The following is a 71,904-nucleotide window of genomic DNA, read 5'->3' on the forward strand; positions in this document are numbered from 1 at the left end:
AGCAAAGGTGAAAGAGAAGGATCTAGAAGCTTGACCACCACGTATGTGAAGGAAAAGTACAATGATATACCCTTACGAAACTTTTAATTTATGTGTATAAAAAATAAGGATACGATTGTAGTTTTATATTAAGTCGTATACCCTTTTGTCACTATTAATAGAGAAACAGTGATATGCTCGAGCGTAGGGATGGATCCGGATATTTATTCGAATATCATTTTTTTAGTTCTTTGATTGTGAACAAATAACATATAGAATTTGCTATGTAAATTTATATTCTTGTTTTTAGTATTAAGGCTACTAATCTTCACAAAAAATAAACATTAAATTAGTTTTATATCTTTTTAAATAATTAATATAAAATTCCGATGTCTTTCCGAATACGGATTCGGATGCATCTTTTTTGTTGTACGGAGAAAATAGTGTACATAACAAATTATACAAAAAAATATTTAAATACTTCATAATATTCTTACTAACATTGTCAAAAATTAGCTTTAAATTTATATATATCTATATTAAATATTAGATTTGTCATATAAATTTTAGGAACATCGAGACTCGAGGGGGCGATTCTAAAATCAAGAACCCTCAGCCTTAAAAGCTCTATCTTTGGGCTATTTCGCTTGTAGACGAAGGTATTGACAATAAGAAAGGGACCTGAACAGTATTTAACTATGCATTTACATTCGCTTCCATCATTTTCCTTTCAAACATTACTTTTAAAATTTAAAATTTAAAATCGTTGTCCCTTCGATTTAGCTTTCAAAAAAGATAAATAGAGGGACAAATGTCCTAAACCATTAACTGTATTACCCTGTTTTGGTTTTTTCTAGGAATCAAAATAGGTGACCAACACATATACTACCAACCCATTAAATTTAAACTTAATCTGAACTTGCACAAGAATAAACAGAAACTAGGAAATACTACATTAGATGAGCTAACCAGGTTTAAACTGTCCATGGGTTAAATTTTCTATGATCTCAGCTGTAGATAATACAATATTGTATATACCATTATAGTAGTCACATAAACATGAGCATGAATCGGAATATAGAAAGAGTCTACTAACCACTACCCCACCTTCAAACCACCAAAAAGGCCCACAAAGGGTAAACGAAAAAAAATACAGAGGGTAAAATCCTTTGAATCAGCAACAACGCAATACAGGAAGGCAAGATTACTGAGTCTCGTCCTCTAAGAAGGTTTCAGAAAGACCTCGCTGTGACAACCGGTAATAGAGTATTCCCATAGTTGCTATACATGCCCTGCAACAACATTTTTTTGATATGTTAATCAAATTCTCCTGAAAACCAGATAAATATTAAAGAAACATGAGGTATAAACAAATATCGATCATTAATTTGTACAATAACGGTGCTCCTATTATATAGGGGTGTCCATTTGTCCAATCAATGACCCTTTCAATTGTTTGGCAAAAACCCCCAGAGTACTTTACTATGCAAGAATTGCCTTCGTCCACAGATCACATTATCCATTGCTTAGAATTTAAGATTGAAGGGTTTGGAACAAATTGTGTATTCAGCCTTATAGTGGTATCAAACTTTTAGGTTTTGGTTTATATAGCATACTAACTAGAACAAACTAACAAGTTGGATCTACAGCCTCCGCAAACAGGCCATAAGGCATAAGCCCAGAAAGGACTCTTTCTGAACTATACACAACGAGAAAATATCAGCAGGGTAACAAATTGGCATGGCTGCTAACAAATTAGCTAGTTTGCATGTTGGTGCAAGAGAAAAGATACTCTTTGTTCGAGAAAATAGAAAAGGTAGTTTTATCCAGTAGCAGAGCATAATAAATTCATAAAGTTAACAAGTAACCACATATTAATAGCAGAATTAGGGGTTGTTTGGTTCCACCCAACTAAAAATTTAGTCCTGTCACATCAAATATTTGAATGATAATTACGGATATTAAATATAGTCTAATTATAAAACTAAAGACAAAGATGAAGATTAAGGGCATGTTTGGTTTACGGCTAATTGTGTCACACTTTGCCTAAAGTTAGTCGTCGAATTGAAGAACTAACCTTAGGCAGAAAAAGTTAGGCAAAGTGTGACAAGTCAGCAAACCAAACAGACCCTAAAAGACGAGACGAATTTATTAAACCTAATCAAGCTTATATTTAATACTCATAATTGATATTCAAATATTTGATGTGATACGAACTAAACTTTAGTCAGGGGAACCAAACACCCCATAACAAACAAGCTAAATTTCTAGGTTTTTTACTGGAAATGTCAAGTTTTGTAAAAGAAATCATATACCCATGTTATATTAAAAAGTGCAAACAATTGAAGATAATGAAAACATTGGTATGTTAGATGGCTTTGACCATAATTTATCACCAAGTGATGCCAATACCACCACTGTCACAAGTCTACTGACAAGATGTCAGATCAAATTTGAATGCCCTTCTGAATTATTATATGGTTTAGTAAGATCAGAACCAATAGGCTATAATCGACATAATCAAAAGTTTTCAATTTTGCTTTTTTTATAGCTTAGGGCCGGTTTGGCAACAATGTTTCTCAAAACCATGGTTTTACAATTCTATACTTCGCAATTGTTATGACAATACTATAGTTTTGGCCAACCCCAAAAATACCATGGTTTTGAGGAACATTGTTTGGATATAACATTGTAAACCATAGTATTTATCCAAAGCTAGTCATGCTCTGAAAACTATGAGCCGGAGACTTGGAGTGGAGTTTCCAATACTCCAAGAATACTATTGTAAACATCTTATGGCATAAATACTCTAGTATTCCTACAAACTATGGTATTGCCTAGAAGCTACAAAAATACTTTACATCAAAACAGGCCTTAAAGTCCTTGTGGAATGCAGCTTTTACAATACATGCTATTGGTTCAGAGTACAAGATACATACTTCTATAATGCCTGCTCCAATTACATCATCATTTCAGATCAGTAACCGTTATCCATATGTTGGAACTTGCTCTCCGATGCAAATTGATCCAACGGGGGGTGTAGCAATGCAAACAAGGTTTTTGCACGAGATGGCAATAGCTCTCTTAATCTAGCCTCTCAAGGGCACTGTGCGGGGGTATTTATAGGTGTCTGTGTGCCCAGCGTCCTGTGTTAAGGACGCATGTGCCCTCAGACACCTAGGTTATCCCCGAAATATTCCCATAAAGCGGGGTTACAGACCGTAATTACAGGGATGCCTTTACAAATTAAGCCCGTAATGCGCAGCGGCCACACAGGGCCTGTTACAATGGGCCGGATCACACGTGGGCCTCCGTGCTGGACGAGGTCGCAAGATGAGACGACCTCGTCACAGGTCTTCGTCCGGTGACGTACGGGACGAAGGGTGAGTCTGCCCGTTGTCTTGTCTCCGTTGATGCAGCGAGGACGGCGAAGGCATCGAGCGAAGGGTGGCGTCGGCGAAGGCATGAGCGAAGGGTGGCGTCTTCGCCTTCGCCCCAACACCATATCTTATGATTATACTAGTGAACTGTGTAATGGGACACTTTTTCATTTACTCAATACAACAACATAGTTCTTATGCATGTTCATGAGAAAATAAGAATGTATTATTTTAAGGGCCTGTATTGGATTGGAGGAGATTGAGGGGGCTAAAACCCCCTTTCTATTCAAAATTAAATAAACAGGGGATTTTAGCCCCCTCAATCCCCTCCAGTCCCTTTGCTCCCAAACAAGCTCTACAGGTAAACTAAAAATTCTTATCCTACTTCCCTACTAACCAGGAACAGGGCACGTTCTTTATAACATATATAGCATACTCTCAGGGGGGCGGGGGGACTACATAAGTTTGTCCTACTTTTTACTGCTAATTGTTAAGGCCCATAATGGCCCATATTAGCTGTGACTATAAATATTCTACCAAGTCCTAAGGACTAATTGCTCTCTTTAATCCAAGGTTAGTGACATGGTACCAAAAGCAGTTTAGGGTTAGGGCCTAATCTCCACATTTTTTACCACCTGCCGTCGTCGCGGCCAACTTTCTCAAGTCGTGGTCACGACCTTCTCTCCGGCCTCGTCAACCCCCCCCCCCCATCACCCGTCGTCGCGACCGGCACTACAAGTCGCGCCGCCGCCGCCTTCCGCGCCAGATCCGCGCTTTCGTGCGCCTTTCCGCGCCGGATCCGCCTGGACCGTGCGCCACCGTGTATATAGCATACTCTCAGGGGGGCGGGGGGGACTACATAAGTTTGTCCTACTTTTTACTGCTAATTGTTAAGGCCCATAATGGCCCATATTAGCTGTGACTATAAATATTCTACCAAGTCCTAAGGACTAATTGCTCTCTTTAATCCAAGGTTAGTGACATGGTACCAAAAGCAGTTTAGGGTTAGGGCCTAATCTCCACATTTTTTACCACCTGCCGTCGTCGCGGCCAACTTTCTCAAGCCGTGGTCACGACCTTCTCTCCGGCCTCGTCAACCCCCCCCCCATCACCCGTCGTCGCGACCGGCACTACAAGTCGCGCCACCGCCGCCTTCCGCGCCACATCCGCGCTTTCGTGCGCCTTTCCGCGCCGGATCCGCCTGGACCGTACGCCATCGTGGTCTTCTGCGCCGGATCCGCGCCGTCGTCTACTATCTGCGCTGGGTCCCTCCGCGTGGATCCTGTCGCGCCAGATACGCCTGGACGCCTGTGTTCCGCGTCGTCCGACCTCTGTTGTCCGCGCAGCATCACTGCCATCCGCGCAGGACCTACCCTCCTGGGATTCGACCGTCTCCATCAGCGTCGTCTCTGGTTGGGACCTGTCCCATGCAAACTGTTGGCCAGATCCACTCCAGGCTGACCAGATTCGGGTCCCTCCACAGTGGTGCTCTTCTAGTTGCTCCTAGCACTTGTTCCCGCTGGAGGATCAGGTTTTAGATAGAGAAGGTTATCTCTTCACTGGTTTCCATTATTCATTGGTCTACATCATTTGTACGTCACATCAACTGATCATCATGTCAGTCAATGCTATTGTGGTTAATATCATCCTTGATGGTCAGAATTATCCAGAGTGAGCTTTCTGTGTTCAGACTGCTCTACGTGGTCATGGTCTGCTTTTTCACTTAACTAAAGATCCTCCTACTTTATGTGAGGATCGTAGCAATGTTGCAGACGTTAAAACTTGGCAGATCAGTGATGGCAAGGTGATGGCTGCCATGGTTAATAGCACTAAACCATCCATGATATGATCTTGACCAAGTTCACCGCTGCTAAAGCTATTTGGTCTCATCTGAAGGGCCGGTTTGTTCAAGACAGTGGTGCCCTCTTACACACTATTATGCAGCAAACACATGTTATTGAGCAGAATGAAATGACTATTGATGAGTACTATTCTACTTTTGATCGTTTGATGAGTTCTTTGCTATCTATGGTGCCAGCCTATGCAACTAATCCATGTCCGGCTCATCGGTTTATTGAAAAGTTCTTTACATACAGATTTGTTATGGGGGTTCAGGTTGAATATGACTCTCTTTATGCACAATTGCTTCACAGTTCTGATATTCTCACAATGGCAAAGGCATTGTCCGATCTACTTGCTGAAGAGACTCACCTCAAAGCCTTGTCTTCTGCTACTAGTTCTAGCACTCACAGTGTGTTGTCTACTGCTCAGAAGTCCTATGTAGCAAGAAGTTCTCCCTCAGTACTTGTGAGCATTGCAAGAAGAATACTCATCGGTCTAAAAATTATTTTGTTAAATTTTCAGAGAAGTTGGCTGATTTCCGTGCATGACGGGCAACTCGTGGTCATGGCACAGGTTCTGCACCTAGAGGTTCAATTGCTATTGCTTCTACTTCACCAGCTACATCGTCCTCATCGTCATGGGCTCTTGACTTAGGGGCCTCCTTTCATGTGACATCTGATCAGTCACAGTTAGTCTCTTCTACACCCATCACAGAAGATGCCTCTGTTCAGACCGCAGATGGTACTTTATGCCATATAACCCACAAGGGTTCTCTTTGCACTCCTCAGTTTACTATTCCTAATATATTTTTTGTTCATGGGTTGTCTATGAATCTTCTCTCAGCTGGACAAATTACAGACCAAAATTGTTTTGTTGGATTTGATGACTCTTGTTTTGTACAGGATCGTCGCATAGGGGCTGTGATTGGGACCTCTGTTTACAAATCGTCCGACTAATCGCGATTAATCGCGATTAGTCGGGCTGGTCACCTGTAAGCGGCCGACCAGAGGGACGACGCGATCAGATTTCCTGGTCGTCCTAATCGTCGCTTAATCGTCCAAAGCGACCGATTAGTCATCCGATTAGCTAGGTTCTGGTCGACCAGTGCTGGCGGGCTAAATGTGGCTGTGCTATTGGGCTTCACCGTTTTTTTGGCCCAGTAGCCGCATACATCTGTTGGCGCCCCTAAACCCTAAATCCTCCCTGTGCATGTGCCTGCGCCCCTCTCAAGTTTCTGTCTGGCGGCTGCTGCTCTAGCCTCCAGTCTCCACCGTCCACCATCGCCGGCGGCTGCCCCTCTCAAGGTCGTCCCTGCCCCCTGCTCATCTACAAGGAGCAAGATGAGCTCGTCATCCGAAGGTCATCCCTGCTCCCCTCCTTCCCCCTTGTCTGCACTCTGCACTCTGCAGTTTTACATTCTGCGCAGCACGGCAGTTTTGCCAAGAATTTGCATTCTGCGCAGTCTGCCCTGGCCCTGCTCATCTAGTGTTCTATACCTCTATGTTCTACTGCCTTACTTCAATAGTACTTAGCTTCATCTCTGCCAACCAGTTTCCATCAGCCCAGCAGTAGCATATCTAGTGCCTAGTATTGACTTGACCTCTATCTGTTGACATGTTCAGAGTTTCATGCTGCCGGTGGACGAAGAGGTGCTAATGTTGAGGTCTTATTCCCCGGGTCCAATGTGGTTGGCAGTGGCAGTGCAACTGCAAGTGATTCTGTTCCTCCTGTGACCTCAAATGTTGATAGCACAGGCCCTGCTTCGGCATTATCAGCTGCTGCAGACTCAAAAATCCTTGCTGAAAAGGCTATTGCAGCACTCCCTCCCGAGCTTAGTGCACAAGCAACTGACCCAAAAAGAAAGGCAAGGTCACAGGACCCAGGATGGAAGTTTGGGTGGTGGCCAGACACAACAAAGAAGGATTTTGTTCAGTGTATTTTCTGTTCGAAGATTGTTCCTTCCGGAATCAAAAGGTTCAAGCAACATCTTGCCGGTGGGTTTGGTGACACCATGAAGTGTGCTAGAGTACCAGAACTGGTTTCAAAGGAAATGCACATGTATCTAAAAAGGAACATGAGACTTGTGATTACTGCTAATACTGAAGAAGGTGAAGAGGGAGAAGAGCGGAATGATGAAGGTCCTGAACCAAGTTCTGGGACAAAAAACAAGCAAACAAAAAAGAAAATTGCCCAAGCTGCCATGTCCTCATTTCTTGTATTTGCTCCTCCAAAACCAAGTACCCAGAAGGCAAGCAAATCAGTGAGTGCCATGCTCTGCAAGACTCCAGAAGAAGTAGTTGCAGAGAGGCATAAAAACAAAACTTCTCAGTCCACCCTTGAGCACTGCACAAAGAAAGGGACACAAGCACAGCAAATTGTTGACGACCATGTAGCTGATTTTCTGTATGAGAACAAGATTCCATTGAATGTCGTAAACTCAAGAAGTTGGAAGATTATGTTGGAGTCTATTGGTCAGTACGGTCCTGGATATCATGGCCCATCGTATCATGAGGCTAGAGTACCTTGGCTTGAAAGGGCAGTGAAGAGAACATCGACATTGAGAGATAAGCACGAAGAGGCTTGGAAGGAATATGGTTGCTCAATTATGTCAGATGGGTGGACCGACACAAGACAACGTCATTTGATCAACTTCCTTGCCAACAGTCCAGCAGGGACATACTTCCTAGGTTCTGTTGATGCATCAAGTGAGGTAGCAAATGCCAATATGTTGGCAGATCTGTTGGAGAAGCAAATAATGAAGGTGGGCAAAGAACATGTTGTCCAGGTGGTAACTGACAATGGAGCCAATTTCAAAGCAGCAGGGCGGATCCTAATGGACAGAATTCCGCATTTGTTTTGGACTCCTTGTGCAGCACATTGTTTGGATCTATTGTTGGAGGATATTGGCAAGATCAAGGAGTTCAACACTTGCATCAATATGGCAAAGAAGGTTTCAAGGTTCCTATACAAGCATGGGCGACTTCACAGCCTAATGAGAGAAAAGCTAGGCGGGGACCTTGTTAGGCCGGGTGTCACTAGATTTGCAACATCATTCTTGACTTTGGCAAGCATGTACAAGCATAAGAATAGATTACAGGGCTTGTTTGTTAGTGATGAATGGAATGGCTCTAAGTTTTCCCTACTTCAAGAAGGTGTACAAGCTGAAAATATTGTCCTTTCTGTATCATTTTGGCAAACTCTTGAAAATTGTCTACGGGCTTCACAACCTCTTCTCATTGCTTTAAGGATTGCTGACGGTGATGAGACGCCAGCAGCTCCAGAGATAATGGCAGCTATGGACAAAGCAAAAGCCACCATACAAGAGTCACTAAAAGAGAAGCCAAGATTACTTGTTGAAGTCATCTCATGCTTTGAGAAGAGGTGGGAAACTCAGATGGAGCAGAAACTATATGGGGCAGCCCTTTATTTGAATCCAGGTAAATTCTTTACCTTGAGGGAGAAAGACAGAAGGCAAGCTGCAAGACTTAGAGCTATGTTCAATGATGTTTTGTGGAAGATGGTCAGTGATGAGGATGAGCAAACAAAGATTAGTAAACAGGCAGATGACTACGAAAGATCCGAAGGGGAATGCTTTTCAAAGGCAGGAGCAATAAGAGAAAGAGAGAAAAAAAGTCCTAGTAAGTAACTGATTTTTGCAGTTATAAGCTTATAGCAGTTTTTAATTTGTTTGCCTGTTTGGAAGTCTAAAACTGACCTAAAAATTGTTGTGTAACAGTCCTATGGTGGGGTGCATATGGAGGACTGGCATATGAACTACAAAGCCTAGCAAAAAGGGTTATAAGCCTCTGTTGTGCGGCTTCTGGTTGTGAGAGAAATTGGTCAGACTTTGCAGCAGTAAGTAACTAAGTACTGTATTACAAAGCCTAGCAAAAAGGGTTTGCTTGTTGATTGATCATTATGTGGCTATGTGCAATTGTGCATTTTCAGGTCCATACAAAAAAGAGGAACCGACTAGAACACCAGAGGCTTAATAAATTGGTCTATGTCAGTTACAACAGAAAGATGGAAAATAGGTTTCGAACAATAAGAGAGCTGGGATCCAAGGGAAAAAGAAGCAACCCACTGGTGCTTGAAGAGTTTATGTGGGAAAATGAATGGGTTGAAGAAAATAATGAAGCTGATGGTGATAGCAGCATATGGCATGCTGTGGATGAGGCATTAGGGGCAACTCATGCTCTCCAAGGCAGAAATTTGCCAAGATTAGCTGCTGCAGGTGCTGCTTCAAGTTCTCGGCCTCAACGAACCTATGTTAGGACAAGGAAGCGTTCAAGAAATGCAGCAGCACAAGATATTGGAGAAGATGATAGTGATGCTCAAGAAGATGGTAATGCTACAGCAGATGCAGAAGAACAACAAGAACAACCACTAGAAGCAACTAGAGATATGGACCAAGATGAATCTGAATCTGGAGGAGGGAAAGCTGTTGCTAATGCTTTTTGCTTGGATGCTGATCTGCTCTAGGTAGCAGACTAGCAGGTACTCTATATTGTTTCACACTTTCACTTATGTTATGTCTTATGTTACATTCACTTCCAATTGAAAGCTGCTATTGTTATATTTCAGTAATTCAGTTCCGAACTTCCAATTTAATTTCAGTTCTATATGGCTTATATGCCTAGAAATACATATATACATATATATATGGCTTATATGCCTAGGAATATACATAGGACGACTAGGGACGACCAGAGGCCGACCAGAACCGATTAGTCGGCCGATTAGTCGCCCTAATCGCGATTAGGCGCCTGGTCGGTCCTGTCGGTCGACTAGCTGGTCGCCCGACTTGAAATCAGTGATTGGGACTGATCGTCGTTGTAGCACTGCTCCTCGCCTCTACATCCTCGACAGCTTGCGCCTTCCTTCGTCCACTTCATCATCTTCGGCTCGTGTGCTTTCTACAGTTTGTCTGTGTTGCCTCTTTTGCCCAATGGCATCACCGTCTAGGTCAATTGTGTGGCTCGCGTCTGTCCACCTTAATAAAATCAGGTTGTTTAGGTCATACGTCATCTGAGTCTAGCTTCAATTGTAAGGGTTGTCATCTTGGAAAACAAATACAACTTCCTTATTTTACCAGTGATTCTCTTCTGCTAGACCATTTAATCTTGTTCACTCTAGTGTTTGGGGCCCAGCTCCTTTGGTTTCAAAAGGTGGAAAATATGTTTTTTATGAACATTCTCGTTACACTTGGATTTATTTCATGAAAGGACGTCCTGGGTTGGTTTCTATCTATAGGTCTTTTGCTCGCATGTTTCACACCCAATTTTCTGATCCTATTAGAATTGTTCGCTCTGATTCTGGTGGTGAATATTTATCTGATTCTTGTCGACAATTTCTAACTTCAGAGGGTACTATTGCACAACTTTCGTGCCAACCAGCACATGCTCAAAATGGTGTTGTTGAACGCAAGCATCGTCATGTCATAAAAACTGCTCGCACCCTTTTGATATCTTCTTTTGTCCCCTCGCATTTTTGGTGAGAAGCAGTGTATACCGCTATCTACCTCATCAATAGACAGCCATCATCAAAACTCTCAGGGGAAAACTCATGTTGAAGTTCTTTTTGGAACTCCACTCTATGACCATCTTATAGTTTTGGATGTACATGCTACGTATTGTTAGCCTCTCGTGACAGGACTAAATTAACTGCTCAACCAATTGAGTATGTTTTTCTTGGACATAGTCCGGAGCACAAAGGCTAGATGTTATGATCCTTCAGCACGTTGCATTCGTATTTCATGTGATGTGAGTTTTAATGAAAACCGACCTTTCTTTTATAACTCACACATTCATATTCTTTTTCTACAGAGTCCACCTCTTTCATGTGCCTTCCTCCCATCCATGCTCATTCATCTGGGTCTTCATCTTCCACTACACCATCGTCTACCACATCCTCACCGGATGTTCTCATTCCCGTTACAAATCCTTCTACCTCAACAACCACCAATTACCAAAACCTACATTTGTCGTCCTCGCACTTGTCCCATGGCTGGTCATGATGGTGAACCTGTTGTTGATGCTTGTACTAACAATGATGACTCTCCGGTTGTTTCTGATGATCTATAGATTGTTGATGGGTCACAATTTGCTGATGTGTTACCAAATCACTAGGGATATCATCTTTGTGATCGTATTACAATTGAACCTTCAGGTCGCTATGGATTTCCTAGTGTTGTTGTAATTGTTGAACCATCTAATTATCATGAAACTTCTGGTATTCATGAATGGCGGCTTGCTATGCAAGAAGAGTTGGACGCTCTTGATCGAACGGGTACTTGTGACCTTGTTCCTTTACCATCACATGCAGCCCCTATAACATGTAAATGGGTCTTTAAGATTATGACCAAATCAGATGGTTCAGTTGAGCGATATAAAGCTCGTCTTGCGGCTAGAGGTTTTCAACAGACTAAGGGTCTAGATTATGATGAAACCTTTGCACCGGTCACCATATGACGATTGTTCGTACTTTGACTGTTGTTGCAGCATCTTCATGGACTCTCTCTCAGATGGATGTCAAAAATGTTTTTCTTCATGGTGATTTACATGAAGTTTATATGCACCCACCACCAGAGGTTGATATTCCTTCCGGCCATGTCTGTTGTCTGCGTAAAGCTTTATATGGATTGAAACAGGCCCCTCATGCTTGGTTTCAAAGATTCGTCACTGTCATAAGGGTCGTTGGTTTTACCTCTAGTGATCATGATCATGCATTATTTCTTTATTACTCTTCATGAGGGTGCACCTTGCTCCTATTATATGTTGATGACATGTTGATTACGGGTGATGATCCAGAACATATCTATCAAGTAAAACATCTTAGTTAGCAGTTTAAGGGTGTGTTTGGTTTGACTTTTGGCTTTTGCCCCCTAAAAGCCAAAAGCCAACCAAAGGGTTAGATTCAGGAAGCAGCTTTTTCTAAAAGCTGGCTTTCTCACAGTGCAAATCTGAAAGCACCCCTGAACCTGCTTTTAGTGGCTTTTCGAATGGAACTGTGAAAACATATATCGAAGAACTTTTAACGACTTTTAGTGGTTTCCACCAAACAATTTTTAGCTTTTTAACGGCTTACAGCCTACAGCAGCTTTTTCCACAGCTCACAGCCCACAGCAACTTTTTTCACAGCCACAGCCCAACCAAACAGACCCTAAGATGTCTGATTTAGGCCCTCTTGTATATTTCCTGGGGATTGAGGTATTACAATCTACAAAGGGCTATTATCTCTCGTAGTCTAAATACATCCAAGAGATTATTGCTCGCTCTGGTCTGACTGATAATCGTACAACTGCAACACCCATGGATATTCACTTACAATTTTGTCTGAATGATGGTTCACCACTACAGGATCCATACAGATCTTACCAACACTCGACTGGATATTGCACATGTTGTTCATATTCTGAGTCAGTTTGTCTCTGCGCCTACTTCAGTTCATTATAGTCACTTGCTTCGTGTATTGAGATACTTACGGGGAACCACATCTTGAGGCTTATTCTATGATTGTAATAGTCCTCTTCGGCTTCATGCTTACTCTGATGCCACTTGGGCGAGCGATCGCACTGATCGATGCTCTATTACAGGTTATTGTATTTTTCTTGGTTCCTCTCCTATTGCATGGAAATCAAAGAAGCAAGTTGTTGTATCAAGAACCAATGCAGAAGCAGAACTTCGAGCTCTTGCTACCACTATTGTCGAGATTATATGGCTACAATGGTTAATGGCTGATCTTGGTGTCTCTTGTGATACTCCTACGCCTCTTCTGTGCGACAGCACTGGAGCCATTCAAATTGCAAATGATCTTGTGAAGCATGAACTTACAAAACATATTGGTGTTGATGTTTTCTTCACACGGTCTCATTGTCAACAGAAAACTATTGCTCTTCAACATGTGCCCTCAGAAATGCAAGTTGCAGACTTCTTCACAAAAGCACAAACAAGAGAACAACATCGTCTCAACTTGTTCAAACTCAATGCTTCAGATCCTTCGCTTCCACCTTGAGTTTGAAGGGGGTGTTAAGGCCCATAATGGCCCATATTAGCTGTGACACTAATTGCTCTCTCTAATCCAAGGTTAGTGACACTAATGAGAAAAGGAGGCATTAAGGGTGGGAGGGATATAACCAGGATAATAAAATGTTGGAAGGCTTACAAGATAGCCATAACAAGATCTTAGTGGGAGATATTAATAGCAGAATAAACAAACAAGCTAAATTTCTAGGTTTTTTATATTTGAAATGTCAAGTATTTGTAAAATAAATTATATGTCCATGTTATATTAAGAAGTGCAAACAATTGGAGATAGTGAAAACATTTGTAATGTTAGATGGCTTTGACAATAATTCATCACCTAGTGATGCCAATATCACTACTGTCAGAAGCCTACTGACTACATGTCAAGTCAAAATTGAATGCCCTTCTGAATTATTATATGGTTTAGTAAGGCCAGAACCAATAGGCTATAATAGACATAATCAAAAGTTGTCATTTTTGCTTTTTTTATATAGCTTGAAGTCCTTGTGGAATGCGGCTTTTACAATACATGCTATTGGTTCAGAGTACAAGATACATATACTTTTAATCTTTTATAATGCCTGCCCAAATACATCATTTCAGATCAGTACCCGTTATCCATCTCTTATGCAAGGTTATTAAAATGATAAAACGTTGGAACGCTCATGGGTGAAATTTTAGTTTTAAAAAACATAGGAAAAATACCAATATATCATAATTTCAGACAGTAATATGAAGTTAAATACCAAAACAGAGAGGTTAGTGGCTTACTAAAACTTCACCCATGAGCTGGATTGAACCCCAAAAGTAACTAATAGACTGGGCCCAAAAATAGCTAATGGTCTAAAATGCATAAAACACTATGTTTTACAGTTTAGAACGCCAAAACGCTAAAACATGATTTCAACCTCTAATTAGAGTTTTGTCGTTTAAATGTAGTTTAAACATCGTTTAAACGTAGTTTTAATAACACTGCTCTTATGATTATACAAGTGAACTGTGTAATGGAACACTTTTTCATCTACTTAATACAACAACATAGTTCTTATGCATGTTCATGAGAAAATAAGAATGTATTATTTTAAAGGTAAACTAAAAATTCTTAAGCTAATGAGGAAAAGCATCATAAAGGGTGGGAGGGATATAACCAGAAATCCAGAATAATAAAATAATGTTGGAAGGCTTACATGATAGCCATTGCAAGTAAGATCTTAGTGGGATCCATTCTTGATGATCTCTGATGGCGTGATCGACTCCCCTCTAGAGCATCACTCTCTTTTTTTGATGGTGCTGTGACTGGTAGCGTTGGCAGTGCACTGGACCAGAACGGCAGCAGCATCCTTAGAAATTTGTGACGAAATGTACCTATTAAGGAAATGTAACCATCAAGTAGCACCAAAATGAGCGTGAGCTAAATTCAAGCTTAAGCTGGCTAGGTAAGAAAACAATGTTATTTGACTATCGCATTATTGATGTCGTCATATATCCAGCTTTAACATATATCTGTGAGATGCATAGTTTCAAGCAAGTTCAGATTTTTTTTAATATTTGTTTATTGCAGGAACAAGAACAAAGAAATGCTCAAGTGTCGGCTGAACCAAAGTTCCAAATTCAGTAGATTTCAACCATAGAAACATGTTTTAATCAATCATAAATATCCTCCAGACAAGTTTATACAAATAGACTCAATCATTAGAGGTATTTTTGGCAATGCTACTCAAGTCACAGCTATGGTGCTGCAAATGTCAGTGGTTATGTCTATGCAAGTTTTAAATTGGCTGTGGGACAACTTGGTTGACCCATCAATAACCCTGAGATTAACTCAAGAATTTCAAACAGAAGCGAAGAGTTCTCTGAAGCTAATTATTATTGCATATTTTGGGACCAGCACCAGTAGGCAAACAAAAAATGTGCTGGTCAATAAACCACATTTCATTAGGAGATATCTAATTCAGTAATCACATGTCAAAACCTGCAGCGAACATAACCAGTCAAAAAATTAAAAATAAAATCATCTGCAACAAAAGTTCACGGGAAACAGTTGGGTTCCAGCACAATTCGTGAAACAAGACATCCCTATTGGGGCCAATAAATGTAAGTTCCAGTCAATTGAGGCCACACACGCTTACAATAGAAAGATGACATGTTAAAGTGTACATAACAAGTAAAAAATAAAGCCATTTTTGGAACTCAGAAATTTGACAAGAAAATTTTTAATTCCACCAGAATCTGGGTAAACACTATATACCAAACAGGGTCTGAAAGTATCACCAAACTTAAGAACTTGGTGATAGCTAATATGATAGTGCATGGTAGCCAACTTGTGGAACAGTAGTATTGGAAGTAATAGTTTAGTTCAGGGCGTTGGCGTCCATGTCCTCATTTTGAAGGGAAATGATGTTGCCCTCGTTTTTTAAACTGTGATTTTACCCCTACGATTTCAAACTGAAGTATAAGCTTGCCCTTATTCCGTGAATTCAGGCATCTTAACGGTGTTAACTTATGGGAAAAAATACAAGTTCACCAAATGCAATTGAGCCGTAATTTTATTAGTCTTTGTGATGTTACATCTAATTATCAAAGTCTGATAATCGTTTGTTAACAGGATATTCCCCTGCTAGCAAAATATTCAATAACTGCCAATAGTCGTGCCAGTTTTCCACAAGTTACATAAATTCAATCTTTTATGCATCAAACTATCAAATCATAACAAAGATGCACCAGGACTAGGCAGGCTACTTCGCCTTGAGAGTCCACATGCTGTGTTCGACCTTCAATCTTGAGCTCGACTGCTACCAGGCTACCAGCTAGCAGTCCGCATCCTCCTCTTTGCAATTGTTACAGTCACAGGCAATATGGGCATAGCGGGAGGATGGCAGATTGCAGGAGTCGTCACGGCCTCCCAGGCCACTTGTCTTGGCAGCGAGTGATGGCCAGCTAGGTTGGGAAGGCAACACTAGCTCATCCGCGTGTAGCCCACAAACCACCACCAAACCCCACACCTTGGCCAGAGCAATGATGAAGCTGGACTGGTAGAAGATGGCATCGTGAGCGGCGGCCACTGGACTCCACGCCACCTCCACCGCACCAAGCCTCGCAACCCGTGACCACAGCAAAGCACCCCACGACGACCAGACTTCGTGGTCACAAGCCACTGCCATGCCACCCTCCAACAAGTCGTCCGCAAGGCTGCCAAGGAACACGCGGCCCTGTGTCCTCCTGGCCTCCCACGCGAGCTCAGTGGCCACCCACCCACTCGAGCATGGTGGTCACCCGGCGGCATGGTCCACCCAAAAGCCACCTGCTGCACGGCCCAAAGCTGTCTTCAGCATGCGTCATAAGCTCCCAACCTTAAGGGTGTGGGGGCTCCCTGCGTGCGCCGACCACCGGCAGGAGGTTTCCCAACTGGCCACACCGCAAGCTTGCTGACCTGCAGGCCCCACTGGCCACGCTCCACCACCATTGCCCCATAATTAGAGTAGAGGATTAATTTGGATTGGAGACCATCAAAGGCGAACAGCCGGATGGGTGATGCTAGCGAGAAAAACTGATAAATTGTGGGTTATGTTTGTCCTTGTGTGGACATGTTTTCTTTTTCCTATTTTATTACCATTTAATCCCCCCCAAATGGACAATTCAATTCAAAATCACACAAAGTTTAAAAGTAAGTTAAAATCAACATTGCATCGTATAGTAGGGCAGAAACACCATATTCCTTTTAGTTCAAATCATGTGACCAAATTGTAGTACAAAAAGAATTTTAACACAATAAAGAACTGAGAAAATAGGAAAAAATCCTGCCAATTGCATGCTTACCCCTTTTAGTATACTTTTTCCTATTTCCATCTTCATCATCAGCATAATAAGAAATCTCAGAATTTTGTCTATCAACAGTATTAGCGCCTTTTCTTGTCATAGCACCAGGCTACACGAAGAAGAAATAGGATCGCTGTGCTCTGAATAAGCAAATCTCAAAAGAAGAAAACATATAGTAACAAAGAACAGAACAATACAGGGATTTTTCAGGACTTACCCCATGTGGGCTTGGACTCCTGATGAAGTTGGAGTCCTGCACTGAAAATTGGGTCGATACAGGACTAGAACCCTCTATTTCAACAATTTCTGGATCAACATGAATAGTTGTCTCAGATCCTACAGCAGAAGAGTACATCCCAGAATGTAATGTTGATGGCAAAGCAGCATCTTTAGCTGCATTTGCACTATTAAATTCTCTATCATCACGATTGGATAAAGTTTTGAGAGGATCTGATGCAAAAGCAGGAGGTGTCTGAGTATCAGCTTTAGCTATTGTCACATAATGATTTCCAAATACATTTTTCTCCATTCCAGTCTGCAACATGCCAGAGAAATGCAAGCCTTATCAGTCTAAGTGCCAGAACAGAAAAAAAAACTTGCAACAAAGATACATTAAAGTCTTGCAGTAAACAAATGGAAATTGAGCAGCACCAGAACTTGGAATGAAACAAGAAATGTATGAAATGTATCCCTAATAGCAGAGAAGAGATTAATTACATTGCAGTACTTAAATAATGTACACAATTGACCAAGTTAGTCCTCCCTCTGTTCTATATTGCAAGTTGTTCTAGCTTTTCTATCTAGATACATAGTTTTTTACTATGTTACCCAAAAATACATATATCTGGGTGCTACAAATGTCAAAATGACTTACAATTTCGAATGGAGGGACTATTAACTTGCAGATATTATCACTTGGACATGAAGTGACGTAAATATTGTGACAAATAACATATACATGGACAAAATCAATGGTTTACTGAGAAATAATAAACAGATTTTAAGGATCTAACCTGGACTATCGCTTCTTTCAGTTCAGTGTGAAGGCGCGAACCTGTATCTTTAATGCTAGAAGGTGGCCATATCTGTTAGAAAAATTAATATAGTTAAAAAATCAAAGAATTGTGAGATCCATGAAGCCAATACTTGCATGTAGACGGAGACTGGGTTCAACTTACGGGTGCAGAACAGGAGGGGCAGACGTATCCATCTGGTGCTGTTTGGGTAGGAAAACTTTGGATATGTGATATCAAGCATTTGGTGTGTACCACATCTATAGGATGCCGAAAAAATAATTACCAGTTATGCTAAATAAAGATGGGATTATAAAATTAGTGACTTCAAGCATTCTATTGACATCACATACGCAAGCAACCCAATCGTGTTGTTTCTTCAGTTCCACCTTCGAGAACAGAATTGCAAGACGAACAGTGTTGTGGCCAGTCATACTCAGAATTAACAACCCATTCAGCATAGTTCTTCACCTACAGAATATGAATTGACAGATGTTAATTTCTAGGAAAAAGTACCTTTCCTAACAGATTTGCAAATACACTAATATGCAGATAGATGTTACTAGTTCCATTACATTAAATTCTGAAATTTCTGGTGGCACAAAACAAATAGGAGCGCATAGTGTGATGCACCCATCAAAGTTGAAATGTAATACAATCAGAACCCAAGGTAAAATGCAAGCACATGCCGATCTTCTTACCTGATGGACACAGAAACTACCGAATGAATAGAATCAGGCAACATAATAGGTCAAGCTAAATACAAAAGATAATGCAAGGATTTAGGGAGCAGATCCTCAAAACCAAGGCCTGTTCGCTTGGCTTTAATCTGTATCGGCTTCTACTGCTTATACAGTGTTTTGTCTTTATGGATCAGCTGGCTTTAATTCAAAGCTAGCAGACGGAACAGCAGAATAGTTCTTGAAAGGACTTTTGGCATAATACAATATGCATCCAAAGGAGAAGCTGATATTCCAGCATAGGCACCAGCAAAACAAAAACCTTTCGCGACTAGCTTCTTGCCATGGAACCCAGATTATTCTGTTCTCCTCAGACTGTAAAGAAGTAACAGCTAGACTGTGTTCCTTTTAAGTTTCATAACATAAGTAAAGCATGTTCATTCCTATGGACAATAGACCAACAAGCTCATTGTCACTTGTGGACAAAACCAATGTAAAGTAAGGTGGATGAGATGGACAAAGTTGCAGAGGACTAGATCCAGATAACAGCATATTAAGAAGTGCCAATTCTAGACACCATAGCAGTAGTTCAATTGCTTTTCTGAGTGAACCGGTTTCCACTCTAGATGCCCTTTGTTTGCAGCACAGGCAATGATTGAAAAGTTGGGAAGTCCACTCACCACACATAGCTGATGTTCCGGGAAGCATATGCACACGCCACAGACGGGGACCTGATGGACGAAGCAGTAAACCCTCGTCGCCTGAAACAAGCACGCAAACCCATCAGCTCAAAATTGCAGCAGAAGCCACTAAAGGCGTCAACCAACGCACTCCAAATCGTAGAACACAACCAACAGTTCGACTACAATAACACGGTGGCGGGGGGTCGACGAAATGCCTCGAGCCAGCAAACCTCGACGCCCGCGGTGAACACATACAGGCCCCAAACTGGAGCTTTTCGTGCCGCCGCCGACCCACTCACCTTGCACCCCCAGATCCCGAATCAGCCCGTGTCCTGCCGGCTGACCAATACAAACACAACGAGAGAAACCGTGGGGTACGGGGCTGGGATCGGCAGATCGGCGGAGAGCGAATGTGTTACCTTTCGGCATTTGCACACGACCATCGCCGGGGGATTGGAGCAGGGTGGATCGGGCCGCAAGGAGATGGGGATTGGAGCAGGGCGAGGGCGAGGGGGCAGATCTCGTAGGGGATGGAACGGAGACAGCAGTGTGAGCAATGAAAACGGTCGGGCCACTCCCGTTTTTCACAATTTAGAGCTAGTTTGGTAATCTTATTTTTTAAGTGATTTTCATTTTTCTGAAATTAATTTATTTTCTCTTTAGAAAATTAGAATCCCTTAGTAAAATGGTGTTTCCGAAATAGCTTTTAGAGGATGTTTGGGTCGAGCGATTAAAGTTTAGTACTATATTGAATATTTGAATGGTTATCACGAGTATTAAATATAATTTAATTATAAAATTAATTATGAGATAAATTTAATTAAACCTAATTACTGCATTATTAGCAAATGTGTATTGTAACATCACATTATTGAATAAATTTAATTAAACCTAATTACTGCATTATTAGCAAATGTGTATTGTAACATCACATTATTGAATCATGAATTAATTAGGTATGGTAGATTCGTCTTATTGTTTAGTTCACATCTGTGTGATTAATCTTATAATTAGATTATATTTAATACATCTAACTAGCGTCTAAATATCTTTGTGATAGGGACTAAAGTTTAGGAAGATAAATAAATTGGGCCTTATTTCGAAAACAGCGCCTTAGAGAGTTTATACACGTGATTAGGATACCCACTATCTTCAAAGCCGAGAGGTTGCTCAACATAGACCTCTTCTTTGATTGGTCCATTGAGGAAGGCACTTTTCACGTCCATTTGGTAAAGCTTAAAGCCATGGTAAGTAGCATAGGCAAGTAATATGCGAATTGATTCAAGCCTAGCTACGGGTGCATAGATTTCACCGAAATCCAAACCTTCGACTTGTGATTATCCCTTGGCCACAAGTCGGGCTTTGTTTCTTGTCACCACACCATGCTCATCTTGCTTGTTGCGGAAGACCCACTTGGTTCCTACAACATTTTGGTTAGGACATGGAACTAAATGTCATACCCCATTCCTAGTGAAGTTGTTGAGCTCCTCTTGCATCGCCACCACCCAATCCGAATCTTGTAGTGCTTCCTCTACCATGTGTGGCTCAATAGAGGAAACAAAAGAGTAATGTTCACAAAAATGAGCAACACATGATCGAGTAGTTACCCCCTTTTGAATATCGCCGGGGATGGAGTTCACGGGGTGATCTCGTTGAATTGCTTGGTGGACTCTTGGGTGTGGCGGCCTTGGAACTTGTTCATCTTCCTCATCTTGATTATGGGCATCTCCCCCTTGATCATTGCTCTCCTCTTGATGTGGCTCAACATCTTGATTTTCTCCTTCATCATTTTGAGCTCCATCCTCATCTTGGGTTGGTGGAGATGCTTGTGTGGAGGAAGACGGTTGATCTTGTGCATGTGGTGGCTCTTCGGATTCCTTAGGACACACATCACCAATGGACATGTTCCTTAGCGCGACGCACGGAGCCTCTTAATCACCTATCTCATCAAGATCAACTTGCTCTATTTGAGAGACGTTAGTCTCATCAAACACAATGTCACAAGAAACTTCAACTAGTCCGGAGGACTTGTTAAAGACTCTATATGCCCTTGTGTTTGAATCATATCCTAGTAAAAAGCCTTCTACAGCCTTAGGAGCAAATTTAGATTTTCTACCTCTTTTAACAAGAATAAAGCATTTGCTACCAAAGACTCTAAAATATGAAACAGTGGGCTTTTTACCGGTTAGGAGTTCATATGATGTCTTCTTGAGGATTCGGTATAGATACAACCGGTTGATGGCGTAGCAGGCCGTGTTGACCGCCTCGGCCCAGAACCGATCCGAAGTCTTGTATTCATCAAGCATGGTCCTTGCCATGTCCAATAGAGTTCTATTCTTCCTCTCCACTACACCATTTTGTTGTGGTGTGTAGGGAGAAGAGAACTCATGCTTGATGCCCTCCTCCTCAAGGAAGCCTTCAATTTGAGAGTTCTTGAACTCTGTCCCGTTGTCGCTTCTAATTTTCTTGATCCTTATTCCGAACTCATTTTGAGCCCGTCTCAAGAATCCCTTTAAGGTCTCTTGGGTATGAGATTTTCCTGCAAAAAGAATATCCAAGTGAAGCGAGAATAGTCATCCACAATAACTAGACAGTACTTACTCCCACCGATGCTTATGTAAGCAATCGGGTCGAATAGGTCCATGTGTAGGAGCTCAAGTGGCCTGTCAGTCGTCATAATGTTCTTGTGTGGATAATGAACACCAACTTGCTTCCCTGCCTAACATGCGCTACAAATCCTGTCTTTCTCAAAATGAATATTTGTTAGTCCCAAAATGTGTTCTCCCTTTAGAAGCTTGTGAAGATTCTTCATTCCAACATGTACTAGTCGGCGATGCCAGAGCCAGCCCATGTTAGTCTTAGCAATTAAGCAAGTGTCGAGTTCAGCTCTATCAAAATCTACCACTACAAAATAAACCCCCCTATAGCAACGTATACCTAGCAACGTACAATTATATGCGTTGGAAGTGATTATGTTCCAACGCTTGTTATGTGTTGCAACTTATATCTGTTGAATTACAATGGTACTGGCAACATTTAACATGCGTTGCAAATTGTATGCGTAGAGTAAATACGATCATAGCAACGATTACCATGTGTTGCAGCCGTATGCGTAGAGTAACTAGAATGCTTGTAACGTTTATATGCGTTGCAAACCGTATCTGTAGATTAATTTTGGTACTTTAGCAATTTTGCAATTGTGCCTTTTATTTTTAACTAAAGCATTGTAGTTGGGGATGCTAAATTGCGCAAAAAATGTGTAAAGTGGGGGGAATTGATAACAATACAAAGTCTTTTAGTCCACGTTGTATCGTTTTATTTATTAAAATATTTATTTTATCTTATTGTCATTGTGTTTCACTTATTAAAACATTTGTCATATCTCTAATTATTTGCAAAAAACATGCAAAAAACATGTCTTTAAGAGAAATCGAACTCACAACCTTCACCTTCCACCAAAGTAATACTCACTAACCAAATGGACCTTATTGATGTGTACGTTTAGTTGTGACACTCAATTTTTGTTATAGAATTCTGCGAAACGCTAAATCTCTCTAAATCTCTACAAGCAAGCCGATCTCCTGATTGATGTACGTGTGCCCACCGCCGCCCGAGGTCCGCCCTCAGTCTGCGCGCCAAACGGCCATGCCCGAGCACCTGCCTACCTCCACGACTCCACCCACGCCAACGTCCTCGCTGGCCGCAGCCCCTAGGTCTTCCCACGGCCGCCGCCGAAGCACCTGCACGCCCTCGCGGGCCGCCGTCCCCAGGTAGGTCGACGCCCAAGCAGCTGCCGCCACCACCCACGCCGACGCCCCCGCTGGCCGCTGTCCACGCGCACGCCCCCACCTTTAGAAGGATACAGTGGACAGCGAGAGGAGAGGAGGAATAGGATCGCGACCTCGATGGTGCGCGCAACGAAGACGTGATCCCCTACGACTTCATTAAGGCCTACTCTGTCCATGTGAAGCGTTCTGGCAAGGTACCCGCTTGTTCCTCCCTCTCACTTCCCACCTTGTTCCGTCATATGTAATAGCTACTACGACAACATTGAGGATTTCATTGTCATCGTGATTAACATTTTTTACCCAGTGTTGGAATGGATATTGGATTGGTCAAGCGTCTTTTACGTTATCCTAAAGGTTCTGATCCATACATAGCTGGTGTAGAGAAGTTCCTTGAATTTGCATTTAAAGATAAAGCTGAAGGCATCAAGATTTATTGCCCATGTCAGACATGTGTGCACACTACTATTCAGACAAGAGATGAGATGTATGGGCATTTGGTGTGCAATGGGATACTTGAGAATTATGATGAATGGAATTTTCATGGTGATAATTCAGTGCAACACACAAGTAGTTCGGAACCAAATTCACATATTGATGAAAGGCATGTTGATGTCGACCAACTGATTCAAGATGCCCTTGGACATCTGTATGATGGCACACCTATGACTGAAGGTCAAGAATCGGCCCAGGGACCCAATATTGAAGCACAACAGTTTTATACACAACTTGAAGATTCGAAAAGGCCTTTATGGATAGGCTGTGAGCTCACTCAACTAACTTTATTTGTGCTTCTGTTTAATATCAAATCCATCAACAAATGGTCTGATAAATCTTTTGGTGATCTACTTGAGGTTCTGCATATGGCAATCCCTAATGGAAATGAGCTACCAAAGAACTTTTATGCAACTAAGAAAATAATCTCTAAATTTGGACTTGGATACGAAAATATTGATGCCTGCCCAAACAACTGCCAGTTGTATTGGAAGGAAAAGAAGAATGATGATTTTTGTGCAATCTGTAAGGTTTCGAGGTGGAAGGATAAGGATCCCACGTCTGTACTAACAAAGAAGGAAAGAAAGAAAGCAACACCCTGCAAAGTTTTACGATACTTTCCAATTAAAGAGAGGCTGAAAAGAATGTTTATGTGTAGAGAAACAGCTTCTCTTCTAAGATGGCATGACGAGGAGCGCATTAAGGATGGTGCATTAAGACATCCTGCTGATGCACCGGTGTGGAAGAGGTTTGATGAAAAGTTCCTAGGATTTGCATCAGAATCACGTAATATTCGTTTTGGTTTGGCTACTGATGGATTTAATCCATTTGGGATGATGAGCTCTACACATAGTTGTTGGCCTGTTATATTGGTGGTATATAACCTTCCTCCATGGCTTTGCATGAAAGATCACAACCTTATGCTCTCTTTATTGATTCCTGGTCCTAAAAGTCCTGGAGATAGAATTCATGTGTTCCTTGAGCCACTCTTGGATGACCTAAAGGAATTATTTCTAACCGGCTTGTACACATATGATGCATCAAGAGATGAGAGTTTTACTATGCGAGGGGCCGTGCTTATGACCATAAGTGATCTTCCTGGTTTAGGAATGCTTGCTTCTCATATGGTTCATGGGAAATTCGCATGCCCTCCTTGTGGTGAAAATGTATGGACAAAACAGCTGAAGAATGGTCGTAAATCTTGTTTTATGGGGAATCACCAATATATTGATCTTGATCATTCTTATCGCTTGGATGCAGACTCATTTGATGGAACGATAGAGCTTCGAACAAAACCTAAAACCTATTATGATCGTCCAATTTTGGATGAAATCATCACACTTGGTGATTTCAAGAACTCAAAAACTTACAAGTCAGTTAGTAGTCTATTCAAATTGCCATATTGGGATGATAATATTCTTCGATACAATCTTGATGTGATGCATATAGAGAAGAATGTATTTGACAATTGTTATGGTACAATATCCAATTTGGATGGAAGGACAAAAGATAACCTACAAGCTCGTCTAGATCTTGTCGAGATGAACATTAGACCGGACCTCCATCCACAAGAAAAACCTTCAGGAAAGTTTTACTTGCCACCAGCTTTATTTGCTATGTCTAAAAGTGAGAGACGAGCATTTTGTGATTTTCTTAGAAAGGTTAAAGTTCCTGATGGTTATTGTAGAAACATATCAAAATGTGTTAATGTTACTGAAGGAAAGATTGTTGGCCTTAAAACACATGACTGTCATGTCCTGATGCAGCAGCTCATGCCTATTGGTTTGAGGGGTCTTCTTCCAGATGATATCACAGCTGTAATATTTGAGTTGTCTGCTTATTTTCGAGGGATATGTTCTAAAGTGCTTCATGTTAACGAGTTGGACCATATGGAAAAATCAATTGGCATTACTCTATGCAAAATGGAGATGATCTTTCCACCAGGGTTTTTCACGGTTATGGTTCATTTAGTAGTCCATCTAGCAACTGAATGTAAGCTTGGTGGACCAGTTAACTATAGATGGATGTATTTTATTGAGAGGTACATCTTCTAACTATTACATGAATCATGTTATAAGAATTTATTGTGGGGTTGAATAATTCACTTGTCTTGCATTGGTTGTAGGTACCTAGGAAAATTGAAATCATATGTTCGGAACAAAGCATATCCAGAAGCTTCAATAGCAAATTCATTCTTGGCAGATGAGTGTATGGTGTTTTGTTCTAGGTACATAGAAGGTTTCGCTACCAAGCATAATAAACCATCACGGAACGATGATAGTTTGGACCATACCCAATCGAAGATGGTTGGACAAGATTCATCTTTATTCCCTTCAGTAGGGAAATCATTGGGAAAACCAGCCAATTTTGAATTAAGTCATCTAGAGAAATTGCAAGCGCATAGATATGTGTTGTACAATTGTGATGTTGTTAATCCATATCTAAAGTAAGTGTTTTGGTTAACTAATGAACTATGCATATAGATTATGAATTATATAATTATATGGTAATCATGGTATAGGGAACATGCTTCTAATCTGAAACGAAAGAGACGCGACCGTCGCCTAACGCCTAAAGATATTGAGCAGATACAGAATAAAGAATTTCCAGAATGGTTTAGACAACATGTAAGTAGCCTAATCTGATATTTATATTGCATGGAATTTGGGTTTTCTTACATGTATAAATATACACTCTTTTTGTGTGTCTACAGATCTTGCATTTAGAAGAAACAAATGGACCCGACAGCATTAACGAAGACATTAGATGGTTGGCACGAGGTCCATTGGAGTTTGCAAGAAGACATAGAGCATATAACATACGTGGGTTCAGATTTAGGGCCAAAAGGTATGATAAGGCGACACAAAATAGTGGAGTTGTTGTCACTGCAAAGACCTCTAGCTATTCTTCAGCTGGTGATAATAAGCCTATACTTGGAGATATTTTGTATTATGGCAGGATTCTTGATATCATAGAGATTGATTATTATGGAAGATTTTCAGTGGTACTGTTTAAATGTGAATGGGTTGATGTCACTCGAGGAAAGGGAGTTAAAAAGGATAAGTTTGGCTTATCCCTTGTGAATTTCTCACATCAAATTCACAGAGGTGATAGAATTGAGCATGAACCATTTGTGTTTGCCAATCAAGTTGACCAAGTGTTCTACTTGGAAGATCGGACGAACCCTGGGTGGTCAGTTGTCTTGAAGATGAAGCCCAGAGATGTATATGACATGGGAGAAGATTGGAATGATGTACAATCTGAACCTTTTCATGTCAGCAAGCTTGGGGACCTGTTTAAGAATGCACACGACAACCATTCATGGACTAGAAGTGATATGGAAGGCTATACGGTAGATGGAACTGTTAAAGACCATGACATTGGTAGTGATATAGAAAATGAGTGCTAAATAAGAATACTCCATCAGGTACACAAAGTTTCTCTTTCTTATAATCTGAACCATTTGGGTGGTCTGCAAATACACATCTATTAGTGTTTGTCTTCCTTGCTTATTTTAAATTCAGGTAATTATGCAGTGCAGAAATTTAGGTTTCTTGATCTACATATTAATTGACCAATGCTGAATAAACCAATGCTGAATACACATCTAATAGAAGCATTTAAGTATCAAAATTTTGTCTGTAGTGAATGCAAATTGTTGGAAGCAATTGCAGTAGAGTTATGTTTTAGTTTTTTCGATGGAAATCAACATGGACACCAGGGATCATGTGCCTGTCAAGGTCCTCGACAAGGCAAAGGTTCACAAGAACAAACTAGCTGAACAGGTAGACTGTCATCAAGACTTTAACTATTTGTACTAGTACTTCCTTAGATTTCACTATTTTCCATATATCTGAACTGCATAGCAAATCAGAATTTTGTTTTTGTCAAGCTAAAAGAAGTTGTCTTCTGTTCTGGATTCAGTTTATGTCTGAAATCAATATGAAAGAACAACTGAATTTTTTTTCATTCGTGAGAGGCCTGCATGCTTATATGTGCTGTTTTTCTCTTTTTGTAGCTCAAGGAATGTAGCTCAAAGAACCTGTTGTTGTGCAGATCTCCCTAGCAAATACAAGCCTAGAAAGAAGCATTGCTTGACCGCTTCGACCATCGGCGCTGGTGGCAGCCTGGACAAAGCTCCTTGTCGAAGCACCAAGACGACAAGACTCATCAACAGCGAGAACTAGGAGTATAGACAGATGGTGTGGAGATCTCTTGTACAAATATGAGGACAAATTGTAGGGCATTGAACTACCGCGTAGCTTAGTGCTGACTGTTAGTTTTGGGGTGCTTCCTTTTCAATGTTGTGTTTGCTGACTGTTACAGTTGGGCTACCAGTTTGCTAATTATTATTTGTGTCGATGGTGATTAATGTGAACTCTATGCTGAACACCTTGTACATAAATGAGATGTTGGCCAGGAAGACATCCGATAGGTAGCAGAGTCACCAATTGAGATGAGGCTAAACTGAAAAAAATTCAATTTCTATGCAGTAAAATGCCTCCCACGTTACCCCCATTTCTTTGAGTACAAGTTGTTCTTATCTACAACCGGTCTAGAATCACCTGGAGGGAGTTTTGGTCAGGGATTTTTTTTACAGATATTTTTCTGTTTTCTGAACCCCAGCCACATTAGCTCGACTGAACCCATAATTTTATCCCTCATCTGGCTCCACAATTTCAATGGCACCAAGTCAATACAGTTAGACAAACATGTCCTCCGACCATAGCACTATCAACTTGACTCACTTGCCCAAAACCAAGGGTGCAAGGATCAAGAGTTATCAGGTCCAAAAAATGGTGAGCTCACTGAAAACTGGTTTCAGTTAACAGAAACGACACCTGACAGTGTACATTTTGGGGCCTATTTCTCCAACTTCGGTTCAACCCCAAGACATAATCACTTCAAGAGACTTACTCACCTTTGTATGGCCTTTCACATTGCCAAATGTCTCTCAAAAACTTGAAAATCTTCACACATGAAAGTTGTTTAATTTGAAACACTCTACAACTTTGGTATTTTGATTTTTGGAAAAATATGGCTAGATTTTAAATTCCACTTTTGGGCTAATTTTGAGCTAACACATATCTTCTTTAGCATATTACACAACAGAACTCCCTAGAAAAACTAGTGAAGAGAAAATATTTCTGGTGTTTTGCAGTCTGCACTTAACTGCCCTGAACTTCTTCAGTTTACTGCAGAAGAAAATCCATTCCTCTATTTCTCAAATTTCTCCACACAAACAAAGTTACCCTCCCACATCAAACCTGTTTACTGGACATTAGTCTTTCACTTTGTTGTAAACTTCCAGAGTCCATACCACATAAATTGCGAGTTATAGAGCCCCAAAGTGAGGCACATCACACAGGGACCATAGTTTCAGTCTACTGAAACCTGAACCCAGAATTTCAGACTGTTCTGGACAGTTTGGAATTATATGGTGGCTATTCTGGACAGTTTGGAACTGGGACCTTTATATAAAAGCTGAAGAGTACATATTGGTGTACAAGTTTACTTAACAATGATTAACTTGGTACCATGTAAAATAAGTAGTTAAATACCCTCAAAGTTGCCTTGACAGTCTGCAATTATGGGTTCAGTTCAGTAAACTGAAATTATGGTTTCTGTGTGATATGCCTCACTTTGGGGCTCCATAACTCGAAACCTGTAAGGTATTGACTCTGGAAGTTTACAACAAATTGTAAGATCAATGTTCAGTGAATAAGTTTGATGTGGGAGGGTAGCTCTGTTCTTATGGAGAAATAGGAGAAAAGGGAGGCTGAATCTGGTGCAGCCTTTTTTTACTGAAGATGCAGCTGACAACTTGGAGAACCATGCATATAGTGAACATCTTTGGGTAATCTCTCAAACCCTGTTTAGCCCTCTATTGCACCGGGATGGCCAGAATACCGAGCTGGAGCTGGCAGTGGTGACCACCCTTCCACATCTTTTACGTACCTTCTCGTGGTAAGGATAACATGGTGCGATTTCACGGTTTGTATGAAGTGTTCTAGTATCTATACTTACATGTGAAGCGCACTGAACCTCACTACTCCAAGCCTTTTAACACAAGTGAGCAGGGTATAAGTTACAGGGGCCCAAGAGTTATAGTGCTTCAAAGTGTGGTAAAAATACAAAAATTCAGATTCAGCTATCTGAACCAAATTCAGTTTTAGTAAACTGCACCAAGTCTGAAATTTTTGAAACCGACCAACCCCACTTTGGACCACTTTTTCACTCAGTTGCATATGGTTTTAGGTCTACCATACTTAATAAAATTTCTTCTCCTATAGTTACTCTTCAAGTTTTATATAATAACCTTTTGCCAAAAGCCCACAGATCAAAAGTTACAGGGGCCCAAAAACAAGCAAACCAAACTATTTTCAGCTGCACCAAAACTGTACCAAATCTGAAATCTGCAAATTACTCCAAATGTCTATCAAAAACTTGAAAATCTTCACACATGAAAGTTGTTAAATTTGAAACACTCTACAACTTTGGTATTTTGATTTTTGGAAAAATATGGCTAGATTTTAAATTCCACTTTTGGGCTAAACCTTTTCTTCTAGGGTTAATTAGATGTGTGCCATTACATTTTGTCTGGTTTTGACATATATATGTTTTGTAATTAGACTCCACAATATTATTTGGATCTGCAAGTCTGCAACTTTGATGAGCAAAATGGCTGTACAGATAGATGTTTCAGCTACTTGTACTAGCACAAGATGAACTTGTGCAGATTCAGCATACATATTTTTCAGCTAAAACATGAATTATCAATCCTTAAGGTAGACTGCCAACTAATGAGTAATCTGTTGTTCCTCCTTTTCTGAATTTTACACCAAAATCAAGTGTCCCAGCTATGTATTTCAATGGTGGATGTTGTGAACTTTGAGTGCTCGGGGTCTGAGGACTGTTGTTAGTAGCTGCACTAGAACTTGACCCCTGTAATCCCCCCTATGACACTTATGGTGTTACTGTTATTTGTGGTGTCACTGGTGTGTGAGGTGAGGGTGGACAATTTTGTGCACCCCCTGAATCTTCAACACTTCCACCTGAAACACCTGGCTGCTGCAACACCTGACCAGGCACAGTGTACTGAAACTGGAATTCACAAGGACCAGATTCTGTCAGCTTGCTAAACATTTTCATCACTGTCCCAATTCCACCCCACTTCAGTTGTTACTGCTTCTCCCCAGAATACCTCCCAATTTCAGCTCTTTGTTTTATCTTCTGTAGTGATGCCAATGCCTGATCCTTTGTGTTCAACAGATCTACACACATATACCTGCTGTAATCATCTACTACAAGCAGGAAATAGGATTTTCCACCAACTGTCTTTGGTCTGATCTGCCCACACAAATCTGCATGAAACAATTCTAGTCCCTTTTGAGATCTGAATCAGCATCTAGTTTCAGAGTGTACAACCTGTTACCAGTGCGAGGTGCACTGATTAGCAGGTTATTTTCAGGATCTAGTACACTCAACCTCCCATTAAACAGTCTAATATCACATCCACCCTCTTCAATATGACCAAGACTTATTATATTACTCTTCAGTTGTGGGATGTAATAAACACTTGTGAAGACTTTGTGCTGATTTTGCTTTCCCTGAACAACTAGAGCTCCCAAACCACATATTTTAACAGTTGAGCCATCCCCAAATCTGACTGATCCACTCACAGATTCATCAAGGTGTGAGAGTGCAGACTTTGTACCTGTAATGTGATTACTGGCAACAGTATCAAGTACCCACACGCCTTCAGGACATATCATCGAGATCACATTTTCTTCAGACAAATGAACAAACTGTGGTGCTCCATGCACTGTGCCTTGTACTTCAGCAAACAGAAGTGCCCCAGTTTCAACACCACCACCAGCAGCTGCAAGATTTGCCTCTGGTTGTTTTTGTTCCTTGCCTTTCTCCCTCTTAGGACGCTTACAGTCTTGAGGCCAATGACCATATATCCCACAATTTCTGCATCTCCCTTTTCTCCTAGGTGTGCCTTGTGAAGTGAGTTTCTGCCCAAGGAAGAAAATGTTGGGGAATACGACGCCCCCAACAGGGGAAGCGGCGCCCAAGGGCGTCGCCGTCGCCGAGGCTCTCGCCCAAGAAGCCCCCAGCACCAACGTCAAGCCAAGAGCTACCGTCGTCGCCATCCTCCATACCATATGCGTCACACAGGCACGTGCCAGAGCCGCACCCAGCAGCCGATGGCACTAGCACACACGACCACCGAATCTAGATGTCGCCGAGCACCCTGCCACCTTACGCCGTCCTAGTTGTTTGGTCCTTACCGGTTGTTTGGTCCTTACCAGTAAGGTTTGTTCTAGTATCTATACATACATGTGAAGCTCACTGAACCGGTTGTTTGGTCCTTACCAGTAAGGTTTGTTTAGAACACTTGTCCGTCGTCACAAAACACCATTGTGGACCACCCCATCATCGACCGAGTTGCTCACGGTTTCTCCAGACAAGTTTAGGTGAGCACCATGACTTTTGTACGCCGGTGAGGCTTTCTGTATTTCTGATTTGCACGCTACCGTATTCAAACTCTTCCGGTTACTCTACCAGGATCCCAATGTCCGTCGTCGCCGTGATCTGGGAAGTCTAGACTATTTGAATCCGATTCACTTACGGGTTAGGTCGGGTCGGGCTCGGGTGACGTTTAAGAATGCAAATCCTTGCCGGAGATAACCTGCGTGGGCTTGTCGTGAGCGCGCAACCTCGTGCCCGGCTTAGGGTCGCCGGAGTTACTATCGTGGACTTGAGTTTCTGAATAAGCAAAAAGACAGAGATCTCAGTGCTAATGTCAGTGAAACAATCAAATATTACATAGGACCTTTATTCGGTTAGCTGATGTCAGTTTTCGGATGTGTTCGTGGGGCGAGCGGGTCGGTTTCGGCCCAGTCACTTCCGCTCAACTCCTGTTTTTTAAAGTTTATGTTCTGGATTGGTTATTGTGACAGCGATGACTTGGTTGGGTTGTGACAGCGATGATAAATCCACTAAAGAAGCAAAACAAATTTTATTTTGATATAGAGAGACTATTATAAACTATACATGTGATGGTTGCTTCGGTAGAGAGAAGCTTATAAAAATTAAATTTTTTATGAACTATTTATGGTCAACAATAACTCAAGAGAGGTTAAATGGCTTGGTGATTCTATATATCGAAAAAAAGTTGTTGGATGAGGCTTCTATATCGAATTTCGCACTGGGCCCCTGAAAAGCCAGGAACGACCCTGCTTGATCTGCTTCAAGTGTTTCATCAATTTATTGCGCGACGGTATCAATTGAAATGTACATTAATATTATATATGTGTAACAAATCTTCCCTGTATTATGGTTAAAATTTAACAATACAAGTATTTTGAATTACACAATCAGTTTTTAGCAAAATATTTGAAAACCATATTGAATTAATTAAATAATTAAGGTATTATTTTCTGTTTCCCTCCCATTATTTTATTTTCCTCCAATTTATTTTACTGACATACTATATTTCCCTCCGTTGTTTTGGATCCCTCCAGTTATTTTCGTAGTGGGCTCACTCTCCATAGACATAGCAAACTTCTTTCATCTGCTGCAGACCTCCCCACCACTCCCCACCACTTTTCCTTCATCCGCGAGGGGCACAACAGAGGGCTCTCCATCCATCGTCCAGGGGGCTCCATCCGCGCCGTAGTCGCTCGTCTAGGTCGTGACCCCTCTCTGCTTCGCCACCCCGACCTTGCCTCCAACCGCGCCCTTGCCTCCCACCGCCATCGCCGCCTCCACGGCCACCACCACTGCCTCGTCCACCGGCGCCACGGCCCTGCCCTTGGCCACCACCGACACGTACACGGCCTACTTTCGTGGCCTTCGTCCTCCGCTCTTGGCGCACGCTGAGCCGGAGGTCGGATATCTGCCAAGTCGAGCTGGAGACGGAGGTCAGCCTCTGCCTACAAATCATCATCATCAGCCAACAGGTGCTGTTAGTATTTTCCTTCCCTACTTATTATTTTCCTGTCAACACCAAATTAATGTCATTGATTGGTCTGCAAATACATATGGACTGTTAGTATTTTCATTCCCTACTTGTTTTTAATTTAGGTCATTGTGCAGTGGTAACTGGTAATGGCACGGGGTGGGAAACAACGCATTACTCGTAGCCATGATGAGTACTTGTCTGAGGACCATATTGGAGAGAAAAGTCCCCAAACAAATGCTGCATCATCTGAACAAAACATAAGTAATAAAGAAGACCATTTAGATAGCAGAAGCGATAATGAGTCCCAAGGTATGCACACATTACTTGTAATACCGCACCTTGTCTTTATGGATACTTGCATATGTCATTCTCACTACTGAAAATTGTTTTTTTGGAGACATAACTATGTCAAATAACATAAATGGAGAGGACCAACTTGATGGCGCTGATGAGGTTAAAGAGGTTAAAAGGCGTGGGAAGACAAAACTTATTAATGTTTGGAACATTCCAAGAGGCCATAGGGTTGTAGTTAACTGTAATGAGCTGAATCAGCCTATCGGAGAAGAGGTAGGAGTCCTTGCAAAATTCCTTGGCATGGTTGCTAGGAATGGCTCCTTGTGTAGCTTAAGCTTCAAGGATTGGAGACTACTTATAGGAAAGAAAGATAGGAACCATAAACAAATCAATAAGGAGGCCATTCTTAATCAAGTAAAGGTAAACTTTCACATTTTTTCAGTTGCCATGTAGTAACAGTACACTTTCACAATTCGTTTCCAATTGTTATGCAGAAGAGATTTCTTTACCCTGCCCGCATGGAAACATGGGTGCTGCGAACAATTGGAGAGAGATGGAGGCAACACAAGTCCAATTTGAAATCCATTTATTTTGACCCACATAAGAGTCAGGATGCTAATAATAGTAATGCTCCTGATGGTGTATTAGCTGATCAGTGGGTTGCGCTTGTCAATAATTGGATGACCCCTAAAGCACAGGTACATTACTATAGTCATGATAATCATTTTGTTATTTATCTAATGAACCATCTAATTTACTTTTGTTCCTATATACTCTTTGTTTCGTAGGATTTAAGTGAGGCCAATAGGATAAATTGTACAAGAAGAAAGTCAATGCATACATCTGGAACAAAAAGCTTTGCTCGGAATAGAGAAGAATTGGTATTATTTTTGCAATTATAATTCACAACATGTTCTTTACAAATGCCAAAAATCCATGTTAATTACATTACCTTAGTTATATTTTTATTAACATGTTTACAGAGGGAACAAGATCCTGAAAAGAAATACCCTCATAGGGCTGTTTTGTATATTCATACACACAAGTCTAACATCGGCAATAACAGAAATGCACATGTGGTACAGTAATTGCAAAAAAAATGTTTCATTTACTTTTTTTCAAATCCAATTGTTCTTCCATGGTGTTTATTGAGTATTGTTATTCTCTTGCAAGGGTGAATTGAAGGAACTTTTAGCACAACAACCTGATTTAGCGGACTCTAGTAATGGAAAGGATGCATGGGAAGGAGATGCACTAAACAGAATATTAGGAAAGGAAAAGCCTGGCCATATCCATGGTCTGGGCCTTGTTCCAAATCCAAAACAAGTTTTTCATGCCTCGACATCAAGCCGTATGAAGCATCTAAATGTAACCACTTTGGATGAAACATCCAGTGAAGATGTAGTATCACTTAGACTTGAATTGGAAAAACTTCAAAAGCATGTCCAGAAGCAAGATGATACTATACTAGATTTGCAACATACCGTGGAGCGACAGAAAAGGCAACATGTAAATCCGAATAACCTTCTTTCTAACTCACTAAAGATTGCATGGACTTAGCATTTTTATGTCCTAATGTTTTTATGCTATTACAGGGCTATCCAGATGCTCCTTTATCGCCACCAACAGATGTTCGTCCTGCTATGAAACGACAAGTATGTATCTCTATCTCTATGAAAATATATAAGTTTACTATTGTACTTGCTCGTACAATCCAGCATCGCCATGAGCTTATTTTAAAAAAATGGTGATGCAAATGTCTTTGATTCAGATAAGTTCATACCATAGTAAAATTACTCTTCGTCTGCAAAATAGCAATCCTACTCTACAACTCCTAGTGGATCTGAACCAAAATTCTCAAACCAAAGTTCTACCCTCTCAACTGATCTGCACCGTCTGGACAGCAGCCTCAATAACGTTAAGTTTTAAATGGTAAGGGCTCCCTCCGGTGGCTCTGCCACTTGAGGCTTCGGCTTTGGCTTCTCAACAACAATGGCTTGTGTGGTTAGGACCATTCCAGCTACAGAGGCCGCATTCTGGAGCGCACACCTGGTCACCTTGGCAGGGTTAATCACACTAGCTCTAAAGGATCCAGTATATGTGTCTGCTGTGACAAGAACTAGTCTGAATTGTCTAAAACAATTCCAATGCCAGCAACACACACTACGATGGTATAGGTCTACTCATGAACTTAGTGCCGCACATAATAGATGATGGGTCCTAGTCACATTTACCAGCACAGATAAACATATTAACAGCATTGGACCTCTAGCAAATACAGTTCATACCATCTAACTGCATAGGCACAGATAAACATATTTACTCTTTTGCAGAGTGTCACTTCTATTGAAATCTTCAATATTTAGGGTTTAGGACATAAGATTTTTTATGTCCTAATGTTTTTATGCTATTACAGGGCTATCTAGATGCTCCTTTATCGCCACCAACAGATGTTCGTCCTGCTATGAAACGACAAGTATGTATCTCTATGAAAATATATAAGTTTACTGATTTTTTGCACATATATCTGAATCTTATATATATATATTTCCCTATAACAGCGAATTTATTGTCAACTTCGTAGTGAAGATTCTAGTATGTTTGGTGAACGGAATAACACAATGGTATGAATGCATTACCATGAATTCCATCCTAGTTTTAAAATTTTCAAGTTGTCATTTATCCAATAACTCTACAGGAGGATGAAAACGAAGATGATGAGTACGAGGAACAACACTCACACTACAAATGTTCTAAAATTCAGGATAAGGTTAGTACATTATGAGTACGAGGAACTGCAATCATAGATTTACTCCACCCTAAGGCCATACTGAAGCAATCATATTTTTGTCCATGTTAGAAATCTAGTTTATATGATAGTGTATACATGCTGAAAGTAGCAGCAAGCATCAGATTTCCTATACTACGTTCCATAGTAGTTTACTGATGTGTGTTCTTTAAATGCAGAGCAAGCCACCACAGTCACGACGTGAAGCACTCCATGCTAGTAGAGTTTCTGCATCAATAAAGGTAAAAACAACAGTACTAATGCAGCCAAGGTGATCAATGTGGTCCTTTTGAAACTCAGTGTACTCTACACGTCTCGGAAATCCTCTAATTATGCACCAATTAAGAACCATCAAGTAACTATTTATTAGTAAAAATTCTTATGCATCCTGCATATTTATAGCTACTTGCTAACCACTAACATCCAAAATTCACTTGTAGGTTTCCACAGATATTTTCTTAAAGAGCACAAGATATCCAAACAGGAAGGTTGCCTTAGGCAGAGTACTTAGCCAGGACCCCAAACCAAAGTTGGAGATGTTGCTTTAGGCAAAGAATTTTGGATGGTGCGTGTTAGTCTGGTATCTGTGCGCGATGAACCACTAATAAGGCCATATAACAACTTCAAGGTTCTTGGACAAGTAGGCAATAATCCAATTGCATGGCCTTCAAGTTGTGTAAGTTCATCACTTCACTTAACAAGACATTATTCTCCTCATTATTGCATTTGGTTAAAGTATTCTAATTCATTCCTTTTGTAGATTGAAAAGGTTAACTGATAACATGGGATGAATAATAGCGCCGGGATTGCTAAGGTATTTAATTGGCCCCATAAATACTCTATATCTCCCATGAATAGAGACATCAAGTTTGAGCTAATAGGTTAGGAGACATCAGTGTGTTAGATGTACATATATAAATTTTGGCAGCTCCATTCATTTGGGAAGCCCTCACTGATATATGACACTAATAAAACCATAGTAGGGGGGATTGTGTGACCAAATCTTGAATGCCATAGCCAAGCTGCATCATCTAGCTTTGATAGCAAACAAACTGGAGGTATCACACTCAACTGTACTGTGTACAGTCTGTTCCCAGTGCGAGGTGCACTGACCAACAGGTTATACTCTGGATCAAATACTTTCAGTCTACCAGCAAATAGTCTGATGTCACAGCCTGCTTCCTCTAGTTGTCCAAGACTAATTATGTTGCTTTTAAATTGTGGAATGTAGTACACACTAGTGAGTACCTTGTGGTCACCTTGTCTGGTTTTCATCACCACCGAACCTAGTCCACAGATTTTGACAGTAGACCCATCACCAAACTTCACTGACCCACTGACAGTGTCATCAAGTTGAGAAGTGTCATGTGGTTACTAGCTCCAGTTTCTAATACCTAGACTTCATCTGAACAGACTGCAGTCACTACTTTTTTTCAGACAGGAGTATTTCCTGAGAAGTTCCACCTAATGAGTCTTGCACCTCAGCGAAGAGTAGTGCTGCATTCTCCACATCTCCAACTGCAACATTTGCCTCCTGCTGTTTGTGATCCTGCTTATCTCTTTTTGGTCTTTTACTGTCTTCTGCCCAATGACCATAGATGCCACAGTTTCTGCATCTCCCTTTTCTTCTAGGTGTTCCTTGTGATGTCAATTTGACCTTGTGAGGAGTACTGGAGCTAGCACCTTCAGATTTGTTAGAAACCTTTGCCTGTCACTGGTTTGTCCCTCCACTATTACTGTTCTTGTGTGAATTGGACTAAAACCTTTGCTTGTGTCTCTCCAACCATTCCTCTTCAGCTAGTAGCAGTCTTCCTGCTTTGTCTGTGACTTGCTCCAGTTTGTCTTCAAACCGATATGCAGCTGCCCGAAGCCTTCCAACTAGGTCTTCAACTGAAACTGTCTTGACATCACAGAACATCTCGATTGAGACAGCAACTTGATTGAACTAGGGTGGCACAACTCTTAGAAACTTATTGACAACACGAGTATCTTCTAAGGGTTCACCAAGTGATTTGATAGAAATTTTGACACTTAATAGAAAATATAATTTAAAAAGTTAGGTGGTGTACTCATCTGTATTTTTTACTAGTCTTTGTTTTCTTGCATTCTATGAGATGCATGCTTTGTAAGGAATATGATTTGTTTCGTGACAACATAATTGATAGAATATGTATTTTAAAGTCTAAATTCATGACTATGATGCACCAGGTGACACTCCACTGGACAGTCAACTCCAGATAGGGCTAGACATGTAACGGTCTCAGAAAGAAGGTTGGATATTTTCTTTTTAATTGAACTGTTGTTTTACCTTTTTCCTTGCTTGCTTTTGCTTTTGCAGAGCTGATGAACTTTAGACGTGCTTGTGCCCATCCTCAGCGCAAAACACAGTGGCAACGAAAGATTTATGGATGCATGAATATGTACTTCGAACTTTCTTTGTAATAAACCTGGCGCTCCCATGTTGCGGCACTTACTGTGGAGGTGGAGCTTTGCTATGCCCCTAGCTATCCCCTCCATTCAAAGGATTGTCATCGCCAGCGCTAGGGATAATTGCCTATGGTCAGATTTCTAGAAAAAATGTCCACAGTTGAACAACCTTTTTTTCTCGTCTGCACCCTCTAATTAGCAGCTTAGTCTCAGTCTCCATGTTGTGTGCAGTTATATATGTAACTATGGATCAACTTTTTGTAATGCAACTATTGATTTTAAATATATATATTTTGCTTATTTGCCATGTGTGTGTGGATGATTCCAGAAATATCAAATATGCATTGTGTTCAGCTTGTTGTAATCTTAACCTCAAAATAAAATATTATAATATTTTATTGGTTTATTGCTTGCAACGGATAAAAATGTTGCTACAACTCGAAACTAAATGTTGTAGCATCCTATGATAACGAGCTGGTCTTGGGCGGCACCAACACATGTAAGTGTTGTTGTATCTTATAAAAATCTGTTGCAGTTTACCAACGCTTATTTATATGACTTACCAACGTATGTACAAGCGTTGCAGTAGCCCCTAGCAACGGCAGTATAGGCAACACATAATTATGCGTTGGTATAGACCCTAGCAACGCTTATATAGGCTTGTACCAACACATATATGCATTGCTAAAGGGGGGTCATTTTGTAGTGTACTAAGTATAGCTGACCCTCTAACACTCCCTTAAATGCTATTGAATCATCATTTCTTCTAAAGACAGTAACACCTGTATCTGTAAAAAGACAGTTGTAACTCATTTTACATAATTGCGAAACTGAAAGCAAGTTGTAATCTAAAGAGTCTACAAGAAAAACATTATGGAATGGTCAGGTGATATAGCTATTTTACCCAATCCTTTGACCAAACCTTGATTCCCATCCCCGAATGTGATAGCTCATTGGGGATCTTGGTTTTTCTCATAAGAGGAGAACATCTTCTTCTCCCCTGTCATGTGGTTTGTGCACCCGCTATCGATGATCCAACTTGAGCCCCCGGATGCATAAACCTACAAAACAAGTTTAGTTCTTGATTTTAGGTACCCAAATGGTTTTGGGTCCTTTGGTATTAGATACAAGAACTTTGGGTACCCAAACACAAGTCTTTGATCCCTTGTGTTTGCCCCCAACATACTTGGCAACTACCTTGCCTGATTTGTTGGTTAGCACATAAGATGCATCAAAAGTTTTAAATGAAATGTTATGATCATTTGATGCAGTAGGAGTTTTCTTCTTAGGCAATTTTGCACGGGTTGATTGCCTAGAGCTAGATGTCTCACCCTTATACATAAAAGCATGATTAGGACCAGAGTGAGACTTCCTAGAATGAATTCTCCTAATTTTGCTCTCGGGATAACCGACAGGGTACAAAATGTAACCCTCGTTATCCTGAGGCATGGGAGCCTTGCCCTTAACAAAGTTAGACAATCTTTTAGGAGGGGCATTAAGTTTGACATTGTCCCCCTTTTGGAAGCCAATGCCATCCTTGATGCCAGGGCGTCTCCCACTATAGAGCATGCTTCTAGCAAATTTAAAATTTTCATTTTCTAAGTCATGCTCGACAATTTTAGCATCTAATTTAGCTATATGATCATTTTGTTGTTTAATTAAAGCCATATGATCATGAATAGCATCAATGTTAATATCTCTACATCTAGTGCAAATAGTGACATGCTCAATGTTAGATGTAGAGGGTTTGCAAGAATTAAGTTCAACAATCTTAGCACGTAAAATATCATTGTTACCTCTAAGATCGGAAATTGTAACATTGCAAACATCTAAATTTTTAGCCTTAGCAATCAAATTTTCATTTTCATTTCTAAGGCTAGCAAGAGAATCATTCAATTTTTCAATCCTAGCAAGCAAATTAGCATTATCATTTCTAAGATTGGAAATTGAATCATCACATACATTTGAATCAACCTTAGCTATTAGACTAGCATTCTCATTTCTAAGGTTGACAATAGTATCATGGCAAGTGCTTAGCTCACTAGATAGTTTTTCACATTTTTCTACTTCTAGAGCGTAAGCATTTTTAACCTTAACATGCTTCTTATTTTCCTTAATTAGGAAGTCCTATTGGGTGTCCAAGAGTTCATCCTTCTCATGAATAACACTAATTAATTCATTTATTTTTTCTTTTTGTTGCATGTTTAGGTTGGCAAAAAGGGTGCGCAAATTATCCTCCTCATCACTAGCATTATCTTCATCACTAGAGGATGCATATTTAGAGGATTTAGATTTCACCTTCTTCTTTTTGCCGTCCCTTGCCATGAGGCACTTGTGGCCGACGTTGGGGAAGAGGAGTCCCTTGGTGACGACGATGTTGGTGGCGTCCTCGTCGGAGGAGGAGTCGGAGGAGCTCTCATCGGAGTCCCACTCGCGACACACATGGGCATCGCCACCCTTCTTCTTGTAGTATCTCTTCTTTTCTCTCCTCTTTCCCTTTTTGTCGTCGCCCCTGTCACTGTCACTAGATAGTGGACATTTTGTAATAAAATGACCGGGCTTACCACATTTGTAGCACACTTTCTTGGAGCGGGGCTTGTAATCCTTCCCCCTCCTTTGCTTGAGGATTTGGCAGAAACTCTTGATGATGAGCGCCATCTCCTCGTTGTCGAGCTTAGAGGCGTCGATGGGTTGTCTACTTGATGTAGACTCCTCCTTTTTCTCCTCCGTTGCCTTGAATGCAACCGGTTGCGCTTCGGGCGCGGAGGGGCCATCTAGCTCGATGATTTTCTTTGAGCCTTTGATCATCAACTCAAAGCTCACAAAATTCCCTATTACTTCCTCGGGAGACATTAGTGTATATCTAGGATTTCCTCGAATTAATTGAACTTGCGTAGGGTTAAGGAAAACAAGGGATCTTAGAATAACCTTGACCATCTCATGGTCATCCCGTTTGGTGCTCCCGAGGTTGCGTACTTGGTTCGCCAAGGTCTTCAAGCGGTTGTACATGTCTTGTGGCTCCTCCCCTTGGCGAAGCCGGAAGCGACCGAGCTCCCCCTCGATCGTCTCTCGCTTGGTGATTTTGGTCACCTCATCTCCTTCGTGCGCGGTCTTGAGTACGTTCCAAATCTCTTTGGCGCTTTTTAGTCCTTGCACCTTGTTATACTCCTCTCGACTTAGAGAGGCGAGGAGTATAGTGGTGACTTGGGAGTTGAAGTGCCGGATTTGGGCAACCTCGTCTGAATCATAGTCTTCATCCCCTGGCGATGGTACCTGTACTCCAATCTCAACAACATCCCAAATGTTAGTGTGGAGTGAGGTTAGATGATGCCTCATTTTATCACTCCACATATTATAATCTTCACCATCAAACATGGATGGTTTGCCTAATGGGACGGAAAGTAAAGGAGTACGTTTTGGAATGCGAGGGTAGCGTAGGGGAATCTTACTAAACTTCTTGCGCTCATGGCGCTTGGAAGTTACTGACGACATGTCGGAGCCGAAGGTGGATGACGACGAAGAGTCGGTCTCGTAGTAGACCACCTTCCTCATCTTCTTCTTCTTGTCACCGCTCCGACGCGACTTGTTGTGTGAAGGGGATCCCTTCACCTTGTTGGCGGACTCCCCGGATGGAGCCTTCCCATGGCTTGTGGCGGGCTTCTCGCCGGTCCCGAACTCCCTCTTGGCGGATGCTCCTGACATCACTTCGAGCGGTTAGGCTCTAATGAAGCACCGAGCTTTGATACCAATTGAAAGTTGCCTAGAGGGGGGGGGGGGGGTGAATAGGGCGAATCTGAAATTTATAAACTTAAGCACAACTACAAGCTGGGTTAGCGTTAGAAATATAAACGAGTCCGAGAGAGAGGGCGCAAAACAAATCGTGAGCAAATAAAGAGCGAGACACGATGATTTGTTTTACTGAGGTTCGGTTCTTGCAAACCTACTCCCCGTTGAGGTGGTCACAAAGACCGGGTCTCTTTCAACCCTTTCCCTCTCTCAAACAGTCACTTAGACCGAGTGAGCTTCTCTTCTCAATCAAACGGAACACGAAGTTCCCGCAAGGACCACCACACAATTGGTGTCTCTTGCCTAGGTTACAATTGAGTTTGATTACAAGAAGAATGAGAAAGAAAAGAAGCGATCCAAGCACAAGAGCTCAAAAGAACACAAATATCGCTCTCTCTAGTCACTATTTGATTTGGAGTGATTCCGGACTTGGGAGAGGATTTGATCTCTTTGGTTGTGTCTAGAATTGAATGTTATAGCTCTTGTAATGTGTTGAAGGTGGAAAACTTGGATGCCATTGAATGTGGGGTGGTTGGGGTATTTATAGCCCCAACCACCAAAAATGGCCGTTGGAAGGTTGCCGTCGCATGGCGCACTGGACAGTCCGGTGCGCCACCGGACACTGTCCGGTGCGCCAGCTACGTCAGCAGACCGTTGGGGTTCGACCATTGGAGCTCTGGCTTGTGGGGCCTCTGGGCTGTCCGGTGGTGCACCGGACAAGTACTGTAGACTGTCCGGTGCGCCAACCGCGCGTGCTCTGTCCTCTGCGCGCGCAGGCGCGCATTAAATGCGTTGCAGTCGACCGTTGCGCGCGAAGTAGCTGTTGCTCCGCTGGCACACCGGACAGTCCGGTGTGACACCGGACAGTCCGGTGTGACACCGGACACTGTCCGGTGCATCACCGGACAGTCCGATGAATTATAGCGGAGCGCCCTCTGATTTTCCCGAAGGTAGCGAGTTCAGCGTCGAGGGCCCTGGTGCACCGGACAGTCCGGTGCGCCAGACCAGGGTTCCTTTCGGGTTGCCTTTTGCTCTTTTTGTTAGAACCTTTTCTTGGTCTTTTTATTGGCTTATTGTGAACCTTTGGCACCTGTAGAACTTATAGACTAGAGCAAACTAGTTAGTCCAATTATTTGTGTTGGGCAATTCAACCACCAAAATCAATTAGGAAAAAGGTGTAAGCCTAATTCCCTTTCACACTTCATAGAAGGACTCAATGGGCCACTACAGTATGCACTGGTTGCTCATACATTTCCATCATTCCAGAGGCTGCTTGACAAGTCCCTAGCTATTGAACACAAATGTGTTCAGCTGGGGGACATGAAGAGGAAGGCGATATCCCAGGGTTTAGGGAGCAGCAGCGTTCGCCCTCGCTATGTTCCACCCTAGGGTATACCGGCTCACACTGGAGGAGGCCAGCGCCCAGCTCAGTACACACTACAGGGGACTCCGCCGACTCGTCAGGCTGTGCCCCCACCGGCACCCCGGCGAAATTCTCAGGAGAGAGTGCAGGCACCACATGCTACAAGTGTGGTAAGACCGGGCATTATGTTATCCATATGTGTATTATAATATATTGCTTCTATATATCTATATGAGATATTTCAATTTATCGTAACTACTTTATTTTTATATTCTATGCAGCGACGTTTTCACTTTTTACATCTGTTTTGGATCCATTATCAATTTGTTCCTTTCGTTTTGGTTAGTTTTTGTCATCCATTAGTCTCGTTTTTAATCAATTATCGATGATCACGTTGTCGCCCTGTTTTCGAAATAAGGCCCAATTTGTTTATCTTCCTAAACTTTAGTCCCTATCACAAAGATATTTAGACGCTAGTTAGAGGTCTATGTTGAGCAACCTCCCGGCTTTGAAGATAGTGAGTATCCTAATCACGTGTATAAACTCTCTAAGGCGCTTTATGGGCTCAAACAAGCCCCAAGAGCATGGTATGAATGCCTAAGAGACTTTCTTATCACTAATGGTTTCAAAGTCGGAAAGGCTGATCCTACTTTATTTACTAAAACTCTTGACAATGATTTGTTTGTATGCCAAATTTATGTTGATGATATCATATTTGGGTCTACTAACGAATCTACATGTGAGGAATTTAGTAGGATCATGACACAGAAATTCGAGATGTCAATGATGGGGGAGTTGAAGTACTTCTTGGGATTTCAAGTGAAGCAACTCCAAGAGGGCACCTTCATTAGTCAAACGAAGTATATTCAAGACATTCTAAAGAAGTTTGGGATGAAGGATGCCAAGCCCATCAAGACACCCATGGGAACCAATGGGCATCTCGACCTCGACACGGGAGGTAAATCCATAGATCAAAAGGTATATCGGTCGATGATAGGTTCTTTACTCTATTTATGTGCATCTCGACCGGATATTATGCTTTCCGTATGTATGTGTGCAAGATTCCAAGCCGACCCTAAGGAAGCTCACCTTACGGTCGTAAAGCGAATCTTGAGATATTTAGTTTATACTCCTAAGTTTGGGCTTTGGTACCCTCGGGGATCCACATTTGACTTAATTAGTTATTCGTATGTCGACTGGGCGGGGTGTAAAATTAATAGAAAGAGCACATCGGGGACTTGCCGGTTCTTGGGAAGGTCCCTGGTGTCTTGGGCTTCAAAGAAGCAAAATTCCATCGCTCTTTCTACCGCCGAAGCCGAGTATATTGCCACAGGCCATTGTTGCGCGCAATTGCTTTGGATGAGGCAAACCCTTAGGGACTATGGTTACAAATTAACCAAAGTTCCTCTTCTATGTGATAATGAGAGTGCAATCCGCATGGCGGATAATCCCGTTGAGCATAGCCGCACTAAACACATAGTCATTCGGTATCATTTTCTAAGGGATCACCAACAAAAGGGGATATCGAGATTTCTTATATCAACACTAAAGAACAATTGGCTGATATCTTTACCAAGCCACTAGATGAACAAACCTTTAACAAACTTAGGCATGAGCTAAATATTCTTGATTCTAGGAATTTCTTTTGATGTTTTGCACACATAGCTCATTATTATACCTTTGATCATATCTCTTTCATGTGCTATGACTAATGTGTTTTCAAGTATATTTCAAACCAAGTCATAGGTGTATTGAAAGGGAATTGGAGTCTTCGGCAAAGACAAAGGCTTCCACTCCGCTCCATCAAATTACTTATCCTTCGCCGTCGCTCCGAGCAACTCTCCAATTTTGGTATAATTTTCACTCATATTTTGTTTGCCAAAGGAGGAGAAAGTAGTTATGAAGGGCTTATATTTCACTCAAGTATCCATTTTTGGCGATTCATGCCAAAGGGGGGGGGGAATATTAGGCCCAAAGCAAAAGGACCGCACCACACCACCCATTTTCAAAAGGTTTTAAAATGATGAATTTTTCAATTGATATCTTATTATATTCAAAAAGGGAAGAAAGTAGCATTTTCAAAATTGGTATCTTAAAACCCTCTTGAACATTAAGAGGAGGATTTTATTGAGGGGGAGTTTTGTTTAAGTCAAAGGAAAAGCATTTGAAACAGGGGGAGAAAATTTCAAATCTTGACAATGCTTCTCAAAATCTTACTCATTTACCTTTGACTATTTTGCAAAAGGACTTTGAAAACAATTTACAAAAGGATTTGCAAAAACAAAACATGTGGTGCAAGCATGGTCCAAAATGTTAAAGATAAAGAAACAATCCATGCATATCTTATGAGAATTAATATTGGCTCAATTCTAAGTAACCTTTGCACTTACAATTATGCAAACTAGTTCAATTATGCACTTCTATATTTGCTTTGGTTTGTGTTGGCATCAATCACCAAAAGGGGGAGATTGAAAGGGAATTAGGCTTACACCTTTTTCCTAATTGATTTTGGTGGTTGAATTGTCCAACACAAATAATTGGACTAACTAGTTTGCTCTAGTCTATAAGTTCTACAGATGCCAAAGGTTCACAATAAGCCAATAAAAAGACCAAGAAAAGGTTCTAATAAAGAGAGCAAAAGGCAACCCGAAAGGAACCCTGGTCTGGCGCATCGGACTGTCCGGTGTGCCACCGGACAGTGTCCGGTGCACCAGGGCCCTCGACGCTGAACTCGCTACCTTCGAGAAAATCAGAGGGCGCTCCGCTATAATTCACCGGACTGTCCGGTGATGCACCGGACTGTCCGGTGTGCCAGCGGAGCAACGGCTACTTCGCGCGCAACGGTCGACTGCAACACATTTAATGCGCGCCTGCACGCGCAGAGGACAGAGCACGCGCGGTTGGCGCACCGACAATCTACAGTACTTGTCCGGTGCACCACCGGACAGCCAGAGTCCCCACAAGTCAGAGCTCCAACGGTCGAACCCCAACGGTCTGCTGACGTAGCTGGCGCACCGGACAGTGTCCGGTGGCGCACCAGACTGTCCGGTGCGCCATGCGACAGCAACCTTCCAATGGCCATTTTTGGTGGTTGGGGCTATAAATACCCCAACCACCCCACATTCAATGGTATCCAAGTTTTCCACCTTCAACACATTACAAGAGCTATAGCATTCAATTCTAGACACAACCAAAGAGATCAAATCCTCTCCCAAGTCCGGAATCACTCCAAATCAAATAGTGACTAGAGAGAGCGACATTTGTGTTCTTTTGAGCTGTTGCGCTTGGATCGCTTCTTTTCTTTCTCATTCTTCTTGTGATCAAACTCAATTGTAACCTAGGCAAGAGACACCAATTGTGTGGTGGTCCTTGCGGGAACTTCGTGTTCCGTTTGATTGAGAAGAGAAGCTCACTCGGTCTAAGTGACCGTTTGAGAGAGGGAAAGGGTTGAAAGAGACCCGGTCTTTGTGACCACCTCAACGGGGAGTAGGTTTGCAAGAACGAACCTCGGTAAAACAAATCATCGTGTCTCGCTCTTTATTTGCTCACGATTTGTTTTGCGCCCTCTCTCTCGGACTCGTTTATATTTCTAACGCTAACCCGACTTGTAGTTGTGCTTAAGTTTATAAATTTCAGATTCGCCCTATTCACCCCCTCTAGGCGACTTTCAAAGTGTTCCTGCTTCCTCTCATCCTCAGCCACTTCATCTGGTGCATATCTTGAGAGCTGAATGAATCTGTCGTGGTACTCGCTGACTGACATGCTCCCCAGCTTCAGCGACAGAAATTCCTTCTTCTTCATCTTCATCAGTCCAGTAGGAATATGATAGTTTCTGAACTGAGTAGCAAATTCTGCCCATGTGATAGTATTAGCAGCATCGTGGGCAGCAGTGTAAGAATCCCACCAATCAGTAGCAACAGTCAGACGACCAGAAGCATACAGAGCCTTCTCCCGGTCAGAACACTGTGCAATAACCAACATCTTCTCCACTGACTTCAGCCAATCCTCAGCGTGTAGAGGATCTGGAGAGCTGGCAAATGTCGGTGGCTTGTGGCTCATGAAATCTCGGTGCTTGTCCCGGGGTGGAACTGGTGGTGGTGGTGGTGGTAGTGGTGCTTGCTGCTGTTGCACCCTTCGCTCTTGGCGCATCTCCTCCCTCTCTTGGCGCATCTCCTAACGCTCATGCTACATCTGCGCATGCATACGTGCCATAGTTTCAGCCATCTGTTGCATCATCTGCATCTGGGCTACAACTACTGGATCAGTTCCGGCTGGTGGAGGATTTGGAGGATTCATCTCTGCTTGTTGTTGTCTAAGTACCCTCTGGTTGAATGGGTTGGCAGGTAGATCAATTTCGCCTCCCTTCTTGGTATTAACCATCTGAGTTAGAAACACATGGTAAGGAAGAAAGAATTGTAGACAAGGCAAGTAATTACGAGACATGTTACTTTGGGGGTTTTATTAGCTAAGTAGATTAGTGTGTCACCTACTAAAGCTAATACATTACTTTAAGGTGGTACATGCTAAGGTGCCCAACTATAATGTTTCAATCAATCAAATATGCAAATCAGTCATTTATCATCAGAACAATCAACCAACATTTTTTAAATAGAGAAAATAGTTTTAATTTTGTCTTAGGTCTCCTATCTCTTAAAAGGGACCATAAATGTAGGATTCGAAGGTGTGAAATCCATCTTGTCTTAGAGTAGAAAAGATAAGAGTAACCGGAGTAGAACAGCAAAAAGGTGAGACAGAATCAAGATAAGTATAAAAAGAATCAGAGTAAGGTAAGTAGTTAAGGGTTTTGTCCATTTCTATTTAGGTTTTGTCCTACAGTCAACATTCCTCTGATACCACTTCTGTCACACCCAGATTTAAGGGATAAAGTCGGGTGCATCTCATATGTGCGCCAAAGAAGAAGAACATATATAATAACATAATGTATAGAGATAAATGTCACAATATCATAAAAGTAATTATTACAAGCGGAAGTCTTACAACATAAAAGATAAATATAAAGCGAACTAAAGTCCATCCTTGGCGCCATAAAGTCGACTAGGAGAAGCCACCTAGATCAAGTCAAACTCCTCGTTGTGCGACTCATCCTGTGCCACATGTTCTTCTCCTGTGGGGGGTTTATATATCGCAAGTGTGAGCTCACAAAAGATCATAGCTCAACAAGTCGTGGAGAATAATGTGCATGAACTCACCAAAGGTGGGAGTTCATGTGAAGTGTAAGGCTGATCAATAATAGGGGCTAAAGCTGAGCATTGCTTTTAATAAGTTGGTCAAATTTTATTAGCAATTACTAGATGTAAGTAAATACCAAACCATAATAAGAATAGAACAAAATTAATAAATAATCCCATGCAATGCAAATGACAAATTGAATTTAGTTCCATAATTTAATCATGCGAGAGTCTTGAGCTGCTCATTACCGCGAGCATGGCTAGTATACCAGTTTTACACTCTGCAGAGGTTGTACCCTGTACCCATAAGTCATGTTACCCATCTGTCACGGGGTGGTACGGGCCCCATACACCTCTACCAAGGAAGCGAGGCAGGGTAACACTACGAGGCATTTACCTAGTTCCATTAGCTTCAGAAAACCCGCTACAGTTCTAGGAAGAGCAATGCAGGAATCCCCCATCTGACCGCCATCGCAGCAAAATCAACCCGGAAACCTCCCTACACGCCTACTTGAGAGCACCTAGAGGGGGGTGAATAGGTGATCCTGCAAAATTCAATACTAATAACACAAACTTGGTTTATAATATGTTAGTTAGATTAAACCAAGTGGTTATAAAGCAAGCTCTTGAGATGGAATCAGTCACATAGAAAAGCAACACAAGAGACACTATTTTTATCTCGTGGTTTGGCCAAGTAACACTTGCCTACTTCCACGTTGTGGCGTCCCAATGGACGACGGTTGCACTCAAACCCCTTTCAAGTGATCCAATGATCAACTTGAATACCACAGTCTTTTCTTTTAGAGTTATTTCCCGTTTGCGAGGAATCTCCACAAGTTGGAGCCTCTCACCCTTACAATGTTAATCACATAAGAAGCACAGAAGTAAGGGAGAGAAAGCAACACACGCAAGACTCAATCCGCAGCACACATACACACACAAGCCAAGACTTGAGCTCAAAACACGGCGCAGGGAGTTCACAACTCAAACAGAGCTCAAATCACTAACACAATAATCCAAATGTGTGGAGGCAGAGTCTAGGAGTCTTAAGATGTTTAGAGAATGCTTGGTGTACAGCTCCATGCGCCTAGGGATCCCTTTTATAGCCCCAGGTAGCTAGGAGCCGTTGGAGATCAACTTGGAAGGCAAATCTTGCCTTCTGTCGAGTGGTGCACCGGACAGTCCGGTGCACCACCGGACATGAACAGTTCCTGTCCAGTGCTCGATTTCCTTCCATATCGGGCGCAGCCGACCGTTGGTCCTCTGGGCCAGTTGGCGCACCGGACACTGTCCGGTGCACATCGGACAGTCCGATGTGACCATCCTACTGTTGGCTCAGCCACGTGTCGCCCGCTGATCGCGCATACGACCATTGCTGCGGGCGCTGTTGGCTCACCGAATAGTCCGGTGCACAACCGGATAGCCCGGTGATTTTTATCCGCGGTGCGTTCTCCTTTTCCCGAGAGCGACGAGTTCGTTGCCGAAGTGCTTGGGCGCGAGCGCTGAAGACTCACCGGACAGTACGGTGCACCACCGGACAGTCTAGTGATTTATAGCCACGTCGCCCCACCGATTCCCGAGAGCAGCCACTTCGCCGTCGGGCCATCCTGGGCACCGGACACTGTCCGGTGCACCACCGGACAGTCCGGTGTGCCAGGCTGGTGCTGGTTTGGCTGATCACAACCACTTCTTTTTCAACCCATTTTTCTCTTTTCTTGGCCATGTCTCTTGCACTTAGATAAACATGTTAGTATCCAAAAATAATTTACTAAGTCCGGAGACATACCTTGTTCCTTGATTTGCATCTTGGCACTTATAAACTTAAAGCGATGTGTTGGACATCTAATCACCAAAACAATTATAGAAATGGCCCAAGGGCACATTTCCCTTTCAATCTCCCCCTTTTTGGTGATTTATACACATTAAAAAGCAACTATGAAGTGCAAATTTTAAAACCAATTTTTTCTTCACTTAGTATTTGGCATATTTGGATCACTTTTTGCCACCACTTGATTTGTTTTTGCAAATCAAATTCTTTTTCCTATCTCTAAGTCAAACACATTTGTTTGGGCAAATAGAGAGATATTCCAAGAGTAAAATTGATCAAGTGCCAAAAACTCTCCCTTTTCCCATAATCAAAATTCTCCCCCATAAGAGACCAAATTTTGCAATAAGAGTTATTTGGACAAGATACAAATTCTAACTCTAAATTTTTCGAAACCCACAAGTGGTTGGTTGTGGTTGGCTGATCCATTTGCTTTGGCCTTAATTTCTCCCCCTTTGGCATTAAGCACCAAAACGGGATAATTTTTGGCCCGTTAACCTCATTGCCTCACCAAAATGTCAAATAAGAGCAAAAAGGCAATGAGAGCATTAGTATGAATTTGGAATTAAATACATGTGTACCGGAGTGCAGTGGAAGTCTTTTCGTCGTCCAAATTCATTTTTCCTTTCAATGATCCTTCGAGACTACTTCAAGTGTACTCAAACAAACAAGTTAGTCTCAAAGGAGTCAAGTTGTAGCTCATCTCCCCCCTAAATATGTGCATCACTTGCATACAGACTTGTAAGGTCCAGGGATGACTTGTACAACTTGAGCATCACAAATAAACAATAAATGATGTAAATGCTCAAAGTAACTGAAAGGGAAATAGGGTCAAACCTTTTCCTAAATGATTTTGGTGGTTGAATTGCCCAACACAAATAATTGGACTAACTAGTTTGCTCTAGATTATATGTTCTACAGGTGCCAAAGGTTCAACACAAACCAATAAAAAGATCCAAGTTAGTGTTCAAAAGAAAGGAGCAAAATAAACCGAAGAGAACCCTGGTCTGGCGCACCGGACTGTCTGGTGTGCCACCGGACAGTGTCTGGTGCACCAGGGCCGTACAGGCTGAACTCACCTTCAGGTTTCTGAGGTGACTCTCTGCTATAATTCACCGGACTGTCCGGTGTGCCAAGCGGAGCAACGGTCGCCAGCGCAACGGTCGACTCCAACGGTCGGCTGACACAGCGAACAGTGCGCGTAGAGTCAGAGCAGCGCCAGAAGGCGCACCAGACAGTGAATAGTGATTGTCCGGTGCACCACCGGACTATCCGGTGGCCCAGGCTGTCAGAGCTCCAACGGTCGAACCCTAACGGTTGGGTGACGTGGCTGGCGCACCGGACAGTGTCCGGTGGCGCACCGGACTGTCCGGTGCGCCCATCGACAGCAGCCCAACCCCAACGATAGGTTTGGTGGTTGGGCTATAAATACCCCCAACCACCACCACTTCAAGGCATCCAAGTTTTCAGCCATTGCATTCAATACAAGAGCTCTAGACTTCACTCCAAGACACAAACAAAAGATCAAATCCTCTCCCAAGTCCAAAATCACTCCAAACAAATAGTGGCTAGTGAGAGAGAGATTTTCGTGTTCATTTGAGTTCTTATCGCTTGGATCGCTTTTCTTCTTCCTCCATTCTTGTTCTCAAGCAACTTGTAATCAAGCAAGAGACACCAAGTTGTGGTGGTCCTTGTAAGGGGTCTAAGTGACCCGTTGATTTAGGAGAAAAGCTCACTCAGAGGTGACCGTTTGAGAGAGAGAAAGGGTTGAAAGAGACCCGGTCTTTGTGACCACCTCAATGGGGAGTAGGTTTGCAAGAACCGAACCTCGGTAAAACAAATCACCATGTCATCCGCTCTATTTCTTTGGTTGATTTGTTTTCGCCCTCTCTTTCAGACTTGACTTTATTTCTAACGCTAACCCCGGCTTGTAGTTGTGCTTAAAGTTTGTAAATTTCAGATTTGCCTATTCACCCCCCTCTAGGCGACTTTCAATTGGTATCGGAGCCTGATGCTTCATTAGAGTCTAACAACTCGAAGTGATGTCGGGAGATCATGCCAAGAGGGAGATTGGGACCGGCGGTGACAAGTCCGCAAGCTCAGGGACAACCCACTCGAAGGAGTCCGGCCACAAGCACAAGGAGGAATCCTCTTCCTCTATCAAGTCACAATGAAGAGGTGACAAGAAGAAGAAGATGAAGAAAGTGGTCTACTACGAGACCGACTCTTCATCACCCTCCACCTCCGGCTCCGAATCGGCGTCCATCACTTCTAAGCGCCATGAGCGCAAGAAGTATAGTAAGATGCCCCTCCGCTATCCTCGCATTTCCAAACGTACTCCATTACTTTCCGTCCCATTAGGCAAACCACCGGTTTTTGACGGTGAAGATTATTCTATGTGGAGTGATAAAATGAGGCATCACCTAACCTCACTCCACAAAAGCATATGGGATATTATTGAGTATGGAGCGCAGGTATCGAAGGTAGGGGACAAGGATTACGATTCAGAGGAGGTCGACCAAATCCGACACTTCAACTCCTAAGCCACTACTATACTACTCGCCTCTCTAAATCGAGAGGAGTATAATAAGGTGCAAGGATTGAAGAGTGCCAAAGAGATTTGGGACGTGCTCAAGACCACACACGAAGGGGATGAGGTGACAAAGATCACCAAGCAGGAGACGATCGAGGGGGAGCTCGGTCGATTCGTCCTCAACCAAGGAGAGGAGCCACAAGCCATGTACAACCGGCTCAAGACATTGGTAAACCAAGTGCGCAACCTCTGGAGCACAAAATGGGATGATCATGAAATGGTCAAGGTTATTCTACGATCACTCGTTTTTCTTAATCCTACACAAGTTCAATTAATTCGTGGTGATCCTAGATATAAGCTAATGTCTCCCGAGGAGGTTATAGGAAAGTTTGTGAGCTTTGAATTAATGATCAAAGGCTCGAAACAAATCATCGAGCGAGGCGCCACCTCCACACCCGAGGTGCAACCCGTCGCATTCAAAGCGACAAAGGAGAAGAAAGAAGAGTCTACGTCAAGTAGGCTCCCCATCGACGCCTCCAAGCTCGACAATGAGGAGATGGCGCTAATCATCAAAAGCTTTCGCCCAATCCTCAAGCAAAGGAAGGGGAGAGACTACAAACCCCGTTCCAAGAAGGTTTGCTATAAGTGTGGTAAGCCCGGTCATTTCATTGCTAAATGTCCATTATCAAGTGATAGTGACAGGGGCGACGACAAGAAGGGAAGAAGGAAGGAGAAGAAGAAGTACTACAAGAAGAAGTGCGGTGATGCCCACGTATGTCGGGAATGGGACTCCGATGAGAGCTCCACCAACTCCTCCTCCGACGAGGACGCCGCCAACATCGCTGTCACCAAAGGCCTCCTCTTCCCCAACGTCGAGCACAAGTGCCTCATGGCAAAGGACAACAAAAATAAGAAGGTAAAATCTAGAGCCTCCACTAAATATGCAACATCTAGTGACGAGGATAACTCTAGTGATAATGAAGATAATTTACTTGCTCTTTTTGCCAACCTAAACATGCAACAAAAAGAAAAATTAAATGAATTGATAGGTGTTATTCATGAGAAGGATGAACTCTTGGATAGCCAAGAGGACTTCCTTATTAAGGAAAATAAAAATCATGTTAAGGTAAAAAAATGCTTATGCTCAGGAAGTAGAAAAATGTGAAAAATTAACTAGTGAGCTTAACATTTTCCATGACACTATCTCTAACCTTAGAATTGAAAATGCCAAATTAATTGCTAAGGTTGAGAAATTAAATGTTTGTGATGATTCTATTGTCAACCTTAAAAATGCTGATGCTAGTTTGATTGCTAAGATTGACAAGTTGAATGAATCACTTTCTAGCCTTAAGATTGAGAATGACAAATCAATTTCTAAGGCTAAAGATTTAAATGTTTGCAATGTTTCTATTTCCAATCTTAGAAATGAAAATGCCATGTTACATGCTAAGATTGATGAATTAAATGTTTGCAAACCCTCTACATCCACCGTTGATCATGTTTCTATTTGCATGAGATGTAGAGATATTAATGTTGATGCTATTCATGATCACCTAGCTTTGATTAAACAACAAAATGATCACATAGCACAACTAACTAGCAAGATTAATGAGCATGAGATAGAAAATGAAAATTTTAAATTTGCTAGAAGTATGCTTTATAATGGGAGACGTCCTGGCATTAAGGATGGCATTGGCTTCCAACAGGGAGACAATGTCAAGCTTAATGCCCCTAAGAGATTGTCTAATTTTGTTAAGGGTAAGGCTCCCATGGCTCAGGATAACGAGGGCTATATTTTATATCCTGCTAGTTATCCCGAGCACAAAATTAGAAGAATTCATGCTAGGAAATCTCATTATATTTCCCATCATGCATTTATGTATAAAAATGTGACTTCTAGCTCTAGGCAATCAACCCATGTTAAAATGCCTAAAAAGAAATCTCCTATTGCATCAAATGAACCTAATGTTTCATTTAAGACTTTTGATGCTTCTTATGTTTTAACTAACAAATCAGGCAAAATAGTTGCCAAATATGTTGGGGCCAAACACAAGGGCTCAAAGACTTGTGTTTGGGTACCCAAGGTGCTTGTTTCTAATGTGAAATGACCCAAGACCGTTTGGGTACCTAAGAACAAGGCCTAAACTTGTTTTGTAGGTTTATGCATCCAGGGGCTCAAGTTGGATCATTGATAGTGTTGGGGACTTGTTCTCAAATGCTATGAGTTAAGAACAAGGCAACACAAAATATTAAATGTTAATGTCCTTCGTTCTTCGAAACATTATTTCCCTTAGGATATAATGATCTTCAGACGAAGGTTATGAAGGACATACCTTTATCAATGCGATATATGTTAATATAAGTAGAATTATATGAAATATAAGAGGCAACATAAACATAAACAATCATATAAGATTATTAATTCCTTCTCATTATATTATTCTGGAAAGACAGAAACAATATTGAATTACAAAAGGTACCTTCGACTTGATGGAAGGTAAAAGTACAAGCGTGATGCAAAAGCGAATACAAGTCATCGTGAACAGTACGGGGGTACTGTTCATCTATTTATAGGCACATGACGCAGCCTGTGAGAAATTACATTCATGCCCTTTACATTTATTATTGACTTATGGACAACTCTATGAGGACTAGATAGACTTTTCCCCTTTAAGTCGGTTCCTTTTTCCGCCATTTAGCCGAAGCTCCCCTGCGCGTAGCTTCGGAGCAACTTCAACTTTCATCACAATCATGCTTTTTACATCGTACATGCTTTTAGCCCGAGTCCGAAGGTACCTGTTCATATGTCATACTTGGAAGATATTGTTAAATCACATTTTTGAGGACCTTCGGAGGACGAATGCCCCCAACAGTAGCCCCTCACAGTATTAATTTGTTTAAGATAACGAATTCAGACTGCGACATGGACGAAGGCCTTAAGCCGAAGGTCCGAAAAAACACCTTCCCTTTGCTAGAATAGCAACAATCAATGACGGACGCCCCCCATTTTGGAGCGTGCTGAGCGTATAAATAAGAACTCATAGCAGCTACATTTGATACGCTGCCCGCGCCATTTGCTTTATTTTCTCAATTTCATAGCTCTTGCTTACTATTGCTTGCTAGTTTTCAAGCTTTCTGAGCTTCGGTTAAAAAGACACATTTTCGTCATTTTTGAAGAAGAAATGTCTCAAGACAAGAAGGTTGCTGCCGAGACAGAACCGACTAAAGAGGAGAAAGAGAAGCTTTTTGAGAAGAAGAAGGCAATGAATCCTTACATTGCTGGGTTTATCGAGTCAATGGCAAAAACAAATACAGAGAAGATTACTAAAGAGATACTAGAAGGCCTGTCTGAAGATACTGGTTGTTGGGGGTATGCTTCGTAGCCGAAGATCCTAAAAAGAACACCTTCGAAAGGTCTTCTCAGAAGCAAGCGCCGAAGCTATTATCTGTAAAGCTTCGGCACAAAGACAAATCTCAAGATGAAGGGTCGAACCGACTTAAAGATGAATTGACTTAAAGACCCATGATGTTTTGTGTCATTATTGTAGTCGATTGTAAAGGACATAAATGTAATTTTGCGCAGGTTGTATCCTGTGCCTATAAATAGGTGAACAGTATCCCGACACTGTTCACACGATCCTGTAATCACGGACACGTTACGCTTGAATTATTGCTTTCCGCCAAGGTGAAGGTATAAATGTGCCTAAATATTATGTTTTAATATTTGTATATTCATATAATAAAATATGTGAATAATGTTATTTATTCTTAGCATATCTCTCTATAATGTTTCATTTTTTATATTTTATTTCATATTGTTTTACAAGTCTGATCACGAAGGTGTGACCTTCGTGGTAGTTTGCTCATGGCCTTCGTCCGAAGCTCATTAAATTCTCGGGGAGATAATGCTTCAGCGAACGAAGGGCATTAATATTTAACATTTTATGTTGCCTTGTTCTTAATTCATAGCATTTGAGAACAAGTCCCCAACATTGGCGCCCACCTCCGGTGAGCTCACTTCCACTTTCTGAGCTGATGGCTTCGTTCAAAGCTGGAGTTGCTTCGGCTCCGAAGCTTGTACTCCCGATAACAGGTGGTTCATGCTCAGAGCCGGCTAACAAGAAGCAGAAGAAGGAGGCACAAAGAAGGGTACAACATGTAGGGGTGCAAGGACCCTTCATCAAGTCAAGATGGTCTCACATCCCGATTACCTTCTCCCAAGAGGATCTTCAGCTCAAGGATTACCCTCACAATGATGCTACGGTTATCTCTTGTGTTATCAAAGGATTTCTGGTCCACAATGTTTTGGTTGACACAGGCAGTGCAGCGGATATTATATTTGCTAAGGCCTTCAGACAGATGCAAGAGCCCGAAGATAAGATCCATGACACCACACATCCCCTTTGTGGCTTCGGAGGAAGGCAGATTGTAGCACTTGGCAAGATCACAATGCCAGTAACCTTCAGATTTATCAACAACACAAGAACTGAACAAGTTGTGTTTGATATTGTTGACATGGAATACCGCTACAACGCAATCATTGGTCGTGGTACTCTCAATGCTTTTGAAGCAATTCTTCATCCAGCATATCTTTGCATGAAGATACCTTCGGATCAAGGGCCTATTGCTATTCATGGAAGTCAGGAAGCTGCTAGAAAGGCCGAAGGAAACTGGACAGATTCAAAAGCAATCCATAACATAGATGGAGCTGAAGCTTGTGAGCAATACAAGTACAGAAGGGAGAAAGCTGCTTCGGCCGATCAGCCGAAGCCCATGCTCTTATGTGACGATATAGCAGAGCAGAAGGTGCTATTGGGATCTCAATTATCTGAGGAACAGGAGAAAACTCTGATAAGGTTTTTGTTCAACAACAAAGATGTCTTTGCATGGTCAGCTAATGATCTCTGTGGAGTCAACAGGGATGTTATTGAACACTCGCTCAATGTTGATCCATCCTTCAGACCCAGAAAGCAGAGGCTTCGGAAGATATCTGATGATAAGGCCGAAGGTGCTCGGAATGAAGTAAAAAGACTCCTTAGCGCCGGAGTCATTAGAGAAGTGAAGTACCCAGAATGGCTAGCCAACACTGTTATGGTAAAAAAGGCCAATGGCAAATGGAGGATGTGTATTGATTTTACTGATCTCAACAAGGCTTGTCCGAAGGATGAGTTTCCATTACCAAGGATAGATTCCCTAGTTGACGCAGCAACTTCGTTAGAGCTTATGAGTATGCTAGATTGTTATTCAGGCTATCATCAAATTTGGATGAAGAAAGAGGATGAGCCAAAAACCAGCTTCATAACCCCTAGTGGAACATATTGTTATCTTCGGATGCCTGAGGGGCTCAAGAATGCTGGAGGAAGCTTCAACAGAATGACAACGAAGGTTCTTCATTCTCAGATAGGCAGAAATGTGCTAACTTATGTTGATGATATCATAGTAAAAAGCACGAAGCAAGAAAATCACATTGCTGATCTGCAGGAGACCTTCGCTAATTTTAGACAAGCCAGTCTGAAGCTGAATCCAGAAAAGTGTGTCTTTGGAGTGAAGAAGGGGAAATTCCTTGGCTGCCTAGTTTGAACAAAAGGGATTGAGGCCAATCCAAATAAAATCAAAGCTATTCTTCGGATGGAACCACCAAGCACAAAGAAGGGGGCTCAACGACTGACGGGAAGACTTGCATCTCTGAATCGATTCATATCTAGATTAGCAGAGAGAAATTTACCATTTTTTGAAGTGCTGAAGTCAGCCGAAGTTTTTCAATGGGGGTCAGTTCAGCAGAAAGCCTTCGACGAGCTGAAGCAGTATTTGATAGATCTAACGACATTAACTCCACCAGGGCCAGGGGCTCCTCTGTTGTTATATGTAGCAGCTTCGCACTCAGCGGTAAGTGCGGCACTTGTCCAAGAGAAGCTTGAAGGGCAAGCCAAAAAGCAAGCCCCAATATATTTCGTCTCTGAAGTCCTTAGTTTATCAAAGAAAAACTATACAGAATTGGAGAAGGTGTTGTATGCTGTTTTGATGGCTTCCAGGAAACTTCGACATTATTTTCAAGCATACCATATAATTGTTCCTTCTTCACAGCCTTTGAAGGATATTATGAGAAACAGAGAAGCTACTGGAAGGATTGGGAAGTGGGCTGCGGAACTCAATGAGTTCTGCATTGATTATGTGCATAGATCTTCGATTCAGTCCCAGGCGTTAGCAGACTTCATTGCTGACTGGACGCCAGGGGCTCAGGAAGAAGAAGCAAGTAAAGATGCCGAAGCTTGGACATTATTCTGCGATGGTTCTTGGGGAACCTTCGGGGCAGGTGCAGCTGCTGTCTTAATTGCACCTTCCAAAGTCAGAACATGCTACGCAGTGAAACTTGATTTTAGTTGTACAAATAATATTGCTGAATATGAAGCTTTGCTTTTGGGTCTTCGGAAGTTGAAAGCAATGGGGATAAGAAGGGCGGTCCTCAAAACTGATTCTCAAGTTATTTCTGGCCATGTTGACAAAAGTTGCAAAGCAAGAGATCCGAAGCTTGAAAAATATTTGGATACAGTTCGAAGACTTGAAGCCTCCTTCGAAGGGTTTTCTGTTAAGAATATTCCACGAGGAGAAAATGAACACGCTGACCTACTAGCCAAGTCAGCAGCACAGGGGCTGCCATTACCTTCAGAAGTTTTCTTTGAAACAATAAAAGCACCTTCGGTTGACCTTCTTGAAAGAGCAGTGCTCAATATATCTCCTGTTTATAGCGAAGATTGGAGAACTGAGATCATGTCTTTTCTCCAGGGCAATTTTCTTTTAGATGACGAAGCTTATCAAAAGAGAATAGCGGCAAGAGCCCGTCCATATGTAATAATAGAAGGGGAGTTATACAAGCATGGAGTCTGTTCTCCATTACTCAAATGTCTATCCAGAACTGAAGGTATAGAGTTGATGAAAGAAATACATGCAGGCCTGTGTGGATCTCACATCGGATCCAGGCCTCTGTTGGGTAAAGTTTTTCGTCAAGTATTCTATTGGCCGAAGGCAGCTTCGAATGGAGCAGAATTAGTCCAAAAATGCGAAGGTTGTCAAAAATGTGTAAGAGATAAAAAACAACCTTCGTCTCTAACTCAATTAATACAGCCTACTTGGCCATTGCAAAGATGGGGCCTTGATTTGCTAGGCCCACTTCCACCAGCACAAGGGAATTTAAAATATGTTGTAGTGGCAGTGGAATATTTTTCCAAATGGATTGAGGCGAAGCCTTTAGCTATAATAACTTCGGTTACTGTTCAAAAGTTTTTCTGGCAAAATATTGTGTGTCGCTTCGGAGTGCCGAAGTCCATTACCGTGGACAATGGAACACAGTTTGATGCCGAAGCTTTCAGAGAGTTTTGTGAACAAATTGGCACGAAGATCCATTTTGCATCAGTTCGGCATCCGGAGTCAAATGGACTTGTCGAAAGAGCTAATTGCATTATAATGACAGGAATAATGAAGTTAATCTTCAACCAGCCCAGGGGGAAGTGGCCAGACGAATTAATCAAAGTGGTGTGGAGCCACAACACAACAATATCAAGGTCAACAGGTTTTACACCATTCAAATTGTTGTTTGGTGACGAAGCAATAACCCCAGAAGAAGCTAAAGCGGGATCAATAAGAACAGTGGCTTCGGTAGAAGACGAAGCTGATTATTCTGTGGCAAAATATGCTATAGAAGGGATCAGGCTTCAGGCTGTAGAGAATATCAATAAATATCAAGCCAAAACAATAAAATTGCATGACAGAAAGGTTCGGTTAAAAAATATTAAGCCAGGACACTTGGTACTTCGGAGAGTTGCCAACCCAGACACAGTAGGCAAGCTGCAGCTGAAATGGGAAGGGCCTTTCCTGGTAGTATCTTCATCAAGACCCGGTTCCTACAGGCTGAAGGATATGGACGACAGCGACATTCCTAGATCTTGGAATGCGGATGAGCTTCGGCGGTATTATGTGTAACCTGATGTAATCTTTTTTATTCTTTCATATGGCACCCTTTTCCTTTCCAAAGGGGGAGAAAGGTTTTTAATGGGGCCATAGCATGTAATTTCTCTTTTTCTTATATCAGCTCTACAAGAGCAGTATCCCCCAAAGATGTAAATGTAAAAACTGGGCATGCACTATCGAGTGCAACGAAAAAAAAACACGGAGAAGCTCGAAAGACGTCCCTAAGGGGATGCAGAGCACGACGAAGCTACAAAAAGCCGTTCCTAAGGGAGCGCAGCGCAAGTTTTCTACTCAAAAGTCGTTCCTAAGGGAATGCAGAGCTTACAGTGAAAAGTCAACGCTGATTCCGCCGAAATAAAAGGCGAAGAAGCTCCTGAGGGAGGCTTACAACGAAAAGTCATCGCTGATTCCGCCGAAATAAAAGGCGAAGAAGCTCCTAAGGGAGGCTTACAGCGAAAAGTCAGCGCTGATACACCGAAAAATAAGCGGTGAAGCCGAAAAATAAACGACAAAGATTTGTTATTATGGTTTCATATGTGTCTTCGAACATTCATTTGCACGATACATTACATCATACATTTGCATTCATAAACATTCACTTAGACATACATAGGATCATCATCAGCATAACATACAAACTTGCTTCAGATTCGAAAGAGAAGGCTTCGGAAAAAAGAGAAAAAGAGGCAATTTTATGCTTCGTTGTGTACGCAAAGAAGGGAAGGTGTTTTTCGCCTATGGCTCAAAAGTATTAATTTCGCCCACACCAAAGCATTTCATACATGGACGGAAAAGTAAGATTATATTACAAAGTGAAATTCAATTACATCATACTTTATACAAGTTATCACAGGAGTTTTTTGAGCTATTTTTATAGACTATTCGAGCTTCAACAGCATCTCTGGAGCTTCTTCCTTTTATTCTGCAGCTTCAGCTTCGGCTTGGTTAACCTGTATGTAAGTATTATAAGCTAAATTCAAAATTCAAAGGAAAAGGTAATCATAAGGTATAATATTGTTACCAGCTTAAGGTGGTCTCGGGCTTCGTCACCAGCTTTCTCTCGCCCACCCTTTGTCCATATCACCTTTATAAATTTATTCGCAATGCTTCGGGCGAGGTTAGGAATATCATCTAGAATTGCTGGTGATAGGCTAAAATTGGGTCTGTTGATAATTTTTCCATGCTCACAGCCAGATTTTAGGAACGCAGCAGCGGTGCCCCGAGAAGCTACCAGGGCACAAAAGTCGCCGTGTCCAGCAATAACATCATCAAGGTCATCAATATCACCTTCGATGTGTTCAAAGGCTCCTGGTAGATCTTCAGCCGAATGAATAAATTTTTCACTACTGGCCCCGACTGAATAAAACACCTTCTTCAGTCGTTGAACACATTGATTGCTGAATTTCAAGCATTTGTTCTGAAGGTCTATCAATGATTTCTTCAAAACTAAACCATTCTGGATTTTAGCCTCAAGTTTTTCATTAAGCTTCAGCTTCTCTTGTTCGGAACCGAGAAGCTTCGTATTCAGTTCTGTTATTTTAGCTTCGGCTTCCGACAGTAAACCTTCAGTTGTTTGGAGTTCGAACTCTTTTTTCTCAAAAGCAGCTGTCTGATCTTTTATTTTGTTTTCTAAGTTTTCAATTATAACCTCGTGCTTTTTGTCTTCTAAATCCTGTTGCATCCTCAAAGCTTTGCTCAATAGCATACTCTATACACGAACAACCTTCGTTAGAAAACATTTTTTATGAAAATAAAAAGTTAGAGGGAGATTGTTTACCTTGAAATTGGAATAAAACAAACTACCGACGATGTGCTGTCGTCGGTAGCGGCTAATATCGGCTTCGAGCTTCGGGAAACCGATACTCTTTGATAGAGTACCGATAACCTTTGCTCCGGTCTGATCTCGGATGCAGCCTACTTCTCATCATCAACACCTCCGAAGAGAAGTGCCCGTGGCCGATAGCCGCAAGAAATGGCATACTCTTTTAATTCTTCTTTTTCGGCTTTTGTTAATTCTTGACCAACCAAGTTTTGAAAATTGAAAATTTCATCTTCCAGCGTTTCTTCGGCAATTTCTTTCTTTTTCTCGGCCTCTGGGGCCGAAGCCTCTTCGGTGGCTCCAGCAGCTTCTTCTGCGGCCATATCTAGCATAATTTTATCTATATTAAGAGCCACACTTTCCAAATTGATATTTTCGGCTCTATTAGCTTCGGCATCTGTGGCTTCCGAAGGTGCAGCTTCAATGGCTGTTGTGCTTTCAATAGCAGGCACCTTCGGAGCTGAAGCCCTTGGTGGTGTTGCTTCAATCACTTCTGTCACAGTAACAATCCTTTGCCTCTTTGGCCTAGGTGTCTTTGTTTTTGTGGGCTCCTTTTCCTTATGAAAAAGCTTCGTCAGATGAAGCCCCAATGGACTTAGTTTGACAGGCAAAGTTTCAGTCATTACCTTTAGGATTTCCTCTATTTCAGTAGCAGAAGTTGTCGCAGAAGTCTTCTCTTCCTCATCAATTGATTTTTGCTTTGGGGTCGAGTCCTTTCTTTTCTTCGAAGCAACTGATTTCGCCTCAGATTTTTGTTTCTTCTTCTTTGATTGATCTTCGTCGTCTTTATTCAAAGCACTAGCCACCCTTTTTCTTTTTTGCCCTTCGGCACCCTTGTCCAGTCGTTCATAATCAGGATATTCAAAGCCTATGGCATCCATCACTCTGTTTAGCCTTCGTTTCGGACGGGTGCAGAAGGCCGCTGTCATCAATTGATCTTCTTTTTTTAGAGTAATTTCCAAGAATCTCGTTGCACATTACTTCAATTGTATCTATCCATTCTTGGCAGGGTACTTTGAAATGTTTCTTGAACTTGTAGTGGTAAGGCAACCGAATAAGCTCCCCTTTCTTCTTTTCCCCCTCTATTTTCGGCATTTCCCACTCCTTCAAAGTCGGAAATACCCTGAAGGCCAAAAATTCCTGCACCAAGTCTCTAGTGCCAATATGATATGCAATTACCCGAAATTCAGCCAAGGCAATCTGGCTCGGGCTCCCCCGTTCCATGTTGCATGGGGGTCTTGTTTCTCCGAAGGTCAGTTCTAATGGACTCTAGACCAATTTATCTTCATCTTCGTCAACCTTGACATAAAACCATTCAGATTTCCATCCTGCTGGCCATTTACTTCGGTAGCTAATCACTGGGAACTTTGTAGTTTTGCGGTAAGCAAAGTTGTAGCAGCCAAAATTTTCATGCAAACCATCCCCCTAGCCTTGGTTTGGTAGTGCAGTTCGTGTACTCAGCAGAAACCTTTAGAGAATGGTTCCACCCCCTGGCTTCGTAGGGCCCAGATATAAACACTCAGCCTAACGATAGCATTAGGCGTCAACTGATGAAGGTAGATCCCATATTTCTTCAACACACCAGCAATCATCTTGTTCAGAGGGAATCTTAAACCAGCTTTAAAAAGACTTTTGAAAACCACCACTTCATTTTTTCCCGGCTTCGGGATAGTTTCTTCTCCACCGAAACGAATCAATTCCTTCTTTGCTTCACTAAGATAGCCCAACTTCACCATCTTAGGAAAATCAGCTTCAGAGATGGTGGACTTTCCGAAGTCTAGGTGGCTAGGCTTGCTCGGCACTGCACTGCTGTAATCATCTTTGGAATCAGTTTCTTCAACAGCAGCCTGTTCTGCTTCGGCAGCAGGGATGTCCTCCGGTGTTACCAACCCCGAGCGCTTCATTGCTTCCGAAATAGGAACAGTCTCGGTAGCTTCGGTCTCATCTCCCTCATGATCGACCTAAACAGTAGAGTGAACTCTGGCCAATTGATTATGACTTACTTGAAATTTTTGGTGTTGACTTTTTTGTTTTCTCCGAAGCTCTTACTCTTGTTCCGAAGCAGAAACACAAGCGAAGTTTCGTCTGAGCACGATGATTAAGCTTCGGCTATGACTAAAAATTTGGCAGCAAAACAGTTCAATAGCAATGAATGCCGTGGTAACTTCACACCTACCCGTCTGTTTATATAGTGTCACAGGTGGGAAGGTGAATCGGCAAGGTCCCCAGCACCGAACAAACAGTCACCCGCACTCACTGAACAATGTTATTTATTCTTAGCATATCTCTCTATAATGTTTCATTTTTTATATTTTATTTCATATTGTTTTACAAGTCTGATCACGAAGGTGTGACCTTCGTGGTAGTTTGCTCATGGCCTTCGTCCGAAGCTCATTAAATTCTCAGGGAGATAATGCTTCAGCGGACGAAGGGCATTAATATTTAACATTTTATGTTGCCTTGTTCTTAATTCATAGCATTTGATAACAAGTCCCCAACACTGGTGACAGTGATAGCTATGATGCGGAAAGTGGGGGCGAAGATTCTGAGGATCGGCCCTGGAGACCAAGTCATGCAATTTTCGGAAAATCGACCATTAAGCAAAGTCACCTCGAAAACATGAGGGGAAGGTACTTTCGGGATATGTCTATTGTGAGGGCTGGCGGAGACAACAATGTTCCTGCGCCTAAAGAGAACGAAGTTGTGATTTTCCAAAGCTTCTTCAAAGCTGGGCTTCGGTTCCCACTGAGCAGGTTTGTAGTTGAAGTGCTGAAAACCTACCAAATCTTCCTTCATCAGATGACCCCCGAAGCCATATTGATGATGGGAGTCTTCGTCTGGGCAGTAAGAAGGCAAGGGATAGAGCCAAGCGCGAAGTGCTTCTGCAGCATGCACGGACTTCTGTATGAAACGAAGGCCATGGGTAAAGAACAGTATCACAACAACTTTGGTTGTTATGGATTTTCGCCCGTCCCAACGCAAGCCATCCAGTGCCAACATTTCGGAAGAGATGGCCCGGAACTTGGATGGAAGAATGGTTTTATGTGAAGAACGACTTGACAGCGAGGGAGGACATCAAGGAGGTTATTATGCGCCCCGTATGGTCCCGCTTCGGTCTTCGAAAGCCGAAGGTTGAAATTGATGACGCCGCCGAAGCGTGTTAGAAGGCGTTTGGTACTGTCTGCTTCTTTATTGGTACAAGAGATTTAATTAAAGAGCATATAGCATTCAGAGTATGGGCACTTGTTGAGAGCTGGGAAATGCCGAAGGAGACCATCACCAAGTCTAGCGAAGGTGAACTGGTCTAGCTGAAGTATACATTCAGGTATGGGGATAAGTTTGATGAACCAAACGATGACTGGCTAAAATGCATCGAACTTACAAGTGATGAGCTGCTTGGAGCTTATTCCAAGGCAGAAGATAATGCACTATCTATGGCCTTTGGAGTTTGGGGAAAAAAGAGAATAAACAGAGTTTTTGATGCCATCAGCTTCGTCTACCCCGACTATCAATACCCGCTGCGGGGACAGGGGAAGGAGAGAAAAGTTGTTGCTTTGACCGCCCCAGCTGAGCCTATGCCGAAGGCTGCGGGCAAAAAGATGAAGGTACTTACCCACCGGCCGCGTTATATTGAACCGGCTGTGGTGCCTTAGTTTGGCGGGGAGGCCTCTTCAGCTGCTGAATCAAGAGAAATTGTTGCTCCCATGCAGAGGACTGAAGAGCCGACTATAATGCCGAAGGCACCTTCGGTTGAGCTAGTTGAAACAAAGGTTGACAAAGATAAGGCTGAAAGGTCAAAAACTAAAGAAGTAACAAAGATGCCAGGGATTTTAAGTCCTTCAACAGAAGCAACAGCGCTGAAGGCACAAAAGAGTTATGCCACAACTCCTAAGAGAAGGAGGATGGTAAATGTATTAGATGTTTTGGAAACAACCGACTCCATAAGTCCCGCTCCCATAGGGAAGGTTGCCGAAGCTGACAAAACGCAACCCAAAGCTGATACTAAGCAAATAGAAGTTGAAGCTACAATAACCCAGGCTAAAACCGAGGCAGGGCCCACAGTGCCTGCTGAGATGAAGCTTGCCACCACCGAGCAGAAGGCTGAAGAAATAACTCCAGATACTAATATAGCTTTTGAGAAGAGTGTGGCCAAAGAAGCCGAATCCCTTGCCCCCGAAGCACTCTCTGAAGATTTTGATTATATCATTCAACATGCTGCGAGAAAGAGATTATCCGAAGAAGAAAATTTTGAAGCCAAACACTATGCCCGGGAACTGAAGTATCCGAAGGGGGCCTTAGTGTTTAACGGTACGGATGAAGATGATTTCTTGTACTGCCTCCTGGACAACAAAGAATTATCCGTCTGCCGGGAGATGGTCAGAAGTATGGGCTTCTTGAAGCTCGAAGCTGGCCTTTGCGCCATGACGAAGGCCGATCTCGCAGATAGTCTTGCATACAACAGTCTGAAGGTACAGAAATTGTGAATTTTGAAGCTTATGAACTCTGGAATGAAGTCTTTTATTCTCATGTTAATCCTTTTATTCTTTCTTGCAGGGCTTAATACTTAGCAACGCCCTAAGGGCACAAAAGAATGCTGAAGACGAGAGCTGCACTATAGCTCTCAACAACCTTCGAACAGAGGTTATCAGGTTGAGAAACGAAGCCACGAAAAAAGACAAAATGCTACTTTCATTAGTGGATAAAGTAAAAGAAGATGAAGCTAGTTTCAAGGCTCAAGCTGAAATTCAAAAGAATGAGATCGAAGACCTTCGGAAACAGCTGGCCGAAACCAAAGAAAAATGTGGTCTCGCAGAGGCCAATCGAGATATTAGTGAATATTGGAAAAACTATTTAGAAAAAACAGTTGAAGAACTTCGCACATCCAAAGAAAGATGCTTCGAAAAATCCCTGGGCTGCGTGGAAAAAATAAAGGCTAGCTTCGCCAACGTAGGCGCCTACTCCAATGAAGATAACTTTATACGAGGTGACCCTGAAGGTGTTATCGAATGGATAAGTGGAGAGGCCAACGCCTTTGAAGAGATTTTAAGTGATCGCGGGGATGTTTGCGCGTTCTCCGGTTCAAGAGGAATTTCAGCCATCCTGGAGAAGACGGGGTGCGACCATGTCAAGACCCTGGCCCAAGCCGAAGCTGCCTTCTCCGTGGATGACACAACGGATCCCTCAGACGAAGCAAGTTTAATGGGTGGAAAATTTTTCACTGACATCTAGGCAAATGGTGGCCGAGAAATGGCTCACGAAATTATGAAGAAAAGTGAAAAAGATATTCATGACGCTCGAGAGGCAGCGAAAAAAGCTGAGGAAGCTGCAGAACGCGAGAGACTGATAGGTATTGTTTTGTGGCCTTTAACTTCGGCGTTTGTTTTTGTGACTTCGAACTTATTAATATTTTCTACTACAGCTGAGCTATGTCCTCCACCGGAACCGTTCGACCCCCTGGCCGACCCAGAAACGAAGAAAGCAATAAAGATCATCAATATGGCCGAATCTATTGTTGACGAAGTTGTTAACAAGTTGTTAAGTGAAGTTGCGGAGAAGGTCCTGAAAGAAGAATAGTACTCATTGTAAAAACATTTCTAGATGATCAATGTAACTTTTGCTGTATCAATACTGTAATATTCGATGTGCATATTTTTGAATCTAATATGTAAATTATTTGTAATTCAGCTCTTTGCGATGCATGAAACTTTATATACGTACCATACCGTTTTTGAGCCTCCGGCGAAAAAACACCTTCCCTTCTTTTCATGCTTCGTAAAGAAAAAGATCTGTGCTTCATGAAAATATCCATGCTTCGTAAAAACAACCTTACTTCGTAAACAAGGAATCCCTTCTTTTGTAACAGAGCTGACGAAGCTGTATTTTTCAACTTTGTGCCTTGGCATATTTTCATTTTTATAGAGCATTCTCCGAAGATCGACTTTGTAGTCAATTCGTGTTATTGGTGCGATATGATGCTATGCGGGATGATGTGATGATATGATGCAAAATATGATGCTAATGCTGAAGACACACAACCACATGCCCACACTAAAACACACAATCTCTGCATTCCCTTAAGAACAACCGAAGTCTTCTTTGCCATTTATTTTTCGGCTTCACCGCTTATTTTTTGGTGTAAGTTCTGCATCCCCTTAGGAACGTCTTTTGAACTTCTTCGCCTTCTATTTCGGCGGTATCACCGTTGACTTTTCGGTGTAAGTTCTGCATTCCCTTATGAACGTCTTTTAAACTTCTTCGCCTTATATTTCGGCGGTATTTGGCTCTGCATTCCCTTTGGAACGACTTTTGAGCAGAAAACTTACACTGCGCTCCCTTAGGAACGACTTTTTGTAGCTTCGGCAAAACTTACGTTGTGCTCATTTAGGAACGACTTTTTGTGGCTTCGGCGATTTTTAGCTCTGCATTCCCTTAGGAACGACTTTTGAGCTTCGTAATTCTGTGAAGAAGATATATTTCATTCTGACAGAAGCAAAGCTATTACAAGAAATTAAAACTAGATTTACATTGATTGTTCCTTATTCAAAAACAAAATGATATAGAACATAAAAGTATTTCAGGGGTAGGATATTGCTCAATAAATGTGCTTTGATTCTCGCACAGTACTGTTGACTGTGCGAGCTTCAGATTCCTCCCTAAGCTCCCATTGTTGCTGGGTGTACTGACGCCCTTCTGGCTGCTGGGTTCGGGAGTATGTCGGTTGTAGTGGTGGTGGGGGTGGGAGTTGTGGCCAGGAAGCCTGTGAATGGCTAGCCGAAGCAACAGAAGCTGCAGGATGATTACCCACATATTCTGGTTTGTAGGGGGAGTGGCACGAAGCAGTGCGCAAGACCTGCTTCGGCTGATTCTGCCTAGCTTTGGCTTCGGATCTCCTTATGCTTCTGAATGGTGATTTGACACATTCTTGTAGTGTGACCCTTGTCTTCACCATATAATAAGCAATAAATCTTCCTGGGCTGATCCCTAAATCTTCCTCCGAAGCCTCTGGCGCCTCTGCCCCTTGGAGCTGGCGGCCTGAAGGAGCTTTGCTGTTGCCCCGAAGATTGTGAGGTGTACTGTGACCTCTGGGGCTGGCTTCCTTTGTCATCGCTCTAGCTGGAGCTATGGATCGACCTGACATGCCTCAGATGAATTCGTCCTCCGAAGCCCCTAGTCATCTCAGAGAATCTGTAAGCTTCCTCCCTTCTTTGGCAGAAGTCATTGTCAGTCTGGATGTACTCATCCATATTTTGAAGCAACTTCTCCAGAGTCTGTGGGGGTTTTCTGGTGAAATATTGAGCAGTAGGTCCTGGCCGAAGACCCTTGATCATGGCCTCAATGACAATCTCATTGGGCACTGTAGGTGCTTGTGCCCTCAGTCGCAAGAACCTTCGGAAAGCAGAAGGAAACTGGTCACCAGCATGTCCTTGCGTGCATTGGAACAGGGCCTGAGCTGTGATTGGCTTCGTCTGAAAGCCTTGGAAACTGGTCACCAGCATGTCCTTAAGCTTCTGTCACGACGTGATAGTCCCTGGCCGAAGAGAAGAATACCATGTTTGGGCTACATTTCGGACTGCCATGACGAAGGACTTTGCCATGACTGCAGTATTGCCCCCATACGAAGATATAGTTACTTCGTAGCTCATCATAAACTACTTTGGATCTGAGTGCCCATCATACATTGGAAGCTGAGGTGGCTTGTATGACGGGGGCCATGGGGTAGCATGCAGTTCTACTGCCAAGGGAGAAGCATCATCAAAAGTAAAGGCATCATGATTAAAGTCATCATACCATCCATCTTCGTTGAATAAGCCTTCTTGACGAAGCTCCCTGCGTTGGGGCCTTCGATCTTGTTCATCTTGAGCAAGATGACACACTTCTTCAGTAGCTTCGTCGATCTTCTTTTGAAGATCAGCCAGTCGCGCCATCTTCTCCTTCTTCGTTTGTACTTGCTGATGGATGATTTCCATGTCCCGAATTTCTTGGTCCAACTCCTCCTCCTGGAGTGTTGGACTGGTGGCCTTCCTCTTCTGGCTTTGAGCTTCTCGGAGAGAAAGTGTTTCCTGGTTTGGGTCTAGTGGCTGCAGTGCAGCACCCCTATCGCTGAAGCTTTCTTCGACGGCATGACGAAGGTCAGTGCTTGCCGAAGGTGGTCGAATGAGTTCACCGGAGGTGGGCGCCAATGTTGGGGACTTGTTCTCAAATGCTATGAGTTAAGAACAAGGCAACACAAAATATTAAATGTTAA

The 71,904-nt window shown here is 42.2% G+C and overlaps 3 protein-coding genes and 1 long non-coding RNA gene across 6 annotated transcripts; 3 read left to right on the forward strand and 1 right to left on the reverse strand.

The window, feature by feature from the left end:
- Positions 1–945: 945 nt before the first annotated feature.
- LOC100193782 (putative RING zinc finger domain superfamily protein) lies at positions 946–20,095 on the reverse strand. 2 transcript variants are annotated; one of them, NM_001138868.1, is made up of 9 exons: positions 19,837–19,965; positions 19,415–19,495; positions 18,408–18,525; positions 18,220–18,314; positions 18,055–18,126; positions 17,259–17,576; positions 17,042–17,150; positions 14,413–14,590; positions 946–1,271 (listed from the first exon to the last, which is right to left on the reverse strand). In NM_001138868.1, exons 1-9 carry the CDS (start codon positions 19,858–19,860, stop codon positions 1,184–1,186), a joined length of 1,083 nt encoding a protein of 360 aa, NP_001132340.1. In that variant the 5' UTR covers positions 19,861–19,965; the 3' UTR covers positions 946–1,183. The 2 variants fall into 2 exon arrangements, with proteins under 2 accessions (NP_001132340.1, XP_008655958.1); XM_008657736.4 differs by lacking the exon at positions 946–1,271 and adding an exon at positions 2,863–3,506 and having other exon boundaries at positions 19,837–20,095.
- LOC103638694 (uncharacterized) lies at positions 5,560–14,103 on the forward strand. The gene is made up of 2 exons (XM_020546477.2): positions 5,560–8,839; positions 8,938–14,103. Exons 1-2 carry the CDS (start codon positions 7,213–7,215, stop codon positions 9,066–9,068), a joined length of 1,758 nt encoding a protein of 585 aa, XP_020402066.1. The 5' UTR covers positions 5,560–7,212; the 3' UTR covers positions 9,069–14,103.
- A 3,215-nt stretch (positions 20,096–23,310) lies between the features above and the next one.
- LOC103638724 (uncharacterized) lies at positions 23,311–28,116 on the forward strand. 2 transcript variants are annotated; one of them, XM_023300775.2, is made up of 7 exons: positions 23,311–23,399; positions 23,510–25,738; positions 25,823–26,143; positions 26,219–26,324; positions 26,411–26,544; positions 26,656–27,124; positions 27,754–28,116. In XM_023300775.2, exons 2-6 carry the CDS (start codon positions 23,517–23,519, stop codon positions 27,104–27,106), a joined length of 3,234 nt encoding a protein of 1,077 aa, XP_023156543.1. In that variant the 5' UTR covers positions 23,311–23,399; positions 23,510–23,516; the 3' UTR covers positions 27,107–27,124; positions 27,754–28,116. The 2 variants fall into 2 exon arrangements, with proteins under 2 accessions (XP_023156543.1, XP_035819979.1); XM_035964086.1 differs by having other exon boundaries at positions 26,411–27,124.
- Positions 28,117–36,698: 8,582 nt separating this feature from the next.
- On the forward strand, positions 36,699–37,276 carry LOC103638734 (uncharacterized). Its single transcript, XR_558996.2, has 3 exons — positions 36,699–36,734; positions 36,932–36,994; positions 37,193–37,276. It is a non-coding gene; the product is annotated as an uncharacterized lncRNA (long non-coding RNA).
- Positions 37,277–71,904: the final 34,628 nt, after the last annotated feature.

The sequence above is a fragment of the Zea mays genome, chromosome 1, assembly GCF_902167145.1.
Source record: "Zea mays cultivar B73 chromosome 1, Zm-B73-REFERENCE-NAM-5.0, whole genome shotgun sequence".
Lineage (NCBI taxonomy): Eukaryota > Viridiplantae > Streptophyta > Magnoliopsida > Poales > Poaceae > Zea > Zea mays.

Bases quoted from the DNA above. Each gene is read 5' to 3' on its own strand.
- LOC103638694 (XM_020546477.2), top strand. From the start codon at position 7,213: ATGAAGTGTGCTAGAGTACCAGAACTGGTTTCAAAGGAAATGCACATG. The intron at 8,840-8,937 runs GTAAGTAACTGA...GTTGTGTAACAG, and splicing joins AAGAGAGAAAAAAAGTCCTA to TCCTATGGTGGGGTGCATAT.
- LOC100193782 (NM_001138868.1), bottom strand. From the start codon at position 19,860: ATGGTCGTGTGCAAATGCCGAAAG. The intron at 18,127-18,219 runs GTAAGTTGAACC...TTTTTCTAACAG, and splicing joins GCCCCTCCTGTTCTGCACCC to ATATGGCCACCTTCTAGCAT. The intron at 14,591-17,041 runs GTAAGCATGCAA...TTTCCTTAATAG, and splicing joins GAAAAAGTATACTAAAAGGG to GTACATTTCGTCACAAATTT.
- LOC103638724 (XM_035964086.1), top strand. From the start codon at position 23,517: ATGGATATTGGATTGGTCAAGCGTCTTTTACGTTATCCTAAAGGTTCT. The intron at 25,739-25,822 runs GTACATCTTCTA...CATTGGTTGTAG, and splicing joins TGGATGTATTTTATTGAGAG to GTACCTAGGAAAATTGAAAT. The intron at 26,144-26,218 runs GTAAGTGTTTTG...ATCATGGTATAG, and splicing joins GTTGTTAATCCATATCTAAA to GGAACATGCTTCTAATCTGA.